General features: G+C 39.0%; 1 protein-coding gene across 5 annotated transcripts; it reads left to right on the top strand.

Moving 5' to 3' along the window:
* The first annotated feature begins 7,192 nt into the window (after nt 1-7,192).
* LOC147604571 (LOB domain-containing protein 15-like) lies at nt 7,193-36,089 on the top strand. 5 transcript variants are annotated; one of them, XM_086794595.1, is made up of 5 exons: nt 7,193-7,408; nt 7,923-7,988; nt 8,085-8,376; nt 35,537-35,576; nt 35,901-36,089. In XM_086794595.1, the coding sequence occupies exons 2-5, from the start codon at nt 7,975-7,977 to the stop codon at nt 35,927-35,929; spliced, it is 375 nt and encodes a 124-aa protein (XP_086650721.1). In that variant the 5' UTR covers nt 7,193-7,408; nt 7,923-7,974; the 3' UTR covers nt 35,930-36,089. The 5 variants fall into 5 exon arrangements, with proteins under 5 accessions (XP_086650721.1, XP_086650719.1, XP_086650716.1 ...); XM_086794593.1 differs by lacking the exons at nt 35,537-35,576; nt 35,901-36,089 and adding an exon at nt 26,265-27,164 and having other exon boundaries at nt 8,088-8,376; XM_086794590.1 differs by lacking the exons at nt 35,537-35,576; nt 35,901-36,089 and adding an exon at nt 26,265-27,164.
* Nucleotides 36,090-67,824: the final 31,735 nt, after the last annotated feature.

Below are 67,824 nucleotides of genomic sequence, written 5' to 3'. Positions count from 1 at the left end.
TTGGCAAAAGAGGGGAAAATTTTTCTTGAAAACTAATTAAGAATACTAATCATTTTGCTAATCTAATATGTCATATGGTGTATAGCTACTAAAAGGATGATGGGTGGCTCTAATACCAACTTAGGATTTGCATCTAGAGTTGATTAAGGTGTGTAGAAATTAATTAAACTCATCATCTTAGCATAATGATAATCGTAATGATAAAAATGAAGCATAATGACTCATATGTTTGATCCATTAGATAGAGTGTCTTTTTTGTAGGCTTGAGTACATCTCCATTAGCCATTAAACATGGCCTTGCATAATCTTTCTTAAGCATTCCCTAATCTTTTCTAGATTTGAGCACCATCACTCTTAAAGTGAGCACCCATTTGGAATCTTTTCCCACTTCTTCTAGGTGCCTACTTTTGGCTTGGCCTCCACATGGGCTGGCCATTTCACATATTTCTCATCCTTTGGGCTCTCCTTGACTCTTTGAACCAAAACCTCTTAAATTTGTTATATGTGTGTGTGTGTGTGTGTGTGTGTGTGTGTGTGTGTGTGTGTGTGTGTGTGTGTGTGTGCATGCGCGTGCAAATTCTACAATTGAAGGTTTCAAAGTTCCTAGACTTTGGGGTACTTTAGTTAGAAAGACCTCCAAGATTTTTAAAATTATTAAGAAGTAGTGTAAATTTTTAGATATGAAAGTTTTCACGATTTGGGTGATTAACTTGTTTTGCATATTGTTTCTAAGCATAATTTTTTGTCAGGTTGACAAGCATGTTTTCGAGTGTTTTGGTGATATTTCATCGGTAATATTCGTGAATCAATGTTGAAGAATTACATTAAAATGGTAATTTTTGCCTTGATTTGAGGGGGTATGTTTTAAGCTTGGTAGGCAAGGTAGAAAAATCAAGCCAGATTAATCCAATATTACTTGTGTTTTTTTTTCGTATTTCATCAATAATATTCGGGAATGAATGTTAAGAATTACATTAAAATTTTAATTTATGCCTTGATTTGGGGGGGTATGTGTTAAGCTTGGTAGGCAAGGTAGAAAAATCAAGCCGGATTAATTCAGTATTACTTGGGTGCCTAGAAGTACTAAATCTTCTTAGTTACTAAGGCAATGATATGATAATTTAAGTAATAAGAAGCTCAAAGATGCTCCCACTTGATGTACCTAAATCCTCTTAGTTATATGTAGGGAATAATATCATAATTTAAGTAATAAAAAGCTCAACTATGCTCCCACTTTATGTACATAAATCCTCTTAGTAATAAGTAGGGAATGATATGATAATTTAAGTAATAATAAGAAGCTCAAAGATGCTCCCACTTGATGTACATAGATCCTCTTAGTTATCAGTAGGGAATGATATCATAATTTAAGCAATAAGAAGCTCAACAATGCTCCCAGTTGATGTACATAAATCCTCTTAGTAATAAGTAGGGAATGATATGATAATTTAAGCAATAAGAAGTTCAACTATGCTCCCACTTGATGCACATAAATCCTCTTAGTTATAATATCATAATTTAAGTAATAAGAAGATCAACTATGCTCCTAGTTGATGTACATAAATCCTCTTAGTTATAATATCATAATTTAAGTAATAAGAAGATCAACTATGCTCCTAGTTGATGTACATAAATCCTCTTAGTGATAAACAGGGCATGATATCATAATCTAAGTAATAAGAAGCTGAGCTATGCGCCAACTTTGAGGCACATAAATCTAGCACCACCATGGCACCATGAGAAAGTGTGGTGCACATTTTACCAATGGGCAGACAGCAAGTGGGCGGATGGGAGGTTGGGTGCGAAAGCAAAAGTCAATCTGGAGCGTTGAAGTTGGTGCGTAACGGCTTGGACCACACATCAAGATCGTGAGTTCACTAACTTGACCTCTTGAGCCAATCACCCTTCAGCAACCCCCCCATTTAACCCAACCACCCCCAAAAGGCAAGCTTGACGCTCTCATGAACGTGCACATGCACCCTGCACGATTCCCCTTGGATTAACTAAATCAGCAATAACGTTGCATAGCTCTTAAATATTAATAGGATAATCCATGGCCTTATGTATTAATTATTATCAACACCATTGCATGATGTACTCTGTATTGCACACCCCTCTATGTGCATTTATAGTAAAGCCTATGCTTGTACACAAGCTTTACCTTGCCTTTGTCACTCCCCCTCTTTTTTTTTTTTGGGGAAACAATATATATATATTACAAAAATTCTTTACAATATGACCTTCACCTGATTACATCAAACTACAAAGCTCTATCCCCCTTCTTACTTAACATGATTTGTCACTCCCCCTCTTCTACTTTTCTTTTTATTTCACCCCATGGTCGTATGGGCTCTTACGTGCCTTCCAAAGAGTATCCTCACCCCAACTTAGATAGTGTTGAGCACTTAAGAGACCAACAGAGTAATATCTATCCGCATCCTACATTAAACCATTCGTCCAACATAAATTAATGTAAACATCATCACTTTCTAACATTCATGATGATTACAAAAAACATGTTTGTTTGGGTGCATTATAAAAGGAACCTATTTTCTAATCTGGGTGATCCACCTAGAGATCCATACCTAGTTGACTTCATCCTTAACATTGATAGGTAGTGTAAATATATGTAAATCACATTAAAAACCCAAAACCCTCTAGTAAGATTGTCATCAATCTTCTTGACCATGGAGTATGTGCATAAGAGTTGTGCCTCTTAAACATATGAGTGAATGATTCAAGGTATATTTTTAACCAATAATAATAATAATCTGCCTATAACAAGCAATGGGCTGAGCACATTATCGATGCCATAAAAAGTACACTAGTACATAGTGTTCAAAAATGTTACAAGTGCGAAAGAATCTTGCTTTTTAAACCTCTCATTTATCTCTAATTCTTTGCAACACCATGCAATATCCAAAACCAAAGTGCTATAATTCATTTATCTCTAATTGTTTACAACACCATGAAACATACAAAACCAAAGTGCTATAATTAGTCAAAGTTTTAATATTTGGTAAAAAATAATGGCATTTAATCCTCCACTCATAAACCTATGAAAGGGATCATATGATATATTAATCTCTATATAACCTCATATTTGAAATGAATGTGTAAATAGATAAGGGTAATGCAAAAAGCCTCAGCATAATATCCTACACTTTATCATCTATTTGAAAATGAATATTAGTAAGGATGCATATGAATGATATAACATAAGCTTTAATGTATGCAACAAATATAGTTGTCTCATATAATTGAATCACCACCAAGTTTTTAGAGATATCCAAATATGACTTAAAACAGTACCTGAAAATGTTCAAAAATAGCATACATTATATGTTGAAAATTAGCTAGGATAAAACTACTAGATTGTATAAGACCATATTAGGGAGTTTGAAAAAATCCCAATTTCCATTTTGCAAGATCAAAAGTTTGGGGGCATGGTTCTCCGAAAACTTTGGAATCGATATGCTCAAGATATACCAAAAGTAGATAGAAAAGAAAATTCCCAAAATAACGGGATTTTCCCAAATTCCCTAATATGGTCTTATATGGCGTTGATGAAAAATGTATTGACTTGAAGTCAAGCCCAAGAGCCTTGGCCTTGTCTGTTTAATGTATTGATCCATATCCTAGTCTATTTCACATGATTGGGCCTTGGACTTGACTCCATGACTTTGGCAATCACATATTGGTCCAAAACCATTGGCCAAGTCTCTTTATAATCAAATGTTGATCCTTAGATTGGCCTCTCTTGTATGGCCTAGTCTTAGACTTAAGTTCAAGACTTTGGCAAGCACTTGTATACTTACATATTTTTAGGTGAACCCCCCGAGCGCGCAAGCAAAAGCTGGTTACACGTTGGTTATTATCATAGTCTTAGACTCAGGTCCAAGACCCTAGGCCTTTTCTATTTCACCTATTCGTCCATAGCCTACTCTCTTCAACTTGGTTCCATGACTCGAGTGTATTTGACACCATTGATAAATATGAATCTTGGCAAGACTCATATTTGACACAATTGCTAAATAGAAGTCTTGGATTTGGACTTGAGGCGGCCAAGTCTCTTTCAAATGTTGATCCTTGGATTAGTCTCTCCCTCATGGCCTAGTCTTGGACTTAAGTCCAGGACCCTACTAGGAAGTACATGTTGGATTCTTGGTCCAAAGCCTAGTCTGTTTATTTTTCTCCCCTTCATTCTCATATACATTGTTACCTAATTTCCTTCCCATGGCCTAGACTAGGTCCATACGCTAGTCTAGGCCCCATCATACACTACTCTCTTTCTCATGGCCTAGTCTTGGACTTGAGTCCATGACTATGGCAAGCCCATAAGGGTCCATAGCCTACTTTCAAGACTCTTGGCCTTAACTCTTTTAAATGTTGATCCTTAAACTAGTCACTCTCACGTCACCTAATCATGGAGAAGGGGGGGGTGCACATATTGGTTTTTACTATATGTCCAAAATCCTTGGCCAAGTCTCTTTTAAATGTTTATCCCTGGACTGCTCTCTCTCGCACATGGGATAGTGTTGGACGTGATTCCCCAGCCTATTTATCAAGGCATAGTCTTGGACTTGAGTCCAAGACCTTGTGGCAAGCACATATTGGTTTGTGCCCATACTCTTCAGCTCAAGTCCAAATACTTGACCTAGTCTCTGTCAAATGTTGACCCTAGGCTTGGTTATTGCCAACCCATAATGTATCAAATGTGGAGACTTGATAGCTTTGTATTGTGATTCCAAAGAACATATATAATGAAAATTATAGTCTCGAGTCTCTTGTTTAAACATCTTGCAAATATGACTAGTGGCTTTAATACTCGTGCTTGAGACCAAGAATCTTGTTGCGAAGCTATGGCATTTAAACTTTGCATTAAGGAAAAGTTGTGGGAAGAATGGAAAAGTTTTCTCTACTAAACCATGCATTCATTGTCACAAGGAGTCTCAATTGGGGAATCATGTGTATCATTCTCTAGACGAGAATGTTTCAATAATGAACTATGTTTTTGTTGAAAGAGCAAGTGGTGGGGTAAATTCTTGGAGCAAGGGGGAGTGGTTTGTGACCCCCAAACATTTATAGGGGTTACATAAGTCTTTAAGGGTTGAGATACATTGAATAAAGGGTTTACCTTATATTATTATACCATTTTCATGTGTATGCTGCGTACTCCATGCCAAACTACCTTTACGAATTGTGGTGCTTATAATTCTAGTCCTAGAGAAATGGTTTATGTTGACACATTAATATACATCAAATTGATTTGATTTATCTCAAAAGCAATGTTTCTTATTTAAAGGACTAATCTTGGAATTTATAGCCAAAGGTTGCAATCATCCCCCTTTTAGGCCCCTTTCTCCATAGTACCTTTCTCCTCTTCTTTAAGGATTTTTTCCCATTTTACACACACACACACACACACACACACACACACACACACACACACACACACCCTTTGAAAAGCCATATTTGGCAACCATCTACACCAAGACCCCCTTATGTAATCAAAGTGGGAATCTCAAGAATATTCTTTGAGAATATTCCCTCATTTTAATACCTTTTTCTAAATTTAATCACATTAAAAAGCATTGCTCACAAGCTATGTTAATGTACTATTTCTAGTAGCATATAATCACCTCGTATGAAGCTTAGAGTGATTCATTAATAATGACAATCATTATAGAGAAATAATAGTAAAATACTTATGGTTTAAGAAGAATTCAACCTTACATTAAGCTCTATCATGCTAATTGGTGGGTAATGAGAGAACTAGATTTCTTGATCAACATAATAGAGCAATTGGATGGTCAAACGGTCAAAAAAGTTGTAACTAATTAAATCTATATTTCCTTACATGATTCTTAGCTATACTCTAGTCATTAGACTAGCCATTGAACTTTTGGGTATTTACGGTTTTTACTTTATTTGGATTAATGCTAGATAGAATCGAGAATTAGATCAACTGACCAGTAGGGTAGGCATTCCTGATTTAGTGTCCTACTTTACTAATGAAACTATTGGAAATCAATGCTCCACCCTCATCATTGTCATTGTGCAGGTGACAAGTTGCTATAAAGAAAGGCCTTTAATGTTCTAGTTGGTCCTAGCTAAGGATAAGTCCCATCTCTTTTGAACTTAATATATGGCCTTCTAAAAAATCTCTCAAGTATTGCTTCTTTCCCCTCAATGCCACTTATCTCACTTCATCATCGCATCCATCAATCAATGACATTAACTCTCCCCTAGCAAACTTTTATTTACAAGGGCCACATCTTGTACTAATAGGGTCCACACCTTGACATCTATTTCAAGGCTCAAATGGGGTCTTCCACTTCTCCTACTTCCAAGGTTGTGCTTGTTTTTGTCAATACAATTTCAGGTGTTGTCTAATGTGCATCTTTACATGTTTATTCACTCGTTCCGTCTAGAACTCTTTCTTGGTGATCTCTTGCTATCTTTATGCTATCAAGTTTTTGTTTGGATCATTAGTTAAATAAAGAGTTAAATAAAGAGTGCACCCTTGTTAACTCTCTGCATGCTTGTTTTATGCTATCAAGCTTTTGTTTTGATCACTAGTTAAATAAAGAGTGCACCCTTGTTAACTCTATGCTTGTTTTATGTAATCACCAATTATCTAATGACTTACTTTTCTAAATTAGATGGTACTAAACTACTTTATCCAACTATACATGTGATTTGAAGTTATTATAACATAAAATACAAATATAAAGAGTCCTGACAAGGATAGCATCACCAAGGCTATAAACATAAAGATAAATACTTGGTTTTAAGTTTTCATCAAGATAGTGAAAGCATCTCAATACAAACTAGACATACTCTAGCCAAATGTGTGGGTTAATCCCTTGATGAAAGGAGGTAAAAGAAATTAATACACACAAAGAAGAGTGGGCTGATTTCTTTCATTGTTAGAAAACAATGTGAGTGGCAAAGTAGAGCATGGACACTACCTTGTGTGTGTGTGTGTGTGTGAGAGAGAGAGAGAGAGAGAGAGAGAGAGAGAGAGAGAGAGAGAGAGAGACACACACACACAGAGAGAGAGAGGGGGCATTCCCAATGCCTCGGCGACTGTTAAGGGTCAACCCTAACTCTAATCACTGCTTTTTCTCTTGTTACACAAAGCTTGCCAAGGTTATTTACCATTTCCTTTAGCTTTTTGGGAGCACAAAGCAAATAATATAGCTATGATAAGCTCAGCCTGACTCATGAACTTCTCGTGGCCTTAAGCCCATCAAATCATGAAGCTTACCTTTCACATGCGATTAAACGACTCTGCACAACGCCTTTTTCTTGCTAATTAAACCTGCAGTTTAGGGTTTGCATCCACAACGGAGGGTTAAGGCCATGGTCACACGCAAGAAGAAGATGAGAAATTCATGATTCAGTACGACTCTCTTGGCACTCGTGGCTGCAGGCTTTTGCTAATATAATTATTCAAGCTAATTAAGACTGTTTAACCAGATCAAAGCAGGCGTGTATTATAATACGTGCTTGGATTTGGACGTGTTATCCCCTTTGATGATATCATTATGTGGAAAGGTAGTCTTGAACAGCGCGTGATCGCCTTCCCACGCAACTTAGATGTGTGATAATACTAATACTGCACTTTGTTTCACGTTAAATACAGAGCGATTAGCTATATAAGCTCCTCCCTAATCAGCACAGAAATGAGATATGTAGGTATGATTATAATGCCGATTTAGGTGAGAAGCTGATTAATCTAATGAAACACGTGGGAAATCCAAGATTAGGGCTGGGCAGCCGCTTAATACTGTAATAATCATGATCAGTATAATTATAAAGAAGAACCTTATCCTATAATCTTATTTGGTAATGTTTTGATGCTATTTAGTTATACATAAAGACTTAACAGTGGGTGCTTATATTAATCTATGCAGGGCTTGAGCAAGGATCAGCTGCAGGAGAAGCCGAAGATCCGATGTATGGTAGATGTCGAAGGAAAGGTGAGGATTAGGGTATGATTTAGATTAAGCGAAGGTGTAATTAAGGATCTAAGGGAAGGCTGACAATGCTAATTTGATAATTATGATGATGATTAGCAGGGAAGCTGCTGATTATTCACTTTCGGGGCGATTGAAGAAGGCAGGGGAGGGCAGGAGATCTACTGGTGGTGGTGGTGCTTCATCATCAGGGATGCTTGCAGGGAGTATTCCGGGATCTCATGGGAGCAATATTAATGTAATTGCCACTCCGTGCGCTGCATGCAAGCTTCTGCGGCGGCGCTGCGCGCAGGAATGCCCCTTCGCACCCTACTTCTCTCCACACGAGCCCCACAAGTTCGCCAGCGTCCACAAAATCTATGGCGCCAGCAACGTCTCGAAGATGTTGATGGTAAGAGCACACAATCTCGCTACCCTAGACTTTCGTGCGTGTGCGTGTGCGTGTGCGTGTGCGTGTGCGTGTGACAGAGAGAGAGAGAGAGAGAGAGAGAGAGAGAGCGCCACCAACCTCCTCCTTTAAGGACTTCAACTTAGAACATCACCATGCAATGCAGATTATGCCTCTCCACACAGAGAGATAGAGAGAGTGTCACCAACCTCCTCCTTTAAGGACTTCAACTTAGAACATCACCATGCAATGCAGAGAGAGAGAGAGAGAGTAATATTAATGATGGAGCATAGACAAAGAGAGAGAGAGAGTAACATTAATGATGGAGCATAGACAATGAGAGAGAGAGAGAGAGAGAGAGAGAGAGAGAGAGAGAGAGAGATTGATTTTTAACATTCATGGTGACCAATGGAACATAGACAACAACTTGGGGGAGAGAGAGAGAGAGATTTTTTAACATTCATGGAGTGACCAATGGAGCATAGACTTTGAGTTGTTGCGTCATTCAAATGACACCAACAAAAAATCAAGTAAAATGTCATAATCCTAAGTCTAGGTGCCCAACAAAAAAGAAAATAGAGTCCTATGTTTAGAGTCTCTTTGGAGTCTCTTTGGAGTCTTGTACATGCACAATGATTAGAGGTCGAGGTTTCACTGTTGCTTTTGCTGCTTTAGGATGCCTAACAAGGGTTTATTCCTCTCTCACCTCTCCCAAGGAACCCTTGGAGGAATGCCCATTTCCCAACCTTTAATGCTGCTTTGACCTTCTTAAGTTCTTTCTCCCTTCTACTTTAATCGTGTCAATTTAAGCCCCTAGAAAATCAATAAGGTGGTGCCCCTTAGGTTCTTAGATGAAGAGGGTAGTGAGCTTTAGATTCTTGCATCTTTTGAGGATTGCAAATCTTTGATTTCTTGCATCAAATGAATTACTTGTGTATTTCTTTCCCTTTGTAGATACACACACACACACTGTGTGTGTGCAACCCACGGCTGGTATGACTAACTCTTTTATGAAGAAGACTTGACCTTATTATAACTAGAGCTTACCTTTTGTGATTGGGAGTTTCTTTACACATGAGTCCAAACATGGGGCTAGTTCGACACACAAACATGTAAACAATAGTTAAATAACAAAGGGTAATAAGGCATTGGTGATATCATACATATCATACAAGAAGGTATAGACTAAATCCCATATATAACACATATGTATGCATGCACTTGTTTTTTAAGAGGTCATGGACACATGTTACTTTCCATGCATCAATTGAGAGAATCCCCTTTTTTTGAGCATATGTCATGTATCCTAGTTGTTCTTTTAAGAATGAGTAGCTTAGATTGCTTGATGGAAGAAAATCAAGGAAATTTTATTTTAACACATTAATGTAGTTTATTCCTTACATATACTTATTGGAATATTTCCTTCCATTTATAACAGTTGTTGTTAGAGCCTCTTATAAATCATGTGTGTGTGTGTGTGTGTGCATGCGTACGTGCGTGCATGCATGCATACGTGCATGCATGCGTGTATGTATGTATGTATATGTATGTATATATATGTGTGTGGATATGTATATGTACACACATACATATGTATGTATGTATGTATGTATATATATGTGTCTATATAATATGTATGTATGTACACACACACACACACACACACACACACACACACACACACACACACACATATAGAGAGAGAGAGCTCTAACCATACCTCAAAAAAAAATGGCCCTTTAGTTAATTTTAAATCATACTAAAAAATAAATTAACTGACATGACCATCTACCACCAGTGTATTAACAATTTGAATCCTCACTTGCCCCCTTGTTCCTAAATTTAATTCCCCTTGGCCTTTAATCTTTTCTCCAGTGGTTTTTCATACCATAGCCTGCCATTGATTTCCTTCTTGTTCTTTGGCCTCCTCTTCAATAGCCTTTGGTGTCCTACCTTGGCCTCCTCTTCATTAGCCTTTGACATCCTACCATGGCCTCCTCTTCCTCTTCATTAGCCTTTGGCATCCTACCTTGGCCTTTGATTTCATCTCTCGACCTTTCACCTCTTGTTAACCATTCACTTTATCCCCTGTTAAGGAAACCATGCCCTAACGTGTTGTGGAAAGTTTCCTATCTGACGAGCTCGAGCATGACTCAAGAGCTCCACCGTAGCCACTCATCATCACTGCCACCCTCCCACACTCGTTGTCATACCGAGGCGATTTCTCTAATCCTATGGGTGATGCAAGCTCTCTCTCGAAGATCATGTGGGATCTCTGCGGAAGAGGATTGTGTTGGTTAGCCTAATCACGAGAGAGAGAGAGAGAGAGAGGAAGCACGAGGGAAGCAAGAGGGAACAAGTGATTAGCACTAATCACTCCCAAACCCTAACCCTAAGCACACCACACATGCTAGATTAGAGTTGTGTGTGTGTGTGAGAGAGAGAGAGAGAGAGAGAGAGAGAGAGAGAGAGAGAGAGAGAGAGAGAGAACACTCCACTTCTATTGCACAAATGGGAGAATATGTTACAAATAAGAGAAAATGGCTTTTATAGTTCCAAGCCTTTTCCCACTAGGCCGCCCGCCGCTGGGAATAAATGACCCAGGGCACTCAAAACATAGTTACAAGGCTTTTCTCTATGGTTTGGCCAACTGACCAAGATCTCTTTTCTGTCCATCGAAGCTCAATACTTGGGATCGTCTTTAGGGTGTTTCCCTCATCAAATGACAAGATTTATAATATATAGTGCCGGCACCCATTACATAAGTGTGCGGACATAGTTGTCATGGGAATGTGTTGACTAATATGTGGTTAACATACTCCCCTTCCTAAAGTCGATCGCGTCCTCGTGATTGATGAGGGGTTGTCAAGGAACGCAGGGAAGTGTCTCACTTGGTTGGTTCTCCTATCTCTCCGGAAACGAGAGGGGGTGGAGGAGTTAGTATTATGGAAAGAAGTTAGTAAAGTACTGGCGTGATTAAGTATCTAGCTAGTCTTATGGTGGGCACTTATGAGTTTGCTTTTTTGTATTTTCCCAGTACTACTCTTTATTTTTTTGTTGCCTTTGTGGTGGGACATCCTCATTAGAGGAGTCAGAGGACTTGAAGGAGTAGACTAGCATGGAATACTTAATGACCAGTATCCTGGTGGTGGTAGGTGGTATGATGAAAGAGGAGTTAGTAAAACAATGGTATTAGTAAGCAAGTGGCGAGGGGCAATTCCAGAGGGGGACAAGGAGGCAACACGCATGGAGCCTTCTTGCGCTCTGAGATTGTGTATGACGATGGTGATGTACATGAAGCTCTAGCATCTTTGTCAAGATAGTGTGATCTTGGCTCCCATGGAGGTATCGGTTTACGGTGTTCTCTCTTTTTCTTTTGGTGTGTTGTCTTCTTCTATCATTGAAGCTTTGGGATTCTGTGTTGATAGGAATGAGAGTTGATGGTGAGGATCAAAACATGTGGAGTCGAAGAAGAAGTTAAGTGTAGGATTGATTAGGCACATAAAGCATAGTTATTTGGGTGAAGCAAGGGTGATTAAGAAGATCCAAGAGGCGATGGGTCGTACCATGGACTATTAGCTTGCACCCACCATGGTCCCCCCTTCCAAAGATGTACCTGGATGGCTGTCATGAGATGAAGCTTTATGCAGCGTGTGCACATAGGGCAGTGTGTGCACATAGGGCAGAGCCCAGTGAGATTTACATGTGTTGTGAATGGGCAAGGGCAAAAGTTGTGCCCGTGGTCCTAATCACCTAGAGACTCTCTTTTTTATTTTACATGTGTTTATTGGTCAGAACCCCTAAAGAGGGTTTTATACTGAGTAACCCATTTGGCTAGATTTGTGAGCTTACCTTTGAGTGTATCTTTGAGTGGCTGGATAAGCTCGGCCATGTACAGCACTTCCCCTTTGTTTGGTGCCGAGGTCGAGGGGCGGGGTGGAGCACTGTGGGGGACGAGGCTCAGTGGGGGAAAAGGGCTAGACAAATTGAGCTTTGGAGTTCCCATGGGTTGGGTGTGGGCAAGTCCGTAGAATTTTATTGAGAGGAGGGGGGACTTGCCTACCCATTGGTCGCAAAACCATCTTTGTCGATTAGCCAGGTAATGTCTTGGTTGGTGAGGTATGGGCGAACTATGGAGGGTTAAGCCATGGGAGCCCAAATGATAGTTCCCATCATGAAAGCCTTGGGTATCTAAGAGGCGTGTGGGCACCCATCGCTGCCAATTGATGAAGGTCCTTTGGTTATCGAGGATTTCGGGCTTTTTGTTAATGAGGCTTTGAGTTATGATTTGGTTGTCGACACGGAGGATAGGCTTTGGATTATGGCTTTGGAAGCCATAGGCATGTATTGCCATCGTGGAAGCCTTGAGCGTTGAGCACCCAGCTTTGCTAGCTGCATTGCGCTTGGGGTGGCCTAATCTGTGGCTTTGGGACCTTTTGTCGCGGCTTCTTGGGGAGTGGCTGTGGGGTTTGAGCACAGGCGGCATGCTTGGGTAGCCACAGGCGAGTGTTGCCTTCAAAGTAGCCTTGTGCTCGTAATAGGCGATCGAGGATAAGCCAACGTTGAAGATTTGTCTTAGGGTTGGTATTTGTTAGCTTAGTTGGTTTCTTGCGATTGGGTTTCAGAGGTGGCCATTTGGGGATCCAGAGTTTTGTGTAGCCATCATAGAAGCCCTGAGTTGCAAGAAGTTTCTTGGGCACCCACCACTGATTGTCATGATAATAAAGGTAAGAGGTCGGGGTTCTTGTTGTGTGGGTGGTCGAGGATGTAGAGTTTAGGGGGATTGTCGAGAACAAGACAAAGCTTGATTATCCTTGTTGGAGGGTGGCGACAATGCCCAATCGACCGACTTGGATGAGGCATGGGGTGTGGAAACAAGGGAGACTGCTGGTGATGAGGATGGGACTTGAGGGGAAAGGGTAGTCGAGGGCGAGGTTGTGTGGATGATCTCCTCTTGGACATAAGAGAATTGTGGCCTTTTTATTGTTGATTTCCATGGTGGCCGTTTTGTCGCACCAATTGATTTGGCGGTGAGTGTGGCATCAATCCACTCTTTTCCAATGGTCATCCGGCCTTGGAGTGCTCCTACATCTATAACATGAAATCTGCAGTCCAATTGGTTATTTCCAATAGAAATTTCAGGAATAAAATACCCAACACTCAAATGCATTTCATTTGAAATTTGAATGTAATTGTTTTCTTTTGTTAGTGTGTGTTTTCTAAGTGCTTTCCACACCTCCAAGAATATGAGATTGGTGTGGACCATAGGATATATGTGGGCTTGTCACCATTGTAGACCATTCGTGGTCGGGAGAGTCTAATCCATATTCTTGGTGGGTTGAGTTTTAGTGGTAGTTCAGGGGCAGTGAAAGGCTTACCAGGTATTTTGGGGGGTGTGAGAATACCCTTTGTGGAAGCAGTTGGTGGGGGGTAGAGGATGGGAGTCAATGCACTCCCCGTCCATAGAGGATCATTGTTACCTTGCCCTGGGGAAGCTTGAGCAGAGTTGATTGTACTTGTAGTGTTCTGGACCCAGCTTCCTCCAAGGATGACTTCTTCTTTTATATTCTTTTATATTACCTATGGGAACCATATAGAACTTATAAGCCAATGGGTTAGATACAGTATGTACAGTTTGTGTAAAAGACCCAAGGCTTTGTATACGTTGTTCACTAGGCAATTGAACTTTGGCATGGGCAGCTTTAAGAGATGATTTGCCTAGAGAGACCTAAGGCTCTGTATGTGTTGTCCACTAGGAAATTGAACTTTGGCATGGGCAGTTTTAAGACATGGTTTTCAAGAGAGACCCATGTTTCCCATGGCAAAATATTATGGCTAGTTGTGGGAGACATCAAGGCATGTTTTCTTTGCATGTTTCTACCAAAGAGAAAATCTATCCAGACCCGAAGGGTGGTTGTTTCAAGTTGTGGACCTACACTTACACTCAGGGTGCTAAGCGTGGCAATGGCTTTGGTAGGGTTCATGAAGGGCCTGGCCATTTCAGAGCATGAATTATGTGCCGAGTTTACGACATGGGAGGGTGTCAAGTGTAGCAAGGATTTTAAGCCAATCATGGTCGACATCATCACTATTCACCGAAGCGACCATGCATGGCACCCGCACGTCATCAAGGGCTTGATGACAAGCATCGCAAACCAAGAGATCATTGCTCCTGGTGGTGGTCACAGAGTCTTCAGCAAAGGGAGCTTTAGCCATAGGATGTGAGTGCAAGGTATTTAAATTGACCTTAAGCGTTTGAGACCCTTTGCGGAGGTAGACATGATGCGTGACCTAGTCATGGATCAGTCGGGTGGTTTATCTCATGAAGAGTTGACCCAAGATGGCATCATAGGTGGCATTGTGAAAGTCCATGACTAAAAATGTGAGGTAGAATGTTATGTCACAGACTTTGACCTTGACGCACTAGGCCTAGGGGTTTTACAGAATTTCCATCCACAAGCTTGATCACCAATGTGGTGGGATCAAGGTGTGGTTGGCCCCAGTTTTCCCAACATGTTCGTGTGAGGATGCTTACACCAGCACCTCCAGCTAGGATGCCTTTGACCAAATGTCCGTTATAGGAAATGGGCAATGCTGCGTTTGTGTCATCACCTTCAAAGTATTTTCCCAGCGCATTGACACGAATTGTGGATGCGCCTTTGGGTTGTGGGTTGTGGTGATAGAGTAAGTCTAGATGATGGGGCTCAGATTTGTCCGAGGAATCTGGCGGCGGCAGAGGAAACACAGAAGAGGTGGTTTCCCTGCAGGTGCACCTACAATGTGCACAAGTGGTTTAGGGTCCATGTGAGGCACCAAAAAAGGGAGATGAGGTGTTAAGGGTGCCTTGGGGATGGCGGAGCACATGGGATCCACAGCTTTAGCAATGGACCTGGTTGGGATCTTTCCATTAGCAATAGGGTGTGCCTGGAGAGGCAACGGTTGGAATGGAAAGGTTGGTACTGGAGAAGGTCATGGTGGTGTTGGGTGTGAGTAGTTAGTTTGAGGTGGTGCCACTAGTAAGGCTTGGGGCCTGAGAGGAGAGGAAGGTAATGTTAAAAAAGAGCTTTGGGTTGTTATTGGCGCGGCAGTGTGGCCAATTGTGTGGAATAGGTTTCTCGCATGTTGTCATCGAGAAAGATCACCCATTTGAAGGCCTGATCACCCATTTGCAGGCCTGATCACCCATTTGCAGGCTTGATCAAAGGTGGAGGGGTCCTTGACTAAGAGGTCGTCCATGAAGCCTTGGATTGTGCAAGCCCAAGAGGAAACGGTCCATTAATTGCTTATCACTCAATTTTTTCCTTGCTTCGTAACGCGAATCAAGGTACTTGATGTGTGCTATGTAGTTGCATAATGTTTCATCGAGCTTCTGTTCTAATTGGAACAATTAGATGATGGGGCTCCATTTGGGCACATAGGGTGCAAAGCTAATTATGAAGGCCTCTCTCACTGTGTTGAAAGTGCCTTTGTGCCAAGGGTCCAAGGATTGGAACCATTGCACGGCCTTGCCTTCAAGGCTAAGTCCAAGGAGATGGACTTTGGTTGCATCATCAACATTTTAAAATGCCTGACAAATTTGGTTAAAGACCTCGATGTGGAATACAAGGTCTCCAACTCTATGGAATTTTGGCAGAAGTTTGAAAATTTTCACCCACAGAGGTTTTGTATGTGATTTTTGTAGGTGCAAGTGGTGTGACACTCCCCTTCCTAGAGGTTGTGTGCTAAGCTCGGAATGTCAAGTTGCGGCATAATGGGAGGGGAGGTGCAAGGGTGGGAGGTGGGAATAGATATGTGGTGGATAGAGAAGAGTGTACGTAAATGTGCTCGAGGCGTCTATGTGCGTCGGGGTGCATGTATGAAGGGGCCCCACTAGATGAGGGCTCTTCAAGGATCGTTTCGCCCTTCCAGCAAACATTTATGGCATTGGGGCTGGGGTGCCGCCAAAAGAAATGGAGGCATTGGGGGCATGTAACCATGACCTAAAGGTGTCCATGGTGTGTGGGGAAGCTTAGAAAAGCTTCAACAATGCATGCAAAGTGTATGCCCATGTCAAGTGTGGAATGACTATGGCTTTTTTTTTGAAAAAAAATGTTTTTTTTATACGACCGTATGCTTACAAGCATACGCTCGTGGCTTCAGGTTGGTACTGTCTGGCAAATGTGGAACGACGTGGTAAGTTGGAATTTGAAATTTAAATTTCAAATTGGAGGAAAGTGAGTGTGGCAGACAACTAAGACGCCCTCATTAATGCAAGTAGGTGGGAAAGGGCTAAAGCTAGAGGATTGGATAAATGGATTAGCAATGTTTATGCTAATCCAAAGATGTGATTACCTCTAAATAGTTTCACTGATTGGTTCTCTAATTAATCCACTCAAAAGAGGAAAAATCAGACAAAAGAGACCAAATTAGTGCTAATTCTTATTAATTAAGACCTAATTGGAGTGAACTAAACATAGATTTGAGTCAAGGCAAGTGTTTAGAACACTAATGCAACTCGAATTAGTCTAATTACAAGCAATTAGGCTCAATTTTTTGGTTTTTGACTCTCTTTAAGTCCGCTAATCACACTAACCAATAGATTAGTGAAAATTAGTGAAAATTAAGAGTTGGTTTATGGTTTTTTTATATTAGGGTTCTATCTACCTATGCCAACCTACCTATGCAAACAAATTAAGTAAAATAATAATAATAATAAGATTAAGCTAAAAAGTAACAAAAAGAGTCTAGGTTTAAGCAAAAACCCTCTTGATTAGGCTCCCTAATCACCCAAATCTCAAGTATTTTCACTCAAACAAGTGATGATCCCACTCTAAACACAAAGCTATACATGAATCTTAACAAAAACCAAGCAAAACATCAAAATACATGAAAATGTTTAAAAAACTGCATGCCAAAGAGCCTACCTGGCACCAGGCTATGGAGGTTCCATCGGATTCGAATCAAAGATGGCGTAGACAAGTAGCGGATTAGCGCTCCCTAGAAGTGGAACCAAAGATGTTAAGAAAACCCTACCCTAACGTGTTGTGGGAAGTTTCCTATCCCCACCGAGCTCGAGCACGGCTCAAGAGCTCCATCGTAGCCACTCGTCTCACCACCGTCCTCCCACATGCGTTGTCACACCTTATGGTTTGGCCAACTAACCAAGATCCTCTTGTCGTTCCATCAAAACCGTTCCATCAAAACTCAATGCTTGGGAGTATCTTAAGGGCGTTTCTCTCATCAAATGATGGGATTTACAATATATAGTGATGGCACCCATTACATAAGTGTGCGGACATAATTGTCATAGGAATATGTTAACCAATATGTGGTTAACATCCCCCTAGCTCTTGGTGGCTCTTTATTTACCACATTGAAAACAGAACACATATAGGTCTTCTAGTTTGGTTTATATATGCATTCTATGTCTTGAGAAGAGAACACATATAGGTCTCTTTGGTTTATATATGCATATAGATGTAGTACCAATAAAGCCTCCTATCAACTAGAACATATGTCCTAACAACCCAACCCCATGAAAAGGGACACATATAGGTCTCTTTGGTTTATATATGCATATAGATGTAGTACCAATAAAGCCTCCTATCAACTAGAACATATGTCCTAACAACCCAACCCCATGAAAAGGGACATATCTTTGATTGTGCTTCTAAAATCCCAACCACATGCAAAGGGCTCAAGTGGCTCATTGAATCTACTATTCCAAGGCAATTTATTAGCAACTAAAGTTTGGAAATTTTTTGTTTAGGGTAAATAATTATCTATCCTCATGCTAGATCATGCAACCCTATTTTGTGAATCTCAAAAGATGTAATTGAAAGGTTTTTGTTTAGGGTAAATAATTATCTATCCTCCTCATCCATATCACTAATTAGGGCTATTTGGATGGGTTTTTGGAGCTAACTTGCTCTATACATTCTCGTTGTGTTAAGTTTTGGCTTTGTTGGTATCATCCATTATAGTTAACCTTAGATCTTGCCTACAAGAAATGAAGTGGTAGTTAAACCTCATAAAATTACTTAACATTTATTTTTCATGGGCCTTTAATTTTTAATTTCAAAATCTACTTCTTCTTCCTATACTCATTTTTTATAGTAACTTTTTTAATTTCAATAAAAATATGTACTCTTGGTGTCTAAACACTCACTGTGTTAAGAACATCTCTTCTTGTTGCCCCCTTTTTTTACCTTTATAATTTGCTTTAATAGTGACTCACTTATTGGTTCTTACCACTCTCACCCTAGTTCTATAGAAAGAAATCTTTAAAGGTTTATAATTTTCTTTGATAGTGCCTCACCTCTTGATCTCTACCCCTCTCACCATAGTTCTGTAGAACGAAATCTGAAGGTTTGCAAGAGGATTCTTTTAAGATGTGCCATGTTTCAAGTTGTCCAAGCATGTCTTGAGTCTTATAGGTAGATACGTAGCCATTTGTCCCAACGTCTACTTTTATGAAAGTGCATATGCAAAGGCATATTACAAGAAAACCTATGACATGTAACCAACTTTACACTTACATACATTGATCCTACATATAGATCATGTTTGAGTTTAAATAGAGAATAGAATTAGTCTTGAATATATGTTGACACAACTGTTGGCTTAAAGATTCATGCAGCTACATGCTTTGGGATTGGATTAAATAGCTATATGACTCTAATGGAGGTTCTACATTGATGAAAACGATTTGGTTATACTCATAATGCATATTGTGGAGGAAGAAGGATAATAGGGAGATGAAAATGGGATTCATATGCTTTTAATTGATACTTTTGGCTTGAATTTTAACCCTTAATTTTAAGTATACATGACCTAAGTGATGGCCCACACGCACACACAAACACACACAAGCTTTAAGGAATATAGCCTACGGTAATAGAGCTTTACATAGAAGTCTCCATCATTGGGATGGATAATCCCTCGAGAAAAACCATTGAAAAAGGGAGCCATGTAGGAAAACAAAATAAAACACCATAAAAAACTCATCGTTATATCCATACTGAATAAGGGGGGAGAGTACTACAAACCCTACTAGACTAGCTCAACCTTTCTTTAAACCTTTTCTAATGCAAGGTTAAACAATAGAAAGAGCATATAATTTTGGAGTATAAGTCTTGGGTCCCATAGGGCTTGGGGGTTGGGGCTGGCAAGGGTTAGCTTGTGAGGGGGTAACTTTATACATATATAACATAGCACCTTAGTACATAGAGGGGTGTTTCAAAAGGACTTAGATGTCATATACATATGACATAGAGGGGTGTTTCAAAAGGACTTAGATGTCATATACATATGAAAAAGGAGATCCATTAAACAAATAATTATTCTCTAATTATTTAATATAATATTAATTAATGTGAATTAACAACTCAAGAAGCATGTTACTCACAAAACAGGGGTAAAATTTTATGTTAACATTTAAAAAAATAAAATAAGGTTATTTTAAATACATGCGTGCATGCATGTGCTATATGGGGTTTTTATAGAGTGATCCCCCCACCCCCACCCCCACCCCCACCCCTTCCCCTCCCATCCCCTTTATTCTTATCCTCCCCTCAATATAAGAGGATATATTTGGATCATGTATTAGTGCATGATGGTATTACTTGAAATGGGAGCATAATGACCTATATATATGTATCACAAATGTAATGATTATGGGCAACATCCCTTTAGTTATGAATATTGGAGACCTCAGACCACAACCTAAATTATAGTAACCTTAAATTGTTGCAACACTACCAAGTTCTCCATGGCTAGTATTGGTGAAATATCCTTCCCCTTATCCAAATGGCTAATGTATTAATGATGAATATTAGGGACTCTAGCTTTAAGACTATTTTTAAAGATCTTAGAATACCATAAATCTGTATAAGATCTCACCTATCTCCACACATGATGGCCTTTATATAAATATAAGCTTGTTGCACAACTCAATCATGTCATAATTAGGGTGGAACCTTGGTGGAGCATTGATTTGCAACAACAAGTTTATGAACCCACCAATGCTCATGTTAGCTAGGAATACGTAATGATAACAAATGGGTATTATGTGAGAGTAAGGGGTGTAATTTTTTAATTAGTTTAAATAGTCATCACAAAAGTTGCAACATTGTTTGTTTCTATGTTTTGAGCTAGTGGCTTCCCATAGAATTATGGAATCAAAGCTCATTCTTGAGTGATATTCACACATAATAAGCAACCTTAACAGAGAAGGGCTTGTACCAAGTTTTGTCATATACATATTTCATAAAGCTAGTCTTTAATATAGAAAAAAACTTTTACAAGCCTATGTGGACACCTCACTAGCCACATTACGTGCACATGGGCTTGTGATAATTTAAAGGACAATAGTGTATTTGTATACAAGAATTTTAACCATTTGACAAGTGGCTAAGAAAACACGTCACAAAACTATGAACACTGCATGTAACCGAATTAAAGTAGAATGAAAGTCATTTAAGGAGTATTTCTCTATTTAAACAGTAAAGACCATATTATGGAGTTTGGAAAATCCCAGTTCTTATTTTGCAAGATTAAAAAATGGGGGCATGATGAACCCTTTTAAGCTTTTGTCGAAACCAACTCATCTAGCATATCATTGGAAAGCTCTTGAAGAGTAGGTTCTAAATCCACATTCTCTGATAACTTTGGATTTGGTATACTGAAGATACACCAAAAAGTATATTGAAAAAGAACTTTCCAAAGCAAAGGGATTTTTCCAAACTCACTAATATGGTCTCAGGAAAAAAAAAAGTAAAACTAGAACTACATATCTCTAATGGAAAATTGAAAGAAAGGGAAGTGAGGGAAAGTCAACGATAACAAAAGGATATGCAGAGTTTGCCAAGGTCACTTGGGCACTCATTATAGGAGCCATGTCGACCATTGAGTTTCTTCCAATTTTCCATGTAGTGTATAAAACACTTTGTTGGCTCACTTTGTTGGCTTCCTTGAGGCATGATTCTCCCTTCCAATAATAGTGACTAAGGACTGCATGACATACATACATTGTACCACATCCCATCGTAAGGGGTGATCATATGGTTTTAATAGGTAAATGGTGGATCACACTCCATCCTTTTAACAACATAAATAGAAAGGGTGATCATATAGGCTACAGATAAATTGTTTTGAGCCTATGTTGGGAAAATTAATCAAGTGATAGTTTTGTGTGGGATGTGGTTGCTAAATTAACTCAAGGGATCCAAGCCATGTATGGATGCAATATTAATTTTAGGAGAAAATAGGATTATGTTTAATTGTATATAGTTTTGTATGGGATATGGTTGCTATTAACACAAGGGATCCAAGCCATGTTGGGAAAATCAATCGAGCCATAGTTTTGTTTGGGATGTGGTTGCTATTAACACAAGGGGCCCAAGCCATGCATGGATGCAATATTAATTTTGGGAGAAAATGGGATTATGTATATAGTCTATTATGTCTAATTGTGCATAGTCTATTATGTCTAATTGTATATAGTCTAAGTTAGAAGGTGTTATAGATTAGAAAGTAAAACCTGACTTGCTAAATCAAGAGCTAATTGTACATAGTCTATTATGACTAATTATATATATTCTAAGTTAGAGGGTGTTATAGATTAAAAATTAAAATCTAACTTGCTAAATCAAGAGCTAATTATGTCTTTTGTGCAAGAAGTCCTAGAGAAAATAGGATTATGTCTAATTGTACATAAAGGGAGAAGGATAATAGGGAGATGAAAGTGGGATTTTATATGCATTAATTTATTCTTTTTGGCTTGACTTTTGACTCTTAATTTTAAGTACATGACCTAAGTGGTGCCCTACACACACACACTTGTAAGTTTTATGGAATATAGCCTTATGATAGAGGTTTACATAGAAGTCACCATCATTAGGATGAAGTACCCCTCTTTGACAAAAAAACATTAAAAAAGGGACCCATGTAGGAAAAACAAATAAAACACCATTAAAAAACTCACCATTCTATATTCTATATTGAAAGATAAATAAGGGAGACTCCTAGAAACCCTAATAGACTAGCTTAACTCTTCTTTAAACCTTATTCAAGGCAAGGTTTAATAATAGAGAGAGCCTACTATTTTGGAGTATAATCCTTGGGACCCTAAGGGGTTGGGAGTTGGGGTTGGCATCGATGGGATGGCGGGGATCAGCTTGTGAGGGGGTGACTTTATACATATGAAACATAGCACCTTAGCACATAGAGGGGGGGTTTCAAAATGTCTTAGATGTCATATTAAACAAATAACTATTTAATATAATATTGATTAATGTGAATTGACAGCTCAAGAAGCATGTTACTCACAAAATGAGGATAAATTTTTTTGTTAAAATTTAAAAAAATAAGGGTATTTTAAATGCATGCGTGCATGCATGTGCTGTATGGGTTTTTATAGAGTGAACCCCCCCTCCTCCCCTCCCCTCCCCTTTATTCTTGTCCTCCCCTCAGTATATAAGAGGATATATACAGCACATGCGTGCATGCATGTGCTGTATGGGTTTTTATAGAGTGAACCACCCCCCCTCCTCCCCTCCCCTCCCCTTTATTCTTGTCCTCCCCTCAGGATATAAGAGGATATATTTGGAGGTTAATATTGGAAAGAGAGTGTAGTGACCTATATATATGTCTTACAAATGGCTAATAATCATGGGCATCATCCCTTTAACTAAATATAGGCACTACTTGGCCTAAATTACAATAACCTTACATTGTTCATTAACTTATGCAGCACTACCAACTTCTCCATGGCTAGTATTGCTGAAATAATGATCCCCCACCTTCTTCCCCTTATCCAAATGGCTAATGTGTTTATGAATAATACTAGCCACTCTAGCTTGAAGAAAAAAATTTAAAGATCTTATAATACCATAAATCATCATAAGATCTCATCACCTATATAAATTAAGATGTTGGTCTTCTTGGTCAAACATGGCTTCTCCACACGTAATGGCCTTATCAATATAAGCTTATTAGAACTCAAGCATGTCCTTGGTGGAGCATTGATTTCCAACAATAGGTTTAACCCAATGCTCACATTAGCTAGGAATACTTCATGATAACAATGGGTATTATGTGAGAGTAAAGGGTGTAAGTTTTTGATAAATTTAAATAGTCACAAAAGTTGCAACTTTGTTTGTTTCTATGTTATGAGCTAGTGGCTTCCCATATAATTATGGAATCCAAGCTAGTCCTTCAGTGGTATTCACACATAAGCAACCTTAATAGAGGAGGGCTTGTATCAAGTTCTAAGTGTCATACACGTTTCATAAAGCTATTTTTTAATATAGAAAACAACTTTGACAAGCCTATGTGGACACCTCACTAACCTCATTATGTGCACATGGGCTTATGATTTAAAGGACAATGGTGCATTTGTACACAAGCATTTTAACCATTTAACAAATGGCTAAGAAAACACCAGTCATAAACTTATGAATACTACATGCATGTAGCCGAACTAAAGTAGAATGAAAGTCATTTAACAAGTATTTCTATATTTAAACAGTAAAAAGAAGCTAAACTAGAACTACATATCTCTCGATGGAAAGGAAGGGAAGTGAGGGAAGGTCAAAGATAACAAAAGGGTATGCAAAATTTACCTAGGCCACTTGGGTAATCATAGGAGCCATGCCCATTGAGTTTCTTCCATGTCCATGCAAAATTTGCCAAGTTCACTTGGGCACTCATCATAGGAGCCATGGCCACACTTGGGCACTCATCATAGGAGCCATGTCCAATCGGGTTTCTTCCAATTTTCCATGTAGCACAAAACACTTTGTTGGGTCACTTTGTTAGCTTCCTTGAGCCATGATTCTTCCTTCTAGCAATATGGTATAAGAATAGATGTACTTTACCAATCTTTATAAGTCCTAGAAGTGGTGAGTAATGCCCGCATAACATACATATGTTGTACCACATCACATCTTAAGGGGTGATCATATGGTTTTAGTAGGTAATGGTGGATCACACCGCATGCTTTAAACAACATAAATATTAATGACTCTAGTAGGGGTGATCACATAGGCTACAAATAAATCATTTTGAGTCTATGTTGGGAAACAATAGTTTTGTGTGGGATGTGGTTGCTATTAACACAAGTTGTATGGATGCAATAATATTTTGAGAGAAAATAGATTTATGTTTAATTGTATATATTTTTGTGTGGGATGTGGCTGCTATTAACACAAAGGATCCAAGCCATGTTGGGAAGATCAATCGAGCAATAGTTTTGTGCAGGATGGATCTAGGTCGTGTATGGATGCAATATTAATTTTGGGAGAAAATAGGATTATGTATTATGTCTAATTGTATATAGTCTAAGTTAGAGGTTGTTATAGATTAAAAAGTAAAATCCAACTTGCTTAATCAAGAGCTAATTGTACATAGTCTATTATGTATAATTGTATATAATCTAAGTTATAGATTAAAAAGTAAAATCTAAGTTGCTAAATCAAGAGCTAATTATGTCTTCTATGCAGGAAGTCCCAAAGAGAATAGGATTATGTTTAATTGTATACAGTCTATTATGTCTAATTGTATACAGTCTATTATGCCTAAGTGTACATAGTCTAAGTTGGAGGGTGTTGTAATCAAGAGCTAATGATGTCTAATTGCATATAGTCTAAGTTAGAGGGTGTTACTTTTTAAATCAAGAGCTTATGATGTCTAATTGCATATAGTCTAAGTTAGAGGGTGTTATAGATTAGAAAGTAAAATCAAACTTGCTAAATCAGGAGCTAATTATGTCTTCTGCAGGAAGTCCCAGAGAGAATAGGATTATATTTAATTGTAGATAGTCTATTATGTCTAAGTGTATATAGTCTAAGTTAGAGGGTGTTATAGATTAAAAAGCAAAATCTGCCTTCCTAAATCTAGAGCTAATTAGTCTATTTATGTCTAAGTGTATATAGTCTAAGTTAGAGGGTGTTATAGATTAAAAAGCAAAATCTAACTTGCTAGATCAAGAGCTAATTAAGTCTAATTGCATATAGTCTAAGTTAGAGGGTGTTATAGATTAAAAAGTAAAACCGAACTTGCTAAATCAAGAGGTAATGATGTCTTCTGCAGGAAGTCCCAGAGAGCATAGAATTATGTTTAATTCTATATAGTGTATTAAGTCTAATTGTATATAGTCTATTATGTCTAATTGTATATAGTCTATTATGTCTACGTGTGTAAGTACCCAAAAAGTTTTGTTGAATGGTTATTAATTAAATAAACTTTGGAATCCTTAGAATAATTATTTTAAGATTATAAATTGTAAGGTTCAAAAATAGTTTGTTCAAAGAATTAAATAGTATGTTTTAATTGTAGTATATTTTAAGAAAAGAAAAGATACACAATTAAAAACATACTATAAATAGCTAGCTCTTCTTGCTCAAGGGGAGAGAGACGATCTTCGATGCTAGGCAGGTGGGAGAGAAGCTAGGTGTAGGGAGGGAAGTTGGCGGAGGAGGCTCTCAGTCGCCGCCGCTGAGGGAGGTGGGCTCGCCAACCGCTGAGGGAGGTGGGCGAGGGCAAGCGGCGTAGGAGGGTGAGGAGACATATGAGAGACTGTGAAGGGGGCGGCAATGCAAGGGTTAAGGTTGATAGGTGTATTCAATAGCGGCCATTAATTAATACACCATTTAAAAAAGAGGTGTAGTAGGGTGTTGTAGATCAAAAAGCAAAATCTAACTTGCGAAATCAAGAGCTAGGTAGAGGGTGTTATAGATGGAAAAAGTAAAATCAAGAGCTAATTAGTCTATGATGTCTAAGTGCAAGGGGGGGGGTGAGAGGTAAAAAAGCAGAATCTAACTTGCGAAATTATGGGGGGGTGTTATACAGGGTAAGAAGGAAAATCAAACGGGCTAAATGAAGAGCTAATGGGGGGGGTGTGGTGTGTGCAGGAAGTCCCGGAGAATCAACGCGGGGATGCAGCAAACAGCCTGGTGTATGAAGCAAACGCACGCATAAGGGACCCTGTGTATGGCTGCATGGGGGTGATATCGGCTCTGCAACAGCAAGCGAGGAGGCTACAGGAGGAGCTGGAAGCAGCGAAAACGGAGATGGTGCGCTACCGGTCCCATGAGAGCACTGCAGCGGCAGCGGCGGCGGCGGCGGCTGCGGCTGCGGCTGCGGCTGCGGCTGCGCCACCTTCTTACAACAACAACAACAATCATAATAATAATAGTATTATTATTAATCCCACCTTGCCGGCTGATAATCTCACCTACCCAGTCTCGCAGAGTAGCATCAATGCCCAGCGCTTCTGGTCCTCCTTAGCCTAACCTCACAACCTTACCTTTGCTCCATTAATTATTATTCTTACCGCCCCGCCCTTCGCTTTGCACATTTATTATTTTAGCCATAGTACCCTCCCTCGCATTATTTCTCCCACCACCCAACGAGTTTGTTTTTCTAAATATATATCCAACTTTGTAGTTATGTTTCTGTATTTTGTGAGTTATCTTGTTCCTTGGGTGCTCATTCTCACTAGTATTGTTTCCTTTGCACTCTTGCCATTCTTTGTTACTTCTCTCAAAAATAATATGCTTGAAGGAGTTTTAATATGAGAACAAGGGTCATGGTAGCCTCTAGGAAGTTGTTCATCACACTTCTTGCATCAGAAGAATGGACAGATGATTGAGGAAGTCAGATCATGTTTCTTATCTTCTTATAAATGTTGTTATGGTTGTGCTACTCTTAAAGACTCCAAAAAACTTAGCTTAAACATCATGGACCTAAGCTTCTTCTTATCTTCTTATAAATGTTTTTATAAATGATGTTATGGTTGTTACTCTTAAAGACTCCAAAACTTAGCTTAAACATCATGGACCTAAGCTTCTTCTTATCTTCTTTATGAATGTTGTTGTACATATTGTTATGGTTGTTACTTCTTATAAATGTTGTTATGGTTGCTACTCTTAAAGACTCCAAAACTTAGCTTAAACATCATGGACCTCAGCTTGATTTATAATGACCCCTTCATTAGTTTCTTGACTATACTATATTTAATAAGATTCAATTTCTTTGTATATGTAGAGCATTTCTAGCTGTTGTTTGAATGTAAAAGCACTTATTTAACTTTGGTCTTGTATTTTTATTTTCCTTATTTAACTCATGCTCATGACTACAACATAATGACCCAATGATCTAGATTTTATACTTCGAATCTTTTTGGCTAGGGCTTTATACTTCTTGCTTTGAGTACCCATGTAGCCAAAACAAAAGAAATGAGCAAACTGGAGCAGGATTGCTCCATTCTACTAACCAACCTTATGGAGGTTGCAAAAGTAGAGACTTGCATTGGGGCAAAGCATTTAACCATATATTCAAACCATAAAAATACAAGAATGGAGAGCAAGACAATGAATAAAGTTATCATTTATTTAATAGATATAGTGCAAGGAAAAAATTAGGGACGAAATTTAGCCCAAAGGCTAATTTTTAAGGGTCTCCAAAAAGACTTGGACTATTTTAGACCCAAAATATTTGTACCCTTTTTAGTATATCAACCTAACTTGGTGGCATTTTGGGTAAATTTTAGAAGAAAAATCACCAAATTTACACTAAAAGTGAGCATATATCCTAGAAAGTTTCAAACATTCGCCAAAGTTTCTATCTTCTATCAGAGAAAGATTCACCAACCCATCTCTACTTTGACCAAAGGATATATGCTCCTTATTTTTTACCCTGATATAGTGTTTACATCATTTACAAGGCTACCATAGATAGAGTCAAAAACAATCAATCCTAAAATAAGTGTTTCTATGAAAAGCAAAACTATAAAAAGTCCTTCTATGGAAAGCAAAACTACAAAAAGTCAATGTGAAATGAAGATGACCACTTGTCACCATCTTGTCATCCTTCACCTTCAGTTTCTCCAATCCAACTCAACGAAGTGACTCTTCAGCTTATCAACTGCGTCCTCCGAAAGGCAAACATCTATTGGATCCCGGTGTATTGCATAGCCAAGTTATGCAATAAATTTATAATAAGTATTTACACATTATGCATTAAACACAACCAACAATATGTTAACACTTAAGTTTAGGTGACCAAGAAGTACTTACACATTATGCATTAAACACAAGTTACCAAACAATATATGAACACTTAAGCTTACAAAGTAAGCATCAAAGTGGCCAAGAAGAACTTACAAAGTAAGCGGCGTTTTCCACCACTACCAAGATGAGAGGCTCATGTGGGGGCCTCTTTCTCTGCTGAGCTGCCTCTTTGTCATTGTTGGCTATACTTGGTTAGGCTCTTGCTCTCTCTCTTAGCGAAAACTTTCTTCCAGTCTCTCTCTTGTATACTTGAGGGGGACTTTCTTTCATAGCCTTGAAATGAGGTACTTGTGAAGGAGATGGTCAAGGGAAGGTATGAAGGAACTCATACCATCCACACAAACTCCACTAACCAAACTTCTCCTATGCAACGGGAAGAGGAGCAAGCTGTGGAGGTGATGGCTCCCTCCACTACCCGAAGGAGGAGGAGGAGGAGTAGGTGCTGGAGAAGGAGAATGTGGCACAAATTTTAACTTGTAAGGTCTGCCACATGAGAAGGAGAAGGAGAAGGCGAAGGAGAATGAGAAGGAGAGGGAGAAGGTGGTGCCATGCCCAAATGTTATCTTGCAAGATCTCTTTTTTTGTGTGTGAGACCTTGCAAGACACTAAGAAATTCCTCCTTGCTCCATTCTCAAGGATTGTGAAGATGCATCAAAGTGGGAGGGAGAACCTAGAGAATTGTCCCCCATGATGCACACCTATAACCATGAAGAGTGGGAGGGATAATAGGGTTAATTGTCCACCATGATGCACACCTAGAACCATGTCAAAGAGATTTTGACCAAAATTAAAAAAAAAAACATTCACAAAAATGAAAATGGTATGCATGAAAATCAAAGCATGATGGAGGTGCATGGATCAACACTGAGGATAGAGGGTGTGTGGATGGATGAAGCTCCAAAACAATAAAACCAAAAACAAGACCATAAAACACAACATAAGCCATATGTTATTAAAAAATAAAAGAAAGCATGATTAGTGTTTAGAAACAACATTAAGAGTCTTACATGGAATAGAAAACCATAAGCCATGTATGATTAAAAAAGAAAATAAAGCATGATTAGTGTTTAGGAGCAACATTAAGAGTCTTACATGGAATGAAGAATGTGAAGCAAATGAGTGGCAAACCTATTGACAAGATGAAAACAGAAAAAAAAGGTCATGTGTGAATGAGAGATTAGGATTTAGATTAAATAAGGCATAAGCTCATGCTTGGGATAGATCATTATCTTGCATAAGCTCATGCTTGGGATAGATCATTATCTTGCTTGGGATAGATCATTATCTTGCATGTGGTGAACGAAACATAAAACAAAAAAAAATTAACCCTAAACCAAAGACACATGCTAGAGTTAAGAATATGTGCATGAAGCTGCCTCTTGATGCCTCAGTCATCTCCTGCTCTTCACGATGGCCACCTTATAAGACCTTGCACCTCACCCACATTAAAATATCTCTCACCAAACCCAATAACCTAGCTCCACACTTAGACTACCGCTTTAGGCCCTGAGTACCGCTTTAGGCCCTGACTACTCCCAAATAATCCAAAAATTGCATATGACCTGAAAGACCATTCCCTTAACCCTTATAGTCCATTGAAGGCCCATGTTACTTGTCCATTGTATCTTAACTTGACAAACCCTAGACCCTAGTCCCTCCTTAGGCATCAACCCTAGCTTTTAAAAATTTTAGGCATTGCACCCAGTCCATTAGGATATCATCCAATCCTCCTAGACCTTAGATTAAACTCTCAGGGAGGGATCACATCTAGGCTAATTACAAATCTTTCAGACCCGCATCCTCATGAATCAAGACCCATCCCTAGCCAACCTTAAGGACCAATCTAGCTTAGACTCAACATCGAACCTTGTCTTGACCCTTGGACCTCCTGATTGACCCATAGGCTACTAACAACATACAACCTAAAATTTCATGCCTATTTAGTGTAATGATTGACTAACTTAGCTAAGTGAAATTTCTAACTTCCACTTAGATACAATTAAACTCACTACACACATTGAGAACAAGTGCACTCATTTTTTTTAAACATACATAACAAAAAAAAACCATTTTAAAAAACATTCAAACAAACTTGAAATCCATGCCGAAAGTAGGAGGTAAACTCAAGAATAGGAATAGGAACAGACTCCTAAACTAGTAATTGTGAAGCCAGCAGAAGCTTGTGCTACTATCTACCTCAAACTTACAGATCCAGCCATTGGACCCCGTGCACTTCCAGAAATAAATGTGCCACCTAATGCTAATTATTTGTATTAACACATTTCTATTTTTCCTTAGGGTGAATATGGTTGTATACCCTATGAGTGATGTAGATTATTAAGTCCATTACTATTGAGATGCCAGTGGCCCTAATCTACTAGGCCCCTAAAAGTGCTACTTTGTGTAAGTATAAATTCAATGTAGACAAAATGAACTTTTTTCATTGTCTTGTAAAAATATAGTTTTGATATTTTTGGATGTAGATGACAAAATTTTAACAACATGACCATAAATACGTCAAATTTAGCCATCAAAGTAAAAGATTGGATAGAGAGAAACTTTTGTGTAACCATAAATTCAAGCATTAGCTCAATTGGATAGGTTGTTAAGTCACCTATGTTGGAGGTGATGTATGTGCACGTTTTGAAGTGCACCTACACTTCAAATTTCCCTTTACTTATAAATTCAAAATACATTAGAAAATATTTTCTTTTTTAATGGTCTTTTAGAAATTTAGTTCTTTTTAAATTTAGAAATAGGCTTTCAAAATTTTAATATGGTAAATCCATGGCATGGCCATGGTCTCCCCTACTAGTACACATAAAAGAAGGGGTTGCTAGTAAGCTTACTTCCCCAGCTATATCTCCATTTGAAGCACCACACATATGAGGCTATAGCTATAGCAATTGTGCCCATCACCCAAGCCCAATGTCACATACCACCAAGTTCCACCACTATAGTGGGCTTGTGAGGATGTCCTAGGATAAATGTGTCACTGTAAAGACTTCAATCATATAACCATTACACGTCAAAGATCTTGTATCATGATCCAAGGCTGCAAAGCAAAAATGCTTTGTCAATATGCTTTGGTGAAATGTATCATCAACCATGACCGTTGATGATTGATAATAACCCCATTGGCCATTAACTACTATAGCCATTTTGATTGAACAATAATTCTTATTATTAAAATGAGAAGGCATGTTTTTTATTTTACAAAAACACGTGTAGAGAATAAAACGTGTATGATAGGAAATCATCAAGGAGTAGAATTTTTTATCATGTATCATAGAATTCAAAAGAAAATGATATTGACCATTACTATATACCATTAGCCTCAAACAAATTGATTATTTCCATATAAGACATTGATGATCAAGCAACTTGCAACCTTCAAGTAGCTTGTAAGGTCATAAAAAAATTACTTGATACTTGATTGTACTTGAAGTTGTATGAATGCACCTCAAATATATCAATGGCCATACGATTCACATTTAATATGTCTCATGAACATATATCAAGCACCCCCATAGCATGACTCATTTGTGTTTTAAATGAGTCACTATTTTTATTTCTCACTTTCCCATTAGCATTGTGGTTGTCAATAAGCGTGCTAAGAAAAAGATTAAATTCCATGGCCAATAAATGGTTAGCCTTGAAGGCATGTCAAAATACTAACTTTTTCTATAAATTAACAAGACTTATTACAAAGGTCTATATATAGTTAGCCTTGAAGGCATGTCAAAACACTAAAAATTTTATCTAGATTAATGAGCGGCCTATTACAAAGGTCTATATATGGTTTTTTTGCCACATTGGATCATGAAACTGCACAACATAATTGCAATCATAATTGCTCTAAATTTGGAATCATAAAGGTCTATATATGGTTTTGTGCCACATTGGATCATGGATCATGAAACTGCAATCATAATTGCTTTAAATTTGGAATGGGAAAAGTGCATGGTTCCAATTTAGAATTGGCATATTCACTTGAATCACTCAAATTCACAAAAATTGAAGGAGTTTCTCAATAACGTGGAGAGAATGCATTCTCATGTGCCTATTGTAATTACATCATGTTGTTATATGTTCTTTTGGGTGACTGTTTAGGAGCAAGGGGATTTCTATGTGACCCTCAATAACCATGTCTAGGCTTGTGCCCAACCATGGTTATTGAGAAAAGAAAATGATGTTGGGTGAAGAGGAGCAAGGGGGAGTGCTATGTGACCTCAAATGATGTATAAGTTGTGTTAGTCATAGAGTATAAGGTTTAAAGGCTCAATAACCATGTCTAGGCTTGTGCCCAACCATGGTTATTGAGAAAAGAAAATGATGTTGGGTGAAGAGGAGCAAGGGGGAGTGCTATGTGACCTCAAATGATGTATAAGTTGTGTTAGTCATAGAGTATAAGGTTTAAAGGCTCAAAGGAAGGCCAAATTTGAAGATATATGTGGAATGTCCATCCCAAATGGATCCCAAAGGGAAGCCAAAAGAAGGTTCCTAGAAGAAGGTGTGGCCCAAGTGGGTGCTCACTTTAAGGGAGGTGGTCCTTAAATCTAGGTAGGATTAGGGGATGGCTTAATCAAGCACAATAAATGGCTAATGCAGATGTACTCAGCTTGTATAGAGGCCCTCTATTTAATGGTGGTCCTTAAATCTAGGTAGGATTAGGGGATGGCTTAATCAAGCACAATAAATGGCTAATGCAGATGTACTCAAGCTTGTATAGAGGCCCTCTATTTAATGGAATATCATATGGGCTTTTTACTTAATCTCTTGTCTTGTAATTATACTCTAGTAATTATACTCTAGTTTGTCATTAGCCTAATCATATTATTGCACTCTTATTATGTCAATATGTTGATGCTTATCCGTTTTTACACACCCTAATCCTCTCTAGGTATCAAATTCAACTTGGTATTAGAGCCAATCACTATCCCTTGATCATCTATGCATCCTATAGGGTAAGTTAGATCATCTACATCAACTCTAGATTCTTCAAAGCATCAAAGAAGACCATGTTTGGAGAATCTACATCAAATCTATATTCTTCAAAGCATTAAAGGAGTAAAGTAATGATTAAGATTATCATCTAGAAAGCTCTTTGCAGGTAATAAGAAACATTCCAACATATAAGGGTAAATTTGATCTCTCTCTCTCATCATATCTAGCATGGTTGTTTGAGCCATGGCATCATCATATAGAATGTGGAGGATTAATATATTGGTTTGTTGAACACAAAAAACAAGTATTTAAGCTTTAATATTTAAATCATTGTCTGGTTTGTTAGAGGAAAATTACATATTATAACAGTTAACTATTGCTAATCATAATCAATTTTATGAGCCATTAAGGGTTCAACTCTACTGTTTGGGTTTTTCTAAAGCCATTTGCATCATCAAATTTGTTTTGTCCCTTAATTTGGTGCTATATTTTTCTCTCCCAAAATAAGATATTCTATCTTTACAATTTTTAAAATTTGAAAGAGTTAATCACAGTAAAATGCATTTCTCTACCTTTGTAAGGAACTAGACATTAGCATTGGGTCACTCCATTGCTAAGAGCTTTCCATCCCCATAGGGAAATCATGACAACTCTACTCATAGTTGTTTGATAAACTTAATGGTGATACATACATGGCAAGTAAAGCTTAAATTTGTACTCATGAAGGATGGACTTTGGAGTGTCTTAGATTGGAAGGAGAAGAGAAAAGGTTTTGTCTTAGACGATATCATTACATAGGACTAGGAGATAGGTTTATCCATCATATTGTCTTGGAAGAAAGATCAAAAGAAGCATGGCATGAATGTTGCGCCTGACAGTGCAGTGGTAGCGGAAGTATTAGTGGCAGTATGTGGAGCAGAATCCATGACGCACGATGTGAGCACCACCTTGGTAGCACATGTGTGAAGGCAACGGACTGTAAGAGCCATTGCCAAGAACAAGAAGGCACCGTTTAAAAGGGTGACCAACTACTATAGAGAGGATGCTGAGAGTAGAGGGATGTTGAGGGTAGTGTGTGCTAAGAGGAGTGTGTGCCGACTTACTGTTTGTGTGATGTGTAATGAAGTGTATCTTTGTAAGCTCTCATTATTAGTTGATGCTTATTTCATGAAGCTTGTAGCATGTTGAATCTTGTAAGTGTTGATATGTATTGGGTATTAATTCTTTGTTATCTAATGTTAGAAAAATCAAACTCCCCACCAACATCTTGTACTTCTTGATGTCAACAAGTGATGAAGAATCCTTTGCAGAAAGCTTCATGTTCACTTCCATGGGCGTAGACACAGGTTTGTAGTTTGTCATCCCAAATGCTTTGAGAATCTCCCAAGCAAACTTTTGCTGCGAAATGAAGATTTTACCTGACTCTTGCCAGACCTCAATCCCCAAACAAAAATGTATAAGACCCAAGTCTGTCATCTCAAACTCATGGCTCAGCATATCCATTGTCTTCTGCATTAGGAGAAATATGGACTCTTCATTTTTTCCCTTAAGGAGTGAATAAAAAAAGATTGGCCTGACCAATGAAAGAGAAGGGATTCTAGATCCATGTACCATGGATCTTTTTGTCATATCTTTGCCCAAATCTCTAAGGACAATAAAATAATAGAGCTCATAACTTTAAAAAATAGAGAGATGTTAGATTTCATGTCATAAACTATTCTTTCATGTCAGATGTACCTTGTGATCAGCACATGGAAGTTTGAAAACCGAATTTCATTTTTTCTCTTTTTTTTTATGTTTAACTTTTTACTTTCCCTCCTTTTACATTTCACTACCTTTTCATTTCCCCCCCCTTTTTTTTTAGCAAAATTCAATTTTGCCATATCTTTTGCAACTCTAGTTCTTTCTTTATGAAATTTTACAGGTATGTTGTTCTCCACCATAGCTCTCTCCTCATAACATTTCATCTCATTTGGACAAAACCTCTATGAGTTATGTACGTTTTCTCACATGAACTTTCTCTTCTTTGCATCACAAATAGCTATCTTGATCTGAAGTGGCATCAAATTCTTCTGAGTAATGATCATATGTTTAGGGTTTGTCTATGTCTTGATGTAAGATAGGTTTGTTTATGTTTTGTCTTGATGTGTTGTTTATTTTCACAGGAGCTAGGTTGTGAGCAACAAGATTGTGCAAATCAAAGCAGTAAGTTGTTTATTTCGTGTTGTTTTAATCTTTATTTGTTGCTTATAATCTTCTCTACACCACAGATAACTATCTTGATTTTAAGAGACATAAAATACTTGTGAGTAATGATCATAGGTTTAGGGTTTGTTTATGTTTTATCTTGATGTGTTTATGTTCATTTTCATAGGCTGTAAAGCAACAAGGTTGTGTGAATGAAAGCAATAGGTTGATGCTTATTTATTATTGTTATAATGTTTATTTGTTTCTTACAATCTTAACATAGATATTTATTAATCATGCATTCTAACTTTGTTAATTTGGTGCTTTGTTTTTTTATTGTAGATGTCTTCAAGGAGGAGAAATATCAGTAATATTCATCATACAGTGGAGGTGTTTAATAGGAGAGATGATGAAGGTAATTGGATCCTTGATCAATATAGTAAGTTAAATTGGATTTTAATGACAAGGTCAAGCTCAAAGATGTAACAGACCCCAACAAACAATGGAAAGGTAGAATCATAGAGTTCAAGAGACGTACCAATGGTACAATAACAAAGGCTTTCATTCATCATGTTTATATGCACAAAGAGATTCGAGTGCATCTCTGTGTGCGAGACATAAGCCTAACAGTAAGTTTATATCTCTGTGCTTTGTGTTCTTGTGCTTTGAGTCCATGGTTATTAGATATAGATTTAATACAAGCATGTTTGTTTCTTGCAGCTTTATATCCATCAACTCTGCATGAATGGTAAAATGTAGAGTGCTTAAGTGGAAAGCTAAATGTTTTACATGCAGAGATAGGTGCCTTGATCTATGACAACAAGAGTGCAAGCAAATTGGCATCTCAGAATGTTTACTTTTATGATTCCACATATGTTGTGGAGAGACATAGTTTGGAATACATTCCACTACCACTGTTGTCTAGCTAGGAATGGTATAATCCTAGCTTAGACATGTCAGAAGCTTGTAGGGTAATAAAGATAAAAACTAATGTTCATGTTGCCATGAAACCCTCCCACAGGCTCTAGAGATGTGCATCTAAGTTGGTCCAGTTAGTTTGTTTGCACACTTGTTTGGATCCTGTGAAGTAGTAAAAAAAACTAAGATTACGTATCAATGCAAGTGCCCATCTGAGGGGATTAGACTCAGTTTTACTAGGTGAGTCATGGCATCTCAAGAGAACTCACCATGATGATATCATTGAGTGCAGAATCACTGTGTCAGATGTTACCTTTAGGTAAGATTACACTGCTGTTGATTGTTTATAGTTTTTATTCATAAGTAATTCATTGCAAGACACCGATTGTTGATTGTTGTTGTTGTTTTTATGTTTTTATGTTTTTATGTTTTTATTTTTTTATGTTGGTTGTTTGGTTTTTATGATAGGTACTTCATTGCAAGACAAACTTTGTGCATTCGCTTCAAGTATAGGAGGTGGCGACTTCTACGAGGGAAGTGGCTCAGCTTGGACTAAGACATGCGAGATGGCACACATTCAGCACTCATTGATGTGAATATTCTTTGGGAGGGTCATGACCCTTTTAGTGTTAATGTAGAGAGTCATTGGCCCCTTAGTTTTCTGAGGTAGGAAATCCAACTCATGTCTAATGATCCCCTTGTAATTTTTATTTCAAGTTGGATGGTAGGAAGGTTGGGAGTTGAAGTGAACATTGCAAAACATGCAAGTAGTGTGTTGCTCCACATATCCTTGAAGTTGTAGAGTCCATGTAATTCTTATTCTTCCAAGTGAATATTAAAAATTATTTCTCTAAAACTGTTGTAGATTTAATTTTATTTAATTTTCATAAATTATAGTGTTTTTTTTTAGTCTACTGTGTTTCGAACCCATTAATATGTAAGAAAATAAAGATAAGTATAAGTAAATACAATTGTAAATGTAAGTATAAATATATTTTTAATTCAAATAATAATATAATTCATTATCCTAGAAATATAAATATGATTTATGATTTCTTATATTTTAATGATCTAATAATAATAATATGTAACAAGAAATAGAAGTATGATTTATTATTTATTATATTTTATTGAAGTGTCCTTTATTTAATAAAGTATAAACATAAGGTATTAAAATAAATATAAGCTTATAGATATTTTAAGTACAATAATAAATTTAGTATAAATTGCATCCATCCAGCCTCACGAAACCAAAAGTCATGACCCACTACTAGCATCATTAAGTGCCATCACTATTGAAGGGTTGGAGTACCTCCTCATGTAGGATGTGTTGGAGCTCTTGGAGTTTTAATGAAATAAATATTAATCCATTAAAATTTTAATAAAATATATATTACTTTATTAAAGTTTTAATGAAATAATATATAAATTTATATTTATAAGTATAAGTAGGAGTTATTTTCATTCACTTCTATTGCATTCTCTATCTCTCACTTTCTATCCACCTTGCTTGTTGCTCCCTTTACGCCTTCACCATGGCTTCTCATCATGATGCGTTCGCACAGTGGATACAGTCAATGTGGGGCCAGATTTATCCTAGGTTTTGTTATAGTGTTGAGCTAGAGAATATATTTAGGACTCTAGAGCCTGATAGCTCAGTGCTTGCATATTTTTGTGCGGGATGTGATGATATCACATTTTTTAAATCCCTGACTCCACTGATCGGTGGATACCCCTAGAGTTTCTCTTCTCCATGAAGAGTGGTGAAAACCATAAAAAGGTTGTACAAAGAGCACTTGCACATGGCCCCCCCCCTCCGATCTACCTCTGTGCCCCTCACTTTTGAGAAGGCAGACCCGATCGATCTCATCGTGTGGGATATTGCTTTTGCTATTTGTATATTATGCTCTAATTTTGAAGAGGAGAATGATGAGGAGCCAGTGGTGGATAGGTGAGGAGGCACGTAGCTTGTCTTTGGACTTGTCGACTATCAGGTAGCCCATCCTACTGAGAATGAAAAACTTGCATCATTGAGTGCCATCACTATAGATGGTGGAGTACTTGCTTATGCAGGATGTCCTTGAGGTCTTAGATTTGAGGGAGGAAGAGCTATACTGCCACCTTGTCCGGGATGTTGATGAAGACCTCATTGACTTTGACACTGTGGATGTTCCTCCACAAGTAACTGAGATTGGCCGATATAATGGCACGAGCATGGATGATGTCTCTGTAATCATCCACATCCAAAGAAGTGTTGCACAAGCTGCTCTTGACTATGATATCTCAGATGCAGAATTTGAGAAGTTACAGGAGAAGCTCTTTGGACCTCGACCACGCATTGACCTCTCCGACCCTCTACATAGTGATAGAGTGATCACTGGGCCAGCAGACCTAGATGCACCGGTCTCGTCGGGAAACAGAATGATGAGGCTAAGAAGGTACGTAAATTTTTTTAAAATCTTCCTGAAAATTTTGATGCGGGGCCTCAAGGGCTTGGGGACCCCACACATGTAATCTAGCATGCATCGGGGCCCTCCGTGCATGCCAGGTGAAGACTGGCGAGGATTGCAAAATCAGGGCCATCCTCGCCACCTTCGGCTGGCATGCCCTGGAGGGCCCCGATGCATGCCAGATTATATGTGTGGGGTCCCCAGGCCCCTGAGGCCCCGCACAGACAATTTCAACTCATTTGAAAATATTATTTTTCATGCAATTGTATTTTGGAATCATTTTTTATATTTTATTTTTGTATGCAAATATTTTCTTCAAGAAATTGTCTATGTCGATGAGTTTGCATCAAGAGCTGGTGGAACAAGGGGTGGCAGAGGAAGAGTATGCAAATATTTTCTTCAGGAAATTTTATTTTTGTATGCAAATATTTTCTTCAGGAAATTGTCTATGTCGATGAGTTTGCATCAAGAGCTGGTGGAACAAGGGGTGGCAGAGGAAGAGTCCAGGATGTAGCTTTGAAGGAGTATATTGGCAAGATCTTCCAAGACATCATTGTCTTTCACAAAGTATGCTCCCCTCTGATGGACAAGTCTCTCTCATGAAGATCAAGGCTTTAACAAAGGGTGCTGCATTCAAGTCCATGCCTGTGAAATCAAGCTTAGAGAAGGTGGTGCTTGTGAAGCACTCCAAGCTCCTATATTTGTTCGAAGCTCGGTGCCGTGGAGGGAAGATTCATTCACTTGTTGGCCTAGGCCTTGCTACTGGGAAGATTGATCTTCATGCTATCCAAGTCGAGCTCGATGGAAGTTTTATTGTAATTCCTTTGCTTAAAGCTCCTACTGACTCTACTGAGCCTAGTACTAAGAGGCTCAGAGTTTAGGGTTTTTGTACTTGCTTCTATGTCATGATGTAACAATTTTTAAATTAATAAAAATATATTTTTAAAGTTTTGTTGTATTCGTGCGATCAACAAACAATATTTAATCATTAATTTAAAATTAAAATTACAATACAATTATGATTGCCAGATATAATCAAGTAGACACTTGGCAAGGATCAAAAAAATATATTTTCATTAAGTAAAGCATTTACATCATGATCACATGAGATTACATTGTGGCATATACATGAGATTACAAGATCTCCCTAAAACTATAGCTCATCACCATAATCTTCCCTCCACTTCCGCATGCGTAGAACTAGCCGCATATCTTTGCCAGTGATGTGGTGACTCTCTTGGCATGGACTGCTGCGTACACTGTGTCACCGTACTTGTCCACCAAAAAAGCTTCAGCACAGCCTCTTGAAGAGCTTCCAAAGCTACTACTATCCATCATGTGGGAGCCTCAGTAAGTATTGCCGACCCAATGATGCCATCGAGATATCCAGCTCTCGTTCAAATCATCCATGATCTCCCTAACGAGGCGATGAAAAGGTCTCCTCAGGGATCAGAAGGTCTGTCGTCTTCTGATACTTTCTTATTTCTCGAAGAGCGACAGTGCCAGGTCTCCACCAACAATTGCGATGTGTGGGTGGTGCTAGGGGGGCTTGACCTTCATGGGATCAAATCTCCTGGCAGTCTGTTTGGTGCAAGCCATGTTCTTAAAGAAGATAAAACAAGAATAGAATGAAAACGAAAGACTCTAAACTTATATTTATAACTTCAAAAATTAAAAATATAACTTATATTTATATTTTTATAGAATGAAAATAAATAACTCTTAAATTTTTTAAGTAAATTTTATTATATTTAGTAATTTTCTTATTTATAAGAGCCCCTCTGATGCAACATCTCACTAATTCCTTAGAGTTTCTAGAACTTTGTTTCATGTTTAAAGTAATCTAATTTTTAGAGTAATTTTTATCATATTTTTTTAGTAAAGACAAAATTTTTAAAATTTCTAAATTCATTGAAATTTTACACACTTATAGTCTTTCATGCATACATGTTGTGTGAAAAATCCTAAATCCATATGAAGCCTGTGAATAAAAAAATAATGCTTTCGATAAACTTGAAAAACTATACGAGGGAAAAAGAAGATAACACCCAAGATATTGACAAAGAAACATCAAATTGTACTTGTATTAAAAAGAAGATAACACCCAAGATATTGACAAAGAAACATCAAATTGTACTTGTATTAAAAACAATTCTCATAGATTACAAGTACATTGAAACATAGGTTTACAATGCATCATATGATTTAATCAAATCATATTATCCATGTTCAAACTGAAGGCATCGCCATTATTACAAATCCTTCGTACAAGTCTTAAATCCTTGTCCATAAGAGTGTTGCGCTTCACATGAATAGCTTCCAAAACTGACCGCGCATGAGGTCCATCAAATATGCCTCAACTGCTTCTTGAAGAGCTAGCAACACTTGGGCTGACCATCACTGCACATTGTTGACTATAGAACTAAGTATTGCATAGAACCTATTATGAGACATTCGCTCTGTTAGAGATCTTACAATATCTCTCTCACCAGTCTTGCAAATGGCGCCCTCGGTATGATTAAGTTTGTACTTTTTTGATACTTCCTTATTTCTTTAAGAGCAGTAGTGCCTGGTCTCCATCTATGCTTCTTGTGACGTGGTGGTGGATGTGGATGCGTTGTACCTATAGTGGTGCCTCCTAGATTGTCAGATTGAGTGCGCTCACTATCAGTCTCCGTTGGTATATTGACATGGGGCTGTGTTGGGCAAGTCTTAGTAGGGTTCTTCTTAGCACTTTGCTTGGTGCATGCCATGCCTTGAAAGCTAGAATACTATAAAATGTAAATGTCTCACCATGTATAAGCAATTATAAGTAATAGTTTAGTCAACTTTGAAAATAACACAACTGTTCACACACAAGTATGCATATACTCTCACACATAAAATCATTTAATATTATGGTTATAGTTAGTGAGATTATGGGTGATATATCACATTGGTTTACAAGCTCTATGTGAAAGCCATTTTGGTTTAGTAGAGTAATACTTGCATCAATAAAAAATTACACAGTTTCAACTTGCATTTGCTCATTTGAAACACTTGACTCTCGGGTTTTCCACTTGCTTCCCTCTCTTTCTTGAGTTCTCATCCATTCAGCATGTTTCTCTCTACCTCATGAATTCTCAAATCGTGCCTTTCTAACCTCACATACGACTCTGTGTATTGCCTGTGATCCATTGGACATAGGTTTCTTCTCCTCTAACTTTATTACTATCTTTCTATACCACCATAGAAGTAATTGTTTCATTGGATTGACATCATATATTCCACCTCCATGAGCAGCTTGCCAATGAGATCACTCCATGCCGTGTGTAGATCATATCGCTAAACTTCCTTTATTTGCAAAGTAAGGAACATGAGCATGCAATATATGCTACATCAATAAACAATGTAATCATAGTTATTCTCTAAAACCATATAAATTAATTGTAATGTCATACTTACCATGTAATGTGTTATACTACTTGAAGTCCAGGATTCGACAACTGATGCATAAAATATACCAATCACCTCCTTAAACTCCTTGGAATCATCTGGTCCAAATGTCATCTTCTACAAAAGCACTGCCAATTTGTCAAGAGCAATCCACATATTTGCTTTTTCTACTCTAGTCTTTCCTCCATTGCTTCGATCAGGAATGGCCATATGTAACTTTTTCCATGCTTCATATTTCTCTGGTTGTTGTACTAGTAGTTCTCCATTTTCATTTCGTGGCACAGAGAGGAATTTCCTTGCTTTTGAGCCACCAAAGCAAGGCTTGCATGGTACATTGCCACTTGCTCTAGACTTTTTTTCATCCTTCTTTATTTCTACCTAGCCTCGATGTAAACCCATCCCAGATAATACTTCTTCCACCCTTTTACATGTTTCTTGGGCATCCATTAGGAAATTTTGGAGGTCGTACGTGGGGCCTTGTAAGAAAATGGTCGATTCTTATTTTCTCTCTCTAGAAAAAATCTTGAAATATTAAAATAAAGAGAATGTAAAAGTCATAAAAGTGTAGTCTCTGAGTTAGAGAGGTAAATTTTCTCCCAGGCAGCCATCTTAAAGTTCGTTGGAACCTTCTTTGAAATGATACATTCAAAACTGCAAGAATAAAATTAGTTCAGGAGGATATCATTGCATAGAAGGCAGTTTGAAGGGAATTAGAACCTTCATCTCCCATTTCAAAAGACAAATACAAGCCTTCTCTCACCATAGCCAGTCATATTCTTTCACTCTGCATCATATAGTATACTTACTCATTCCAAGAACACTCCAATGAAGAACAACCATGTACACACTCATTCTATTGAAGAGTCCAATCATGAAAGCATTAAGAGAAAGTACTATCTACACATTGATCTAGATAGTGTGTATGCACCCATTCAAAAACGCAGAAGTGGACAACTATTGCTCTCATCAGATGTTAAAGATCATATGAGGTTGTCGGGGAAGCAACACATAAACCTTTGGTGTGATGGCTCCATCTATCCTATTGACCCCTGTACTGCTTCACATCCTCCCTTTTCAAATCCCACAAGTCTCTTACATTTTGCAAGTGATGGTGCCACAGGCTTACTAGGATATTGCAAGTCAATTTCTTATATGCAAGACACAGAAAGGCATTATTCACAACACTTAGCAAATGAGCTTCTTGGCTTATCTGGTGAATGCAAGACACAGAAAGTTAGATTGGAAGAACAAGAATGTCAAATCAATAAACTAAGAAGCGACCTCCGTAAATATAGAGAAAAAGACACAATCATTGGATGACGCATACGAAAAAGAAAGCTAAAAAATGTCGAGAACTTGAGGCTCGGTTCTGGAGGCCTGAAGAAGAGAATCCAAGCCATAAGGTAAGATTGCACTGAATGCATTCCCATTCACATGTCTTTTGTGTTAGCAATTAATATTATTTTATGTGATGGGCTTCTTTGGGATTTACATGTTCTCTACGTTAGTAATGAGTAGTGCTGTATTTGTAGGGTTGTCATACATCCTAACAAAGAGAATATTAATCCCAATCTTAATCCAACAAAGCAACTAAAACCATTTGTGACATCAAGAAATGGCAAGGGAAATGATAAAAGAGAAGAAGTTCAAGGTGGTTCAATGAGATATAGTGGATGAATTTGTAACCAACAACACATTTCAGCTATACGGATATTCAATCCGCCATGGATTCAAGTGGAGTTAGTCGTAAGGGTTATAGTGCCACATCCAGAAATCAGTGTCATCCCTCCCTGAGGCCAAAGGCATTAAAGCAAAGCTACTTCCAACACCTACAAAAGTTTGGAGACATAGGGAGGAATTAAACACAGAACAGCTTCACTATGTTGGTCACTCATACCACATTGTAGGAGAGTTTAAGGGAGAAGGTGACAGCATATCTACAATGAACACAACAATATATTCATGGACTTGGAGCTCTTGCAAAAGATAATGGTGGAGTTCTATGATATTACATTTGAGGAGGTAGGAGGTGTACTTCAGTTTGTCATCAAGCTTGATGAGTGCGAGATTATCAAGGAGAAAAAGATGGAAAGGGTGACAATAACACTTATGAATAGGGCTCTTGTAATTGCAGTAGGGATGATCCAAAGTATTTTAGTGTGCAGTCTAAGACGAACATCTGGTGGCTAGGTTCATTTGAGGTCAAGAAAGAGGACCATGAATCCTTGTTTTGGGTATTTCATCAGACACATATCCCCAATCTCATCAAAGAACAGATGAATGCAACCAGGATGCTCCATGTAGAGAAAAGGGGAGAATTTCAAGTCCAATGGCATCTTGTGGGTGATTTGAAGACTCTCAAGTGCTTATTTAATTGTAGCAAAGGGACCAATGAAAAGTCTCCATGCCTTTATTGCATGGCCTCCGCAAGGGTGATGGACTCTAAGTGGTGGAGACGACCACCGAACATACAAATTTTGGATGAGAACTTTAAACCAGTGTTTGAGATTCCTCTTTCCAATTTGCATATATGCACGCTTCATGCTTTGTATCGTATCATAGAGAAACTGGTTCCAATGGTTCTATAGAAGGATACTACAACAACTACATATAAAAGATACCTTGAGGTCATGCAAGTTGATGCAGACACTTAGACATATGGAAAGGAAGAGATTGAAGCGTTTTGAAGCATTTAAAAACTCAGATGCCATAGAAGCACAAAACAAATGGAGAGAACAAAAATATTTTTATTAATCATCATTGGACAGATAGATGTAACACATAAGTCTTTTACAATGTATCTTTCCATTCTAATGAATTTGGCAATTCCAGTGAATCTAGCTTTCGTTTATACCTTAGCAAATGGTGTTTGCCATACTCTTCTAGTTTCTCTGGGTTCTCTATGCCTATAGAGACAATGCTACTGCAGCATATGTATGAAAATAACCCCTTCGGTTGCTAGCATAACCAGGGTAGCATCCAAAAATTTCTAAGGAAGTAGACTTCTCTATCAAAATAATCTTCTCATAACTTTTAGGAATAATCATTGCACCTAGGAATGGGGACAATGTCTTGAATACAAAATTTTCAACTTTCCCTTCTTGGCTCATGGCATTGTGGTAGACTATAATCTTTGCCTCAGATAATTTGCTTAGGTAGTGAGAGAGAGCTGCATCTCAGCCACAATAATCCCTTTTATGCCGCTGCAAGAATTTATCTTTGACTTCAAATGTACTCTGCAAAACAAAATAATTAAGGAAACATAAGTCTACATATCACATTCACACACACACACACACACACCACACACACACATAGAGAGAGAGAGAGAGAGAGAGAGAGAGAGAGAGAGAGAGAGAGAGAGAGAGAGAGAGAGAGAGAGAGAGAGAGAGAGAGAACCTGAGTCTCATCTGTACCCATGAATAGTTGGTCTTGCCAAAGGTTAATAGAACTTTTAGTATCTTCTCCTGTTCATAAACTCCTTTGTGGAGCCATTCAACTTGTCAAAGCCATATTTGGCATGCAGCTCCATTGAGGTTTTATCATCTGGCACAAATCCATCCTCTTTAAATTTCTGTGCTTTGCCCAAACAAATACTGAGACACTCTTTACTATTATAATTTCCCTCCAATGCTAAGTCATCTGGATCATCTTCTAAGACAAAACCACTACCCTCTTCCTAAAAATTGGCAATAGCAGATAAAGCAAAATCTTCCCTCAGGCTAAAAATATTCTGAATGTCAGCCAACAATACATAACGTTTGTTAACAACAACAAATTCTGGCAGCACTGGTAATACTAGACCACACTGGTCCACTTTGAAGAGATCTACATCCAGTGGTCTCTGTATTGTTGACATCTTAAGAGCAACAATATCCATCAACTTCGCCCCCTCTTCCTCCTGTGTACTAACTCACTATCTTCCTCAAGTTCTGCCTCCTTGGAGGGTAACCTATCTTCTGGGGGAATTTCATTTTGGATAGTACCTTCATATAGTAGTTCTTCACCCCTTTTAGGAAGCTCTTTACAGAGGCACTACAGGTAACAGAGGAATCCAAATGGCTCATATAATAGCTTGCAGCAACTTAAGTGCAAGGTACACCAAGACGGCTTGTAGGAAGATGGAAGTTCCTAGTACTTCTTGTATAGAAGACTATTTGTCTTCTTGCTTAGTGCACAATCCAGCAAGTGCACATAAGCCTGATTGTTTAGCAGCAGCCTTCCTTTGGATACTAATTTTTTGAAATCGTCCCTGTGTTTCAACAGATACTCTGCATATGCCGATCCAAAATTGACTCCACTTTTGCAAAGGCTTATTAAACATCTTAGCAATAATGTGAAAGTCTTCAGCAGCTCCTACATTATAGACAAAATTGAAGAGTTTCTCATCAATTAGAGCTAGATCATTGCTCTCAAAGACTTCCTCCTTCTTTTCCTTCATGTCAGTGCTAAGACGTTGCTCCTTCTTCTTCTGCTTCTTCCTCTTCGGCATCTCTTCCTTAGCCTCCATTGAGAAATAGAAATCCCTCTTAACAGAGAGACTCTGGCAAGCAAGTCGCTTAGAAAGGGACACTAGACTAAGAACACATGCTTTCTCCTATTCATCTGCCTCCACATTCTGGTCTTTCTAAATGGGGTTTCTTATCACTATGATCCTTTACAAAGTAAACGAGGTAGCTTGATTCTCTCGGCTCCACAGTTGGAAACCCTTGGTGTTTTGTCTGTCCTCTCACAAGCGCTATGGCTCATCTATCCTTGCCATAACTTATGCAGGGTCATCAATAGTGAGGTTAATATATCTTTTCTTTGTGCTCATCAACTTTGCAAACTTCATCTGCATGTCGCTCCTACCCGCAGCACTAAACTCAGGATCCAGCGTAGTGACTCCCCACTTAAGCTTTCTTTTTTCTGAGAAGTAAGACACTGGCATGAATCAGAAAAGGAGAGAAACCCCTTATTGTATTTGTGCAATTTGGTGCGATAAAGCAACTCCATTACCCCTACAAGAGCCATATCGCGCCAAACTGCACAAATTTTCCTCTCTCTCTCTCTCTCTCTCTCTCTCTCTCTCTCTCTCTCTCTCTCTCTCTCTCTCTCTCTCTCTCTCTCTCTCTTTGTGGGTGTATTGTATGTGTGTGTCTACGTTTTATATGGTTCTGTGTGTGTGTGTGAAAGATTATGTCTGTTCTGTGCATGCATATCTGTGTGTCTATGTAAGATTCCTTCTCAGCCCTGAATAATGAATAAGCTTTACTTCAATCCCCTGTAATCATTCCCTACTTCTGAATAGAATAAATCTAATTTATAAAAGAAAAATACCCAAAAATGAGTAAACGCCCACATAAGATGAAGAGTTGACTGAGTACAAGGTTTATTAGTAAAAAACTATGAATATTACTAAAAAAATGAGATATTTTGGGTATAATGATACATTTTTGACACTTGGTAATAAGGAGAAGGGGCCTCTTCAAGGAGGCGCCTATTTTACATGTGTGGAGGAGTTTTAAACTCAAAAATAATAAGATATTTTTATCTCTTCTCTCTCCTGGATGATCAAACCAAATAAAAAAGGGAGCCAAACTGGTCAAAATCTTGTCCAAATTCAACCAAACTGAACCTGGAAAATTCTAGAAACTAGTTGGACTTGGTTAGAGGCCTCCCTCACCTATAAATAGATTCTTAGCCCTTTGTAAAAAAATATGTGAACTATACCATGCCAGTATTATACTGAAATAGTGATATTTTCTATTATCCTCTAATCCTCTACAATTTGGAGAGAATGGAGTTTCTCTCTCTCCTCAACCTTCTTTGGAGTCTTCATCAACATACTAAACCAATTGATTGGTTGGGGGCCTCTCCTTAGACTAAAGAATCAAGAAAAATAAGAGGCAAAGTGTGATTTATAGTCTTTTTCTTAATCTCTAAATGTTTCTCACTTCTCAACCCCTCTCAAGCTTGAGAAGTATTCAATTGAATGGCTCTTTAATGCAATTGAAGATCTCTAATGAATTTTAGTGATAAATCTTATAAAGTTTTCATTTATGCTTAAATTAAAATGTTTTTTTAAGCATATCTCTCTCTCCCCCAAAGAATGGTCATTCCTATGACCTATTCTATATTCAATTAATGCTTCTCATGGAGAAATTCTCTATTCACAAATCAAACTCTAGGCTTGTGAAGCTAGAGGTTTAAGAAAATGGTTTTTATACTTATATGCTTGAAAAATATGGTAATATTATGGGATAAATCCATAAATTGGATTTAATGCTAAAAGATAGTTAAACTATCATAATTATTTTACTATGTCTTATTCCTTTCATAAAAATTAAAAATTGCCAGTAATAGCAGCGGAGCTATGGCAACATTTTTAAGAAGTTGATGCATAATTCATTCTTATGCATAACGTGAAAAGAGGACTTCCTATCATATTCTAGGATTGAATATCCTAGGTTAAAAGAATGGTTTTTGTCACATTCAATGGAAAACTAATTTTTAAGTTTATGTGTAATTAAATATTAAGAAATGAGAAAATTATGATAATTATATTTAATGATAAAAGAGGAATTCCTATGACATTTGGAATTCAATCATTTAAATGGAAAAAGAGAAATTCCTAGTATATTGGAATTAGTGGATATTTTAATTAAATTCAAAGATGAATTTTAGATAAATTTATTTTATCTATGAGAAATAATTAAATGGTAAAAGAGGAATTCCTATGACATTTGGAATTCAATCATTTAGATGGGGAAAGAGAAATTCCTAGCATATTGGATATTTTATTTAAATTCAAAGATGAATTTTAGATAAATTTATTTTATCTATGAGAAATATTTAAATGGTAAAAAAAGAATTCCTATGACGATTGGAATTCAATCATTTAGATGGGAAAAGAGAAATTCCTAGCATATTGAATTAATGGGTATTTTAATTTAGACGAATTTATTTTATGAGAAATATTTGATGGTAAAAGAGGAATTCCCATGACATTGGAATGCAAATAATTAAATGCAAAAAGAGGAATTCCCATGGTATTTGAGATCCATGAAATCAAATGGGAAGAAGAGGAATTTTTAGTATAATTCAATTTATGATTATTCACATTAAAAGTGAAAATATGGGTAGAATTGATTTTTGTAAATCCCATGAATTCTATTATTCAAAAGAGGAATATTGAATATAATTCAATTGAGGAATTGAGAAGGAATATTGTTAACCTATGACGGACATTGAGACGTACTATGTTTTGTCATTAATTTAAATATTCTGAGTCATGGGCTGGGCTTGTCGGCACCATATGTTAAGGATGAAGGGATTGGGTGATCGTCGATGAGAGGCGCACCTTGAATATTAGTAGGATAAGGGTTAGGATCGGCCGGCCATGCATGGGCACCCAAGTGTGAACGGCCAAGTCACCTATAAGAGTCAAATGTAACCCTAAAATCTTCATTCTCATGTGTTGTGAATACAAGAGTGCTCTTGCTTTATCTCCTTGGTTTCCTTCTCCTGCTTGTGTGAGAGAGAGAGAGAGTGAGTGAGAGAGCGATCGAGCACTGCGTAGCGGCACGGTGGCAGAGAGGCGGTAGAGTGGTGACGGTGGCTCCTTCTTCTCATTGTTGTGACACGAGAATCCTTCAAGGCGGCAGTTGAGCGGTGAGTGACACACCCTTTGCATTCTGTTTGAGCTTCCTTCCCTGGTTGTATGCTTGCAGCCATTCGTGGCTCGCATACGATGTCCGCTATCTCGACCTGTACGACAAAAGCGCACATTTTTGGCGCCGCTGCCGGGGAGTTGCCCTGCACCAAGCTCCAGTTTGCAGCTCGGGCTGCTGCGTGAAGTTTAATTGACACTGTAGGAAAGGCATCTGTGCTGCTGTTGAGGTGTTTCTGTGGTTTTCAATCTCTGTTTCTGCAATTTGTCTTCTGTATTTCTGTTTCTTTTGTTATTTTTCTGCTCCGCGTGTGGGCGTGCATTCTGTTATCTGGTTTTCTGCGTGTGAGGGGGGATTTCTGAATCCCTAGACCTGTGCTGTGTGCGAATTGCACCGCGGCCAAGACTGAACCCTAGATAGAAACTTTGGAAAAAAAATAAAAAAATAAAAATTTTTTTAAAGAAAAAAACAAAACGTGTGAAGAGGAAAGATTTTTCAATTGGAAAAAAAATTTTGAAAAGAAAAAACCCCCAATTGACCCACAACCCCGGCCTTGGTCTCGGTCTTTTGATATATATATATAGGAGAGAGAGGCTCCATAGCTTTCTTTCAAGTGAGAGCTTATGGGAAGTCGTGCCCTATATGTAGCCCACTCCCCAAGGAGTAAAGTGAGCATGTGGGATAAAGCCCTCACCCTTCCTCCACAAGCAAATAGGCTTTTGCCCCTTCCCCCCAACAAGGAAACGGACTATTTTGAGGACTACAGGAGCTCTGGATAGGCAAACACGGTGCTGTAAAGCATGCTAGGATCCTTTAAACGATACGCTCGCTTCGAGCTATCACACGCCCTAGTCCAGGTTTGACCATAAGTAAGGGGGTCAAAAACGAGTTAAAAACAATCTAAAAACAAGTAAAAACGGGGTGCAAAACACCTAAGAAACTACTTGTGTGAGTTTCAAGGGTAGTTACCAATGCCCGTAGGGTACCCACGTCACATACATCTATGTTCTGGTCGGGTGCTAGAGCCTGAACCACTAGAAAGTGTTTCAGTTTACGCAAGCTCACACCATCCCTCCACATTAGCATCTTGGCCTTCGGCTGGAACCCAAGGGAGTGCAACCCAAGATCCACGAATAGTGGATAGTGACTCGTCTTCTGACTCAGAAGCCATGGAAGGACACCCTACCAAGAACCCTGAGAAGACAAGCCAAAACATGCCAGTGTGGGCCCCACAACCCGGATCTAGCATGTTTAGTCGTCTAATAGAGACCTTTAGTAGAGCTACACGCTCTGAACATGCGACAAGTGAAGTAAATGAAGAAGGAGGGGTAGTGGATTCGCCATTCACATCTTATGTAGACCCTACTCTCCCAAAGAGTGTCCATGTGGATATTCTACCCACTTCGTTTAATGAGGGCCCTACTGAGCTACCACCTTCCGATGCTCCTCCTAAAGTAGAGGTCCCTAGAAGCCAATCCTTAAGAAGTGACATTGCGTCCACTTCAAGAGAACCGTTTGGCACACCAAGTCTGGATGGGATATTTCTCAATGAAAATTGGGAATATGATCTACATACAGAGACTCTAACTGACCTATACACGGGTTACACATACCATGTAGGTTGGTTAGAAGTCCTACGATCTACATCTAGCGCCACTAATCTAGAGGAGCAACAACACATGATACGTGAGGTTATTCATAGAATTATCCAATTTGAGAGGCAAAATAGGGGAGTGAACCTAGTTTCCACTGGCCCTATGAGATTTTTGGATACGGGCAAGGCCAAACAACCAACCCTATCACAATTGGAGACTCCCTTGGAGACTCCCTCGGTGAGTCCCATAGACCCTTCGTATGTTGTTTCGCGTGGAGTCTCAATGCAGGTTGAGCCCACGAGTAGTAACTTTAGCTTTCCAACCTTGGCTCAACTTTCCATTCAGGAATCCACAATGCCTACCCCAATGATGAGCATAGCGAAAAATGCACCTGTTACCGCTGTAGTTAGTACGACACCGCTACCTAGTGGAACAGTACCTACAACAGTGCGTGCCAGTGCCTATCAACCATATGTACATATCGCTACTCATGCTCATGTAGCTCCTACGCCTCTTAGTATGCCAATGGCGTATGCTCCACGACCACCTTATCATAACCATTATCCAAGGGGAGCTAGGCCTAGTCACATATCATATCCTACGTCGTTTGCCAATATACTCAGACCAATGCCAACTCCTATTAGCCAGGCTATCCCAGAAGTGCCTCCACCAGCCTGCTCACCTAGGTGATCTCACAGCGAATCGGACGATCTATTGTAGAGAAAACATGCGGGGTATGCCTGAGAGAGAACCTAGAAGCAAGGCAGTACAAGTGGCTAAGCTCACTCAAAACATCAGTGGTAACGAGGATGTTAGGAAGCACATTGAAGTCTTTGAACACGTGTGTGATTCTTTGGAAGAGCACAATGAGCTGCATAAGTGTAAAGCCTTAGGCTTAACCTTGAGTGGGAAGGCCGGAGATTGGTATCGAACCTTAAGGGTTGAAGAGCGCACTCACTACCCCACTCTCAAGAGATTGTTCTTGAAAGAATACATATGCGAGGGTGTGCTTTGGGGAGTAGTATCTCAACTCCAAAAAGCTAAACGCGAGGAAAGGGAGTCAGTGAGAGACTTTATAAGTCGATTGAAGCATCTAAATTCTCGCTGCACTCCGGATGAACGCTTCAATAACAACCAACTCCTCGATAGATGCATCCGAGGATTGCGCCACGAGGACATTTACAATGGCCTAGTCATTAGAGGTCTTACAATGTGGGAAGTAGTCACTGCCAATGCAATCCAGTTAGAAGATAATTTGATGATTGCAGGTAAAAAGGTGTCTTCAGAAACAAAATCTGTTAGTTCGCAAGTATCTGGGAACGAGCCAATGACGGTAAAACCTATTGCCAAGGAGCCCAAGATATGTGAAATGTGTGTGACCAACCTTACTAAGGCTCTCCAAGAATACTTTAGGGGTAATCGAGCTCCTCAGAATAGCCATATGTACCCAAGGAGAGAGCAACAATGGTGTTCGGTGTGCTTAGGACCACATAGCACGAGTGAATGTCCCACATTCAGAGTCAAATTCAATGGGAATTGCAATGCATGTGGTAAGTATGGCCATCAATCTAAAGATTGCCTAGTACTTAAGCGAATGTTGGCAAATCAGGCACCACTAGCCTGGTCAAACACACCTCAAGTACCCGTGCTAATGCCTGCACAACCTATCAAGAAACCGTCACAGCACATAGTTCCAAGGAATCCAAATGTAGTCCAGTCTGTGCCGTTACCACCGCCAGTGCTAGGACCACAACCTCCACATCCAAGGATTACCCATGTAAACCAGATGGGTTGTGAGTCACATAGTGCATGTGGGGATTATGAAGAGGAGATAGACCCCACTGCTCCATACGGGGTTGATACGTTTGAAATGATTCCCCAGTACTACATGGAGGATCATTTCGGGCAAGTTAAGCCTATATATCAAGCTGCTGCTCTCGCCACAAGAGGGCAAAACCTTAATACCATGGCAAGGAGACCACCTCTTCAATGCTACGAGTGTGGTGGACCGCATCGTGTAGCGGAGTGCCCTAATAGACTACAGAAGATCGCTACTCAGATGCAACCAAATCAAGGGAGCACATCGAGAATGCCGGTACTTACATGTAATCGTTGTGGCATAGATCATTTGATCGCTCAATGTCCACATAATCCTAATGCACCCAAGATTACGCCATTGAATTTGGTTGAGGTCACCAACCAAGCACGAGGAACCACACCCGTTGTACCCGCGAATGTAGTTACACGATCAATGCTTCAAAATCAAAACTACATTCTTGAAGAGAGGGATACTGCATCAATTGCTCGAGCAAAGAAAAAGAAAACGCGGCGGAAGAGATCGCTTAATGCCACGAGCTCTAAGCCCAGTTCAAAGACCAACATAGGGACAAGAGACGACTCCATGTATATGAATGATCCTGAAGATGATTCTGATTCAATAGAAACCATGGGGACCAAAGCCACTACCTTAAGGGAGGAACCCACTCGGGAGCTCAATGAAGGAGAATCAAGCGAGTACATAAATGAGGGAAAACAGAAGGAAACTTCCTCGGCCCCACAACCAAGTCAGTTATTGCCCTCTCGACCACCCAAACTGACTGAGACTCCCCAAGACAAGCCATGTGGGCCAAAAACCCTCAAGAAAAAGATTGGAACTTACCCAAACCCAGTTGAGGAGATTGAACAAGTGCAACACTTAAGGGGTTTGGTGGAAGAAACACAAAGAGAACTGGAGCCAAACCCGAGAAAAATCAAAATTCTAGACACAGTGTTTCCTACGCAAGTTTAGCCTCACCGGAACCATAAACCGTTAGCTATACCTAGTATCATTCGGGAAGAAAGTGAGGATAGGACATCCGGAAGTGGGCAAACACCCTTCTTGCTGGGGAAAGAATGTTTAGTGAGGGAATGCCTGACCCCATTGAAGAGGAAGTGATTCCATCTTCACCAGTCCCTAGTCAAGGGGCGATGTCTCGAAAAGTACCGTTGAATGTGTCTAAGCTAATGGATTTCATGTCCTCTGAAATCATAACCACGATCATATCCAAATTATACGGAGATCCTGAGCTATTCTTAGCTCTTCGGGCATTTCTCAATGGAGAACTAAAGGCGGGCTACCACAATTTGCAAATATGGATAGAGCCGACATGCTTCAAGATGAGGAGAAACATTGGGATCTACAATCCAACCTAGATGAAAACTCGGTCGTGGAAATACCTGTTAACAAGTTGGGACAGTACTTTGAAGGGGACGAATCTAATGCAACCCTCCCCATTACTACCAAGGGGTTAACTCTAAAGGGAATCCTTGATGGTGGTGCTGGCATGAACATTGTGACTAAAAACTGTTGGGAATCTATGGGAAGACCTCACCTCGAAGTCACAAACATAGTGGTTAAGATGGCAAACGGAACTATTGCTAAGCCTATTGGAATGTTAAGGGACCTTAAGATCAAGGTTCTGGGGTACAAGGTAAGACATACCTTCATTGTAATGGATTTCTCCAAGCATCCTATGTCATATCAAATGATCTTAGGACGTCCTTTCATGAGGGAAGCACAAATGGTGCATGACTGGTCGAAAAACCATGTCTACCTACAATTCCAGGACTCTGTCATTCGAGTTGATCTTGAGAATGGTCGTGCACATCCTTTAGGAAGCAAGGTTATCATTGATAATCGATCGGATACCACTATTCACTCCGCCCCATTAAGGTATTGCTATACATGCAAAAAAGAGACTGATGATGGGAAAGATTCTCCTTATATGGATGTTCTACCGGGTATGACTGAGTCGGATAACGTGGATTGGGTACACCTAGCGGAAACCATAGACACATGGGGGAATAGAGGCACAAGCTGGGTAACACCTGAGGGGCAAGATATGCCACCGTTAGTGCCAATAAACATGATAGGTGTTATGCACTTGACCCTTGATGGCGAGAAAGTGGCAAACTCCACCGACACTGAAAGTAGCGAAGACTCTGACCAATGCAACTCTGAGTATGAATCTCAAGAAGAAACTGACCTTGAGCCTGATGGGAAAAATGAATCAAATATTCACCCAAATGTGGAAGCAAGGTGCTCAAGGCCTAGGACAGTGACCTCCTGCAGTTCATCCGAAAGTGAGGGGGACACAAGTGAAGATCGACCAAGTGAGTCCGAATCTGATAGAAACAAAAATCAAAAACTTGGTAAGAAGAAAACGAGACATAAGCGCCAATGCTATCGAGCTAATGTACGCACTGCAATAAACAAGGAAAGATCCACTGCAGAATGGCTTAGTTATGTAGGAGCCATCGGAAGATAGTAGCGGATAATTGGGGACAATACCTCCAAAGTGTCATGTGGTGTATTCCGCAACCTCATGACGTCGCCCAATTAGAAATCGAAGAGAAGCCGAAACTAAGTCGTACTGCAAGAAGGCGGCAAAACCAAGAGTTGGCTCAACAACAAAAGGAAGCGGAATTGAAAGAAAAAAGCCTGGCACAACAAGAACCAGTAGACTTACACCCCGCACCCGAGCATTTCAAATCATTCACCACAGGGGAACGTAAAGTAGTCTACACAAAAGCCCAACAAACGCCTACCAATGGGAGTAGCGGTGTCTACGATGGCCCTGCGGTAGTTAAGGAGATAGACTTAGCAGATTCGGGTGAGTTGTCTAAACCAGTTTTTATTGCTCAAGACCTCACCAAGGCGGAAGAAGCTGCACTTATGAAGCTTCTTAAAGAATTCAAGGACATATTTGCTTGGACATATCATGATATGAAGGGTGTTCCACCCTCGATGGTGCAACAAACACCATATTGGGGAATATGGGAATTTCCCATAAGTTTGGGGTACGTGGTCAAAACTTTGGATTTTCCATAACTTGAACACCATTACTCCAAATTGTGTGCTTTAAAGCTTAATAGATCCCTCTTTTCAAGCGCTTTCCAATGATAGGTCACATGATAGGGTTTTGAGAAACTTATAGACATGTTAATCGGGTCCCACCTTTTTAGTATTACAAAAATGGGACCTGGGAGATTCCCAAACTCAAGAATATGGTGTTAACACACGATTCCAATGATTAGCACTGCTAAACCAGTCCAGCAACGTCCCTACCCGATGAATCCTAAGTATGCAAAGATTGTACAAGAGGAAATTGAAAAGCTGATAAAATGTGGATTCATATACCCAATTGAGCACTCAGAATGGGTTTCTCCGATAGTCATCATGCCAAAGAAGAATGGGAAACTCAGAGTGTGCGTTGATCTCAAAAAGGTTAATGCAGCCACCAGAAGGGATCATTACCCCTTGCCATATTCTGAACATGTGCTTGAAAGAGTGGCAGGCAAGGAGGCATATAGCTTTTTAGATGGGTACTCGGGTTACAATCAGATCACAATTACAGTCGAGGACCAAGCTAAAACAGCATTTATCATGGAGTTTGGAGTGTTTGCCTTTCGCGTCATGGCTTTTGGCTTGACCAATGCACCTGCAACATTCCAACGATTGATAAACACGACCTTTAAGGAATATCTAAGGGACTTTTGTGAAGCTTTCTTAGATGATCTTTGTGTTCATTCCTCTTGGAACGGGCACTTGATGTGTTTACGAAAAATATTTGAAAGGTGTAGATTATATCGCATCTCATTGAATCCTTTCAAATGCCAATTCTGGGTTAAACACGAAGTTATCTTAGGGCATATAGTGTCCAAAAATGGGATTTCCACGAACGAGAGTAAAATCAAGGTCATTCTGGAACTGCCACCACCCACCAACTATAAGGGAGTCCAACGCTTTATGGGCCACGTTGGTTATTATCGAAGGTTTATTCTCTTCTTCGCCGAGATAGCTCGACCATTGTATAAGCTTCTCATCGAGTTTATTTGGACCGCGAAGAATGTGACCGTGCCTATGAGCTATTAAAGAAGGCCTTGGCAAGTGCTCCAATCTTGAGAATGCCTAACTGGGATTTACTCTTCCATGTGCATATTGATGCATCAAACTTTGCTATTGGGTGTGTGTTAACTCAACCTGGAGAACACAAACTAGACTACCCCATTAGCTTTGCTAGTCGCTAGTTGAATGATGCTGAGATGAACTACACCACTACGGAGCGAGAAGGGTTGGCAATGATATATGCAGTAAGGAAATTTTGTTATTACCTCCTTGCCCCACCAAGTTTGTTTTCTATGTGGATCATCAAGCATTGTTGTATCTGGTAAACAAACCATGCTCCACAGGAAGAATCACACGATGGCTATTGATTCTTCTTGAGTTTGATTTCACTGTTGTTGTGATACCTGGCAAAAAACATGTTATGGCTGATCATTTGTCTCGCATACCTAATGGTGAGGCTCCTACGGGGGTTGATGATGACTTACCGGACACTTCCCTGTTCATGGTGGAAACAATGCCTGAATGGAGTGAGAAGATTGTTAACTTTTTGGTTAATGGCTTTCCACCCAAGGAGCTTCGTAAAGATCTGGCTCGAAAGCTAATCAAAGAATGCGAACCCTATTGCCTGATAGCCGGGACTCTTTATAAAAGAGGAAAGGATGACGTTCTTAGGCGTTGTGCCCGAGAGGATGAGTATCTATACATTTTGCAAGAGGCACATATGGGCGTAGCCGGTAGTCACTTCTCAGGAGACTTAACTGCACGAAAGATCTTACAATCAGGGTATTGGTGGCCCACTATGTTCCAAGACGCATCACTCTTTGTGAAGGGTTGTGATGAATGCTAACGATATAAGAAACCCCAGAGGAAAGATCAGATGCCCCTACATCCGATCAAAGTAAACCAACCATTTGAAAAGTGGGGTTTAGACTTTGTAGGTCCAATTAGTCCAGCGGCCCGAAACACACAATCTCGCTATATTATTGTGGCCACTGACTATATGACCAAATAGGCTGAAGCGAAAGCGACACGTAAGGTAGATGCGAGGACAACAGCCAAGTTCCTCTTTGAAAATATAATTACACGATTCGGTTGTCCTTTTGAACTTGTGAGCGACAATGGTACGCATTTTATAAATGAAGTGATTAAGAAGCTCACAACAAATTTCATGATATCCCATCATAAATCTACTCCTCACTATCCGCAAGCGAATGGCCAAGCCGAGAGTACCAACAAATCTCTATTTTGACAAAGACAGTTGAAGCTCATCGCGCACGGATTGGGATCTAAAGCTTACGACAGCTTTACGGGCCTATCGTACTACGTACAAAGTGGCTATTAATTGCACACCATTCAAAATGGTATATGGCCAAGAAGCAGTCATGCCGTGGGAATTTGTCATTCCTAGTCTTCGTGTTGCTACTCAAGAGGGTTGGGATGGTAATCCCTTAGTAGAGCGTCTATATATCCTTGAGCGGCTAAACGAAGAAAGACAATTGGCTGTATACAATGCCCTTGTGGAGAAGGATAGAAGGAAAAAATGGTTTGATCGCCATCTAAAGGACAAGGACATCAAGGTTGGGGATAAAGTCTTGATGTATGGAGTGCGAAATGAAAAGAAGAAGCTCAAATATGCTGGTAAGGGACCATATAGAGTATGTGAAATTACCCCGCAAGGTACCATTAGAGTGGAGACTCTCGACGGAGTTGAAACCATTGGATTCCTTAATGGGAGTAAATTCAAAAGATACTATGACCCCCTGAGCCAAGAGGAGTTACATGCAATCCATCAAAAGAAGGCAGCTAAAGAACAAGCTGAGCTTAAAAAGATACAAGCGAGAGTCGAAGACAAAGAACGTCAACAGCGTGCTAGGCGACAACGAGAAGCCAACTTGGGGATTACACAAGCATTTTTCGAGGAGGCAGACGAGGATTCACTGGAATCTGACCCACCTCTAAGATACCCAATTGAGTTACAGAGTCCTTACGGGGAGATCATTAGGGAAAAACGGAGCTCATTTTGGGGCCCTGTAAGAAATTCACTATTTTTCGATTTATTTCTCTCCTAAAAGATCTCAAAAATAATAAAATATGGAAACGTGGCTCAGAACTGTCAGTAAGGACCACTGAACTGTCAGTTCAGAAAAGAATAAGATAATCTTTTGTCTAACTAACACGATTTTGCATTAAATATCTCCTTAATTTTTTTTGTTTCTTGAAGATTTCGCATCTCTTTTGACGACGTGTGCAGGCCTCTCATAAAGAATCCATCACTGAACTTAATGATTGTATGGATACCGCCACACTTCCACAATTCATGTTACAAAAAGACTATGAGATTGACAAGCCAACTTTGCAACCTCAGAAGCACAAAAATGGCCGATACTAGTGAAGTACAATCTCAGAAGAAGCGATTATATCATCTTCACATCGACTTAGAAGAACAATATGCTCCAGCACAAAAAAGACGAAAGGATACGGTGCTAAATGCTCAACAACGGGAAAATATGAGAAGAGAAGGGCTCCAACATATTGACTTATGGTGTGATGGAAGTATATATCCAAAATGTCTAGTACAAAACTCTACACCTCCATTTGTCAATCCAACCACACTATTGAGGTTTGCGGGCGATGGATAAAATGGACTTCTTGGTTATATTTCAGCACAGTCTGCATTTGCAGAAACATATAAAACAATGTACCTACAAGAAAAGGGAGCCAGGATTCAAGAGATAGCTATTCGTGCAAAATTGGAGCAGCAGTTGCAGAATGAAATTGAGGAGCATTCAAAGAGTAAAAAAGAGTTAACAAGATCAAGAAGGAAGAGAACCATGCTTGGAGATAGACAACGAAGTAGGAAGATTAAAAACATTGCAAATTTGAAGGCTGGGACTGGTGGATGCAAGCGAAGAATTCAGGAAGCAAGGTTAGTTTGTAATTTTTTATTTTTTAAACTCAAAAATACTCTCAAATGACTATGTATTTTGTCCATTAATGCAAAACAGGATTGGAAGTGTTGAATAATATAGGCATATTGTGTTGTTACTATATTGTTACTATAGGAAATTATTGGAGCCTGCAAAAGAAAATATGGATCCCAACCTTCTTCCAGTTAAACAAATGAAAGGATTGCTTTCTTGTGGTGTAGCAAAAGGTTTGATTGAAGAAAAAAAATACAAAACAATCAAACGCAATGTTGTAGAGGACTTTATATCCAATAATCAAGTTGATGGTACTACAATCCAAGAGGCTCTTGATGTTAGTGGAGTTAGCAGGAAGGGATATAGTTCGATTTTCCATGCGATATCCTCAACTTTGAGAGATCAAAGGATTAAATGAGTTTTACTGCCAAATCCAGCAACAGTGTGGAAGATAAGAGGTCATTTGAATGAAAGTATAGATGAGTTTATTGGACCATATATCCATATTGAAGATATATTTCATGGTGCTAAAGGAACCACTGTGTATGACCCTTGGAACAATATATTTGTAGATCTACAACAACTTCAAAGAAGAATGGTCGAGTTTTATGGAATAACATTTGAAGAGTGCAAAGGCATTTTGAAATTTGTTATCAAACTGGATGAGTGTGAGGTTGTAAAGGAAAAGAAAATGGAAAGGATTACTATCACATTGATGAATGGAGCACTTGATACATCATTGAATAAAGCGAGTTCGAAGTATTTTAGTGTGCAGTCGGAGAAACACATATGGTGGTTGGGCTCATTCCAGGTATGATCATTTTTTATTTCGTACTTGATTTTAGTCAATGTTTTCAAATCTTTTATAGTAAGACTTTTGTTTTGTATAATCACAGGTAAAGACAGAAGACCATGAAACACTAGATTGGGTGTTTCACCACACGGAAATACCAAGAATAATTAAAAGACAGGTGCAAGGAGAGAATCTCCATGTTGCAGGAAAAGGTGATTTTCAAGTAGAGTGGCACATGGCGGGGGATCTTAAAACACTTAAGTGCATGTATAACGTTAGTAAAGGAGGTAACTCAAAGTCTCCTTGTCTTTACTGCAAAGAATCAGCGCAAGTAATGGATTCTAAATGGTGGAAGAGAGCACCTAATAGAGATAAAGTTGACCCTGACTTCAAGGCCATTCTTGACATTCCACTATGTAATGTTCACATATGCACATTGCATGCTCTATGTCGAATTATTGAGAAATTGGTATTTTTGTATATTGGATTTGCTTGGAAACTCCGTCCCGAAAGAAATAGAAAGGATGCTCTTCATGCATTGGAAAAAGTGTTATCCGATATAGGTCTGCATGGAGGTGATGTTCATATCACAAAGGATTTTAAAAAGTCTAGCAATGGCAAGGAGGTACCAATCAAGCCCTCTATTGGTGGTGTTAAGGCAAGAAGATTCTTGTCTCGACCCAAACACAATAGTAAGCAAGTAAGGCAAGGTAAAACAGTTTCAAGGATTAGTTATGGATTGTGGAAGCAAGTCCATAATGCCGTGAAAGATCATGAGGCAGATGGGGAAGCACGAAATGTGAAGGCAGAGGTGTGGAGGTCTCTTGATCAACTCTTCATGTTCTGTGACAATGTAACATGGACAAAGAGTGATTACAAGAACTTTGAAGAGGCAATAAAACATTTTGGGAAGTCAATGAAAGACGCATGGACAGCCTGCAATATAACTCACTACATGGTAAAGTGATGTCTTCTTCTTTTACTTAAGTGTGATCCTCTTTTCTTTTATAACTTACTATGCATTCTTATGTCTTTGTGAAAACAGCATATCATCTACAACCACCTTCCCTATTTTGTCAAAAAGTATGGATGCCCAGCAATTTGGTCTACCCAAGGCATGGAGAAGTCTCACTACATGGCACGTAATGCATTTTTCAGACACACACAACACTATGGAGGGAGTCAAAAGGCAAATAGTCTGAAGGAAGTCTTCCAATGGTTTTACCGAGGCATTCTACAAAGGCTGCATGCTAAAAGAAAAGTTGCTAGCTCCAAAGTCAAGCTTGCTTTTATTCTAGCCCAAAAGCAAAGACGAAGACAAACTTTGGACAATTCAATGGCAGCAGAGAGACATAGAGAGTGGAGGGATTCGAAGATATTTAGAAACCATAAATGGACAAGTAAACATGAATAGCAGTTTGTAACTTATTGGTGTTATGTCCACATGTTTTCAAACTCAATCAATAGATTTTTATTCTGTGGAACAAGTGACTCTTGGTGTAATGCCTATATGTTTTGAGACTCCATCAAAAGTAAGTCTTTTGTGAAACATGTGATCTATATTAACAAGCATCAATACATCCATATATTAACACACAAAAAATTCAATCAATACTACTTAATTATGCTAGACATACTGTTGATCCTTACCAATAAAATACTGAGTGTCAAACACTTTTAGAAGCTTTTGAGTGTGGGAAGAGTACTGAAGTGTCGTACAATGATGGGACAAATGCAAAAGGGTACTGATCGTCCGTACGGACAAGGAACTGATGAGGATCAAAGACTTTGTACAAATCAGTTCAACTTCAACATAATGTTTGTGCTATATTTGATGACTAAATCCTATTACTCCCAAGGCTTGCGAGTCGGAACTCTCTTTTTAAACTTGATTGGACTCTTTTTCTTCCTTATTGGCTTGATGTCGACTTTCTGTTTATCAATGCTTGCCTCTGTTGCTTGTCTGAGAGGGGTATCCTTGTCTTCAGCTATCTCCACGTGTTCTTCTTCTTGGATTGTGTGGCCTGATGCAATCATGGGTGGCTCTCGAAACCTTATGAGCTTGTGTTTTCCATAGCCCTCTAGACATTTGGGCTCCTTAACACCACATGCTAATGCATAAGAAGTGTAAGACAAAAAGTAAGAGGCCCTAGAGGCCTGCTTATTCACATAATCCCCAAATATATCTATGGCGGACAACCTCTCTATTAAAATGATCTTTTCCTTTTGCCATGGAAGATCATGTCCACCTAATACCCTAGACAAACATTTAAAGAAGTAAACAATGGCTTCTCCATTGTTGCTCAACTGCCTATGGTAAATCAAGATCTTAGCACTACCTAGATCATGAATATAATGAGCTAGGCTTGACATTTTGCCAAACCCAGCTGGCCTGCTTCCACTTGATCTCTGGAGGAATGTGTCATCCTCAATTTGTAGCTGCCATGTATCAAAAGATTATAGTGAGACAATGATACATAACTACAAAACATTTAAACACAACATAAAGTATTTGATTTGAAGTAATAATATCATACCCTCTCATTTTCATCAGCAACAAGAAGTTCATCTTTCCAAAGATTTATTCCTCTCCCCTCCAGACCAGCCTCTTCTTTAAGTTTTTCCTTATGAAGTGATGAGAGATTCATAGCTTCCTGGGTGAGCTGGAAGGCAGCTTCATCTGGCTCTTGGAAACTTTCAGCCTCTTTGAAACAAATAGTAAGGGCCTCTGCAAGATCAAAGGTTGTTTCCAAAGCTAGCAGTGAATGGTCATCCTCTATGCCAACCTCCTTGTCAAGCCTTGAAGCCTGGGCAATAAGGGAAATGGCATAGTCCTCCCTCAAATTGAACATACACTCTATATCATGGAGGAAAACATAATCTTTACCACCAATCAAGACACCTGGAAGCATGGGCACTGCATAGTTGCTGCTCTGAACATCAAAGTCTTCAACTGGCTGTGTTGCCCTAAGAGTCTCAGTCCTTAGTTGAACAAGGTCAAGAGCAGCCACTTGCAGCCCCTCATCCTCGAGGTTGATATCTTCTTCCTGCTCTGCTATATCTGTTGCCATAGGAATATCCTCTTTTACCTCTGCTACAGATATATCTTCTTCTTCAGTCTCCTGCCCTTGCTCTTCTAGAGATTGCTGTTGAAAGACAATGTACATAAGGAATGCCATGTTTTCCTCAAGCACTCTACACTTTCTGGTGTGCAAGTTACAACTGAATTTATATTCCTCAGGCAGGCTGTCAAACCTTCTATTCACATGGTACCTCAGCTTGTCAATGGAGACAATATGATTTAAATGCACAAAAACCTTTTCACCTTCCACAATCCTTCCTGCCTCTGTCAGTTGTTTGAAGGTATCCCAATGGTCTAAAAGGAAATCTCTATGATGGTTCAAAAGAGAGCTCATAGTGAACTCCCTGTTGAAAATACTGTGGTATATGTGGAAGTTCCTTTAAGCCTTGCACTTGTGAAGAAAGTCAAATAGGAGCAAATCTGGAGATTTGTCCTCTTCTGGTTCCCTTTGTTTTGAAAGGGAAGACTCACCTTTCTGCTCTAGTCTCTTGCTTTTGCCTGAAGCAAAATTTATATAACATGAATTCTATATGCTCACATATGCAATCAGATAATGTATAGGATATCACCAAACAAAACTCTTCATCAGCACACATGAATCACCTGGTGATTGCTGTGGTCTGAGTATAGCAGCAGAGAAGTCCAACTTCCTCTTGAAAGGAGGGGCCTGAGGATCAACTGTTCCAAAGCAGAAACATTTCTCATCATCAAGAAAGACATCTCCATGGACATAGAAAGCAAAACAATGAGCAAACAGTAAAAACCAAAAGAGACACAAGACTTTGCAACAAAACGCGATGCAGATCCATTTGAAAAATGTAAAGTGCTCTCCTCGCATTTTGTTGCAAATTTTGAATTTCTACTGACATCCATTTCCAATCAAATGCTAGGGATATCTCACAATGTTCAGGACAGTAAATGATGCAAGGAGGAATTCCCCAGTGCAAAAGAGATTAAAAGGAGAAAAAATAAAAACTAGAACAAATATCAGAATTTGCAGCAAAACGCGATTTGGAGCATTTGGAAAACATAAACCTCTCTAATCGCATTTTGTTGCAAAATTCTAAATCCTACTCATATCCATCTCTAATCAAATCCTAGGGTGATCTGCCAGATTTCTAGGCACTGAGATTTAAGAATTCTACAGATGGAAGAAATATATGTTAGAAAACATTGGAAATGGTATAGATCTCTGACCTTTCTTTTCCTCTTCCATACTGATGGAATAGCCCTGGAGATTGTCCTGCTCTCTTCCAAAACTGAGCTGTAGCACTGGTAACCTGGAGATCTAGTAATGGTAGTAGTCTTCAGACAGGTTGCAGAGTGGATGGAGTGTGTTGGGTAGAAAGTGGTCAAAGTGGGAGAGAAGAGGATGATGGGAGGGTGCTGGGCAGGGATGGAATACGGAGAGGGAAAAGTGTTAATGGATCTAATTATGAAATCATGATTGGCATAATTTCCAAGGCAAAAAGTGACCCACAAATTTCACATCCCAAAAGATTTGGTGGGACCCACACGTGTTAAAAAATGACTATATCTCACACGTGTGGTATTAATAACTCCATTATTTGTATTTTGTAATAATCTACTCTCCTAACTCAGTTCTCTTGCATCTCTACCTCCCTACTCCACACCATCAGCATCCAGACCAGCAGCAGAGGTTCATACCCAGCACAAGATACTCATCATCAGCACAGAACACTTGCAGATAGCTTCCAGGTTAGTAAGAAAATCTTTTTCCTCTTCTTCTTGTTTAATAGTATATTAGGGTAAGGAATTGATTGATGTGATGTAGGTTACATATTATGATAAATATTATATGCATTTTTTAGATTTTCTCCACTGCATGTAGAAGCAGGAAGACTTTTTATTTGGCCCTGTTGAATGAGAGTTTGATCACTTCTTGATGTCCATAGGCTCAATCCATGTTGCACCAAGCTGCATACACACTGAAATGACTAAAGGCATGCTGAAGTATGTTGTCTCTAGAATTTGCAGCAAAACGCGAGGAGAGGATTTTAGAAATCTCAAAATAGTTCAAATCACATTTTGTTGCAAATTTTAAAATGCTTCTTCATCCACCCATTTCAAGCCTGCATAGTTCTTCTATAAACACAATACATATTGTTTATAGTTGGAAAGATAGAGAATTCATCATATGAATGCAAAAGCATGTTTTTTCAAGCATTTGCAGAAAAACGCGATTTTGAGCTGTTACAAATTTCAAATCTTCATAATCGCCTTTTGTTGCAAATTGTTCAATTTTGCTTCATCCAAGTTGTCATCACCTTCTTTAATCATTCTATGTTCTCCATGTTTCTAATCTTTTACTATTGCTTTGTATGGACCTTTTCAGAGTGATGGCAAGAACCAAGGCAACTGCAAGGAGGTCTGGCAAGGGGCCAGGGCTTGCAGCAGCAGCAGCTGGGGCTGATGTCAAGGAATCTAGTGTGCCTACAAAAGGAAGAGTTGCACATGGCAGGAAGGGGAAGCCAATGAGCATGCTACAGCAAAAGTCCAAGAGGTTAAAGCATTCTGCTGGTGTGCTAAAGGAGATCAGGAAACAGCAAAAAGCTATAGGCTTTGCAATCCCCAAGGCACCTTTTCAGAGGCTAGTGAGAGAAATTTGTGATAGCTGGCACCTTGGTTTCAGGTGGAACAGGACTGCCATTCTTTCCTTACAGGAAATGGCAGAGGATTACCTGGAGAAGTACTTTGAAGATGCAATGCTTGTAGCAGCCCATGCTCACAGGGTAACTCTGATGGCCAAGGACTTCAACACATTGTCCAGAGTGAGGTGGAGGTATGACAAGCTGGTCCATCCTGTGGAATGGCAGGACATTAAAATGAGAGACATATTATTAATTCCACCTACAAGGAAATTGAAGGCAGACAAGGTGAAGGTTGTTGAAGTGACCCACTCAATGAGCACCAGAGGGAAAGCTGCTTATGAGGAGTCACTGAAGCAGCAAATAGAGGAATCCAAGTCTGCTATAAATGTGGAGACTGTACAGATGGAGCTACAGATACAGAGAAGGTTGCAGGAGCTGGGCCCTAACATAGTTGTCCATATTGAAGATGATTTTTCAGAGAATAATTTTGACTTGACAAGAGCATGCTTGGCAGCATTGGCTCATAAGAATGAGTATTGCTCAGATACTATCATTCTTGCAATGCTCTAGTAAGTGTCTTTTATTTTACATTTGTTAGCAAAACAATCCTTATTGTACCTCCTCCCTTACACCTTACCTTAATTATTGTTTTGTCCAATGTAGCATGATGAGAAGCTGGCTGAACCATGCTGTACAGCATACAGTTTATATTATTGATCCTGCAATTTCCTTCAAGTTAAGAGATCCAAAGGAAACTCCCATGGATATTTCCAATTGGTTCAGACACTGTGATTTTGATCATGTTGATATTTTGCTACTTCCATACCATAACAAGTATGTGTGTGGCTGCTTCTTTTGGGATTTTCCTTCAAGATTGAGTACTCTTGTAGCCTTTGATTTCTTAATGCTTTTTTCCTTATG

The sequence above is a fragment of the Cibotium barometz genome, chromosome 61 (assembly GCF_041138505.1).
Source record: "Cibotium barometz isolate CiBa-2024 chromosome 61, ASM4113850v1, whole genome shotgun sequence".
NCBI lineage: Eukaryota > Viridiplantae > Streptophyta > Polypodiopsida > Cyatheales > Cibotiaceae > Cibotium > Cibotium barometz.
This window is presented reverse-complemented; position numbering and strand designations above follow the sequence as displayed.

What these genes read in the sequence shown, in the direction of transcription:
- LOC147604571 (XM_086794590.1), top strand. An exon ending in ACGTCTCGAAGATGTTGATG is followed by an intron (nt 8,377 to 26,264) that starts GTAAGAGCACAC and finishes TGGTGTGTGCAG; the next exon opens with GAAGTCCCGGAGAATCAACG.